General features: G+C 41.0%; 1 long non-coding RNA gene and 1 other non-coding gene across 4 annotated transcripts; both read right to left on the bottom strand.

Moving 5' to 3' along the window:
- Positions 1-5,937: 5,937 nt before the first annotated feature.
- Positions 5,938-6,073, bottom strand: LOC120098405 (small nucleolar RNA SNORA76). Its single transcript, XR_005496579.1, has one exon. It is a non-coding gene; the product is annotated as a small nucleolar RNA SNORA76 (small nucleolar RNA).
- Positions 6,074-14,138: 8,065 nt separating this feature from the next.
- Positions 14,139-55,015, bottom strand: LOC102546473 (uncharacterized). Of its 3 annotated transcripts, none has more exons than XR_005496217.2 (5): positions 54,776-55,015; positions 53,625-53,825; positions 52,345-52,460; positions 43,982-44,071; positions 14,139-21,797 (listed from the first exon to the last, which is right to left on the bottom strand). It is a non-coding gene; the product is annotated as an uncharacterized LOC102546473 (long non-coding RNA). The 3 variants fall into 3 exon arrangements; XR_010059829.1 differs by lacking the exon at positions 14,139-21,797 and adding an exon at positions 24,836-35,162 and having other exon boundaries at positions 54,776-55,002; XR_597006.4 differs by lacking the exon at positions 52,345-52,460 and having other exon boundaries at positions 54,776-55,001.
- Positions 55,016-72,089: the final 17,074 nt, after the last annotated feature.

The raw sequence follows: 72,089 nt of genomic DNA, 5'->3' as shown, positions 1-72,089 counted from the left end.
TAACGGAAGAAAAGAATATCATAAGAGACATTCTTATGCAAATTTAAACAGTGGTTAGACAGGGACTGGAGAGATGGCTCAGCCATTAACAACATTTACTATTCATACAGAGGGACCTGGGCTTGGTTCTTTTTATTTTTTTTTTATTGGATATTTTCTTTATTTACATTTCAAGTGTTATCTCCTTCCTGGTTTCCCCTCTGGAACCCCCTATCTCATCCTCCTTTCCCCTGCTTCTATGAGGGTGCTCCCCTACCCACCATCCACCCCTTCCCACCTCCCCGCCCTGGTAGTCCTCTACACTGGGGCATCGAGCCTTCACAGGACCAAGGGCCTTTCCTCCCACTGATGCCCTGGGTTTGGTTCTTAGTACCCATGTGGCTGCTTACTCTCTCTTCGTTTAAAAAATTCTTTCATATTTTCAAACAGTTTATCAGAAAAAATAACACTCGCATATTCCACCAATCAGGAACTGATATATTCCCCCTGTTTTCTATCTTCCTTTCTCCCTTTCTTCCTTTCCTTCCTTCCTTCCTGTTTTAACAATTCAAAGTCTGTAGTTCAGATGGCTTGCAGGTAACTAAGCATGACCTTGAACTCTTTGCTCCTATCTCGACTTCCCGAGTGCTGGGATTGCAGGTATGAAACACTGGACCACACTCACTTTTATGTGATGCTGTGAATCAAACCCACGACCTCCTACCTGCGGGGCAAGCATTCTTTCCATTGCTACATTCCCACCTTTCTACCTTTGGTACACTTGCTACATTCTACTTACCTTTCTTTTTTTTTTATTGTTAATTTTTTTTATGCTTCATTTTTTTTATTAACTTGAGTATTTCTTATATACATTTCGAGTGTTATTCCCTTTCCCGGTTTCCGGGCAAACATCCCCCTCCCCCCTCCCCTTCCTTATGGGTATTCCCCTCCCCATCCTCCCCCCATTGCCACCCTCCCCCCAACAGTCTAGTTCACTGGGGGTTCAGTCTTAGCAGGACCCAGGGCTTCCCCTTCCACTGGTGCTCTTACTAGGATATTCATTGCTACCTATGAGGTCAGAGCCCAGGGTCAGTCCATGTATAGTCTTTAGGTAGTGGCTTAGTCCCTGGACGCTCTGGTTGCTTGGCATTGTTGTACATATGGGGTCTCGAGCCCCTTCAAGCTCTTCCAGTTCTTTCTCTGATTCCTTCAACGGGGGACCTATTCTCAGTTCAGTGGTTTGCTGCTGGCATTCGCCTCTGTATTTGCTGTATTCTGGCTGTGTCTCTCAGGAGCGATCTACATCCGGCTCCTGTCAGTCTGCACTTCTTTGCTTCATCCATCTTGTCTAATTGGGTGGCTGTATATGTATGGGCCACATGTGGGGCAGGCTCTGAATGGGTGTTCCTTCAGTCTCTGTTTTAATCTTTGCCTCTCTCTTCCCTGCCAAGAGTATTCTTGTTCCCCTTTTAAAGAAGGAGTGAAGCATTCACATTTTGATCATCCGTCTTGAGTTTCGTTTGTTCTAGGCATCTAGGGTAATTCAAGCATTTGGGCTAATAGCCACTTATCAATGAGTGCATACCATGTATGTCTTTCTGTGATTGGGTTAGCTCACTCAGAATGATATTTTCCAGTTCCAACCATTTGCCCACGAATTTCATAAAGTCGTTGTTTTTGATAGCTGAGTAATATTCCATTGTGTAGATGTACCACATTTTCTGTATCCATTCCTCTGTTGAAGGGCATCTGGGTTCTTTCCAGCTTCTGGCTACTATGAATAAGGCTGCGATGAACATAGTGGAGCACGTGTTTTTTTATATGTTGGGGCATCTTGTGGGTATATGCCCAAGAGAGGTATAGCTGGATCCTCAGGCAGTTCAATGTCCAATTTTCTGAGGAACCTCCAGACTGATTTCCAGAATGGTTGTACCAGTCTGCAATCCCACCAACAATGGGGGAGTGTTCCTCTTTCTCCACATCCTCGCCAGCAACTGCTGTTACCTGAGTTTTTGATCTTAGCCATTCTCACTGGTGTGAGGTGAAATCTCAGGGTTGTTTTGATTTGCATTTCCCTTATGACTAAAGATGTTGAACATTTCTTTAGGTGTTTCTCAGCCATTCGGCATTCCTCAGCTGTGAATTGTTTGTTTAGCTCTGAACCCCATTTTTTAATAGGGTTATTTGTCTCCCTGTGGTCTAACTTCTTGAGTTCTTTGTATATTTTGGATATAAGGCCTCTATCTGTTGTAGGATTGGTAAAGATCTTTTCCCAATCTGTTGGTTGCCGTTTTGTCTTAGCCACTCTACTTACCTTTCAATGCCAGCGTTACCTGTACCAAGTTCCGCTAAGGAGCCTTTACTTTTTGTTCCTCGTTATTTCTCAGTACATACAAAACATGGAGTTAGAAAGGGGGATATTATTAAATGGGAGGAATATTATGAAAATAATAGCCCAGATAAGAAGAGTATGCTGACCGAGTGAACAAAAGCCCCTTTAGCCTACCCCACTCTGTGGGGTGGGTGAGCAGAGACTGAGTGCAGAAACCTCGCCCTCGTTTAACCACTGTGCAGACTCGTTAGGCGCAGTGAAGTGCATACATATGGCACCTGAAAAATATCATTGAATTAATAATTTAAATCGTGATTATGCCTCTAATTTCCTACCATCTTCTACTAAGTAGACAATGTAATGAAAAGCATATTTTATTTACAATTATAGTTTATGAACCCAAATGTAAACTGACAGTAATGAGGAGACAGTGTCACTAAATCCATTTTAATGTAAATTGCCACATTTAAAATATTCGGAAGGCAGCGAGGGCAGTTAATGAACCCAGTACTGATAGCCTTGTCAGAAGTGCCAGCCTCGAAATCACTGCTCTTCTGGTCCAGGCTGGATGCTGATCACTACCTCGTCATTCCAGTGTTTATTGTTCCTTCGCATGACGTTCTAATTATAACAGTTTTTCTTTCCCGCCCCCACACCTAGCTATCAGCAAACCTGCTCTGAATTAAAAAGACACAGACTCTGGCTGTGAGCACAAATCTGTCTCCCACGCCAGAGGGCTTCGTGTTTGTGCCTAGAGCAGGGAAGAGCGGTGATTTAACAGGGTAATTACAACCTGAGCTGGTGGATCTCGCCAAAAGAGAAAACCCTTCAACGTTTCAGGGTGCATAATGGTGCCCGCACCTCAGCTGACAGGAAATGCCTCCTGGTCCTGGTTAGGTTCTCAGGGAAGCTTTTAGTCTAAGCCAGTGGTTCTCAACCTTCGTAATGCTGCGACTTTTTAATACAGTTCCTCCTGTGGTGGTGACCCCCATCATAAAGTCATTTTGTTGCTACTTCATAACTGTGATTTTTGCTATTGTTATGAATTGTAATTTAAATATCTAACACCTGACTTTCCCAAAGGGGTCACAACGCACAGGTTGAGAAACACTAACTAGTCTAAGTGTACAGGTTTTACTGAGGGCTAAGTTACTAACTCCACCCCCTCCCTCCTCGCTACACCAGTGGCGCTAGAGTGCAGCCTCTTTCCCATGATAAAAATCAACCCTAAACCTGGGAGCTGGGTTTTAAGCTTTACTAAGGGGCCATGAGAGAAGTGATTCAGACCAAAGAACGTAATAAAGTAATGGTGTTTACATTCACAGGAAACCCAAAATGATCCCAAGAGAAGAGTAGCTCCCATTCCTGTCTCTCCTGTCAAGTGTTTACCTGATACATAAAGAATCCTTAGACTTTGTTTAGAAAACATCGACATCCAGGAAACAAACCCAGGCAGACACATTATTGCTGGAAGTAAACAGAAACGCGGAGGTTAAACTCAGACACAACAAGAAAACTGAAATCTGAAATTACCCTGCACTTTCTTTCTCCCCACCACACCCGCAAACCTCAGAAGCATGTCACATGTTCTATATGGCAAAGATGTGGAGAAGTGAACTTATCAGTTGTGTAGACTTCAGACAGTCCTGACCCTGTGCAAGGTATATTGCTGTTTTTATGCTGCTGTAAGAAATACTCGTAGCGATACAGTTAGAATAAAATGTACTCAGTATCAAAAGTTCAGCAAAGATCTCATGGGTAAAAGCCCGTATGTTTTACAGAACTGCATCCCTTCCTGCAGGCTCAGGGAGAGAACTCACAGGTTTTGAGTTAAAGGATGAGGGTTCATTTTCTCACTCATCCAGGTTGCTGGCAGAATTCAAGATTTATGTTTTTCTTCCGGGGTTCTTTTGTTATTGTTGTTACAGTTTCTTGTTGAGGGTCATTCACAATTCCTACAAGGTGATGTAGTCTTTGTTTTCTATTCAGTTCTTGCAAGTTTAAAGACAGCAGTGGACAGTGAAGTGTTTCAGACAGCAGATAATCACCCTCCCCCCCCAATATTCTGCCTTTTTCAGTGTGTAAACAGCCCTGTGCTCAACCTGGGTCACATGATCTAAGATGACATCCCATCTTATGATCCCAAGTCCTCTTTCCTACTTCAAAATAGCGTATCGGGGGCTGGAGTGATGGCTCAGTGGTTAAGAGCATGGGCTGTTGTTAGGTCATGAGTTCAATGCCCAGAAACCGCATGGTGGCTCATGGTCATCTGTAATCCGATCTGATGCTCTCTTCTCATGTGCACGAAGACACTATACTTATATACATTAAATAAATAAGTAAATCTTAAGATTACGTTTTTAAAAAGTGTATGTTTTAAAAAGGGCATATAGTTTTTCACATAAAATAAAAGAATACTACAGCAAAGCCCTAAGTATCCAACAGTAGGAGAAGGATTAAACTAAGTTTTTTTCCCTTTTAATACACATGCATACTTTGAATGAATTGTATATTTTCATAGTGTTTTAAAAAATCATATATACTCATACAACACTACTTTGAATAAATGAAGCTTTGTTATGTCTTTGTAAAAATGCCTGCCTTAAAGTTTTATATGGTCGCATAAAATATACTTACAGATTTTTCAATAACATAGTCTATTATACATATACATATAAAAGTATAGTCTCTATCGACATATACAAAGACATGTTTTGGTTTATTAACAAAAAATTATAGCATAAGACTACACCAAAAATTAAGATATCCTCTAGAACCCCCTAACAGAAATTCTCAGACAAGAGGAAGAGTATGATTTCTCAATTGATCTCTTTTTATTATAATTTTGATATTTGAGCCCTGTGTATAAACTACTTATACAAAAATATAATACTGAAATATATACATTAAGTAAAGACCTAAATGTATATAACTCCATCTCTTAAGAAAGCCCCAGATTGGGAGAGTGTATGGGAGTAGCTTTATGATCTCCTGTGCTTGTCTACCACAGGGAAGTTAACAGAAGAGGAACAATAGCTGCTATGACTCCTTGTCTAGTATTACAGCGAGAAGAAGGATCAAACATACGCTAATGGATAATAGGATTTCTGATATGTTGGAAAAGTGTACTAAACGGTAAACACTAGGCTAACGGTCCCCGAGCTTCTCAGCTACCGAGCATTCCACATTAAAGAGAAGGTAAGTGTCATAGTTACAAATGTGATACCTCAATTGGCATAAGCTCTCGGTTTCTCCAGAAGGCCAGAAAGGGGCAGAATCAAAATCAATAGCTCTATACACAGAATCAGCCCTGGGGGCAGTTCCGTGAGCATCTCCTATTTTGTCAAGATCCACCACCAAACTAAGCCCCAGTAAACCAAAGACTGGAAAAGACCAACTTCAGTGGTGTGGGATGAGTGGAGTGGCGGAGGGGTACAGGGAGGTACAGGGTGTGTGTGTGTGTGTGTGTGTGTGTGTGTGTGTGTGCACGCGCGCCATTCTTTTCTTACCCATGCAGTAGGCTGGGCTCAGACTTTGGGTGTGGACTCTTAAGGATTATAAAAGTTGTGTACAAAATGTGTTGCCTTATTTATTTATTTATTTATTTATTTATTTATTTATTTATTGCCTGTAGCTAGCAATTAAAAGGGCTGCCTGTGATAGGCAGGTGGCCCCAGTTATGTGCCAGCAAAGTGCTATAGCACGGCATCTTAATAACCCCCAGCACCACAAGAAGGTGCGCCGGGGGCTCAAAGGTAGCGCGATCGTGTTTTCATTGATGCCAAGACCGAGGGCAAAAATAGACATGTGCCACAATCTATAAAAGTTACATATGAAATTCCAGTGTTTCTTTCCATCTTGTTAAGAATATGGTTAAAAACTCGAAATATACCACTGCCTCACCAGTATTTCCTTCGAGAGATGGGATAATGTGATCTTCTTTTTCATAGATGTTTGTCCACGGGAATGCGTTCCGCTGGGATCAGAAAAACGACTCTATGCCAGCTAAACAGTCCGTGTAAAGATCCCGCCGATAGCTTTTGCTGTTGTCTGGTTGGTTTGGGTTTATCAAGACAAGATTTCTCTGTGTAGCCCTGGCTATCCTGGGACTTGCTCTGTAGACCAGGCTGGCCTCTGACTCAGCGATCTACCTGCCCCTGCCTCCCAAGTGCTGTGATTAAAAGTGTGTATTATCTTGCCTGGACCAACTGAATTTCGTATGAAATTTTATACCGGTAGCCATAATTTAAAAACTGAGACAATAAAACCCACTCTGAGAAATGCTTACTACTACAGAGAGAAATTTACTACAAACCACTTCAAAGCAAAAACAAACAAACAAACAAACAAACAAACCCACCATTTCTATCCATCCATAAGCTAAAATGGCCTGGAATCCAAATCTGCAGTGCAGCTTGAGAAAGCCCTGGATGCCTTGGCTGAATGGATCTGCCTGTTAACGCCCCAGTGGAAGATCTGGGAATACAGAGTCAGCCTGCACTCAGAGAGAAGCAGTCTTCTCTAAGAGTTTAAACGAGGCTGCTGTGTGATCTACACACCTATGCACGGTTTAGACAGAAAGACGAGTTATATTCCCAGGACATATGCAGACACAAATACATATTTTTTAGCATAAGTCAGTGATGGTCTGGCTTATGAAAATAAATAGCTCACTTTCAATTCTGTCACTTTACTTAGGCTTAATTTTATGGAGTTCATTGAGATTTTACTTTAGAAATCAGAATGTAGATACTGTTCACAACAAGCCTTGCCATCCTAATGGGGAAAAAAAATATGGTCAAGACAGGCTCAGCACATAAGATAATTTTGGATCATATTTCAGGAGGGGGAGCTAGATATTGGAATGGGGGGAGGGTAAGCTGTGCTTGACACAAACAATCCTTTTCCACTTGATTTTATCCTTTTAGGAAAACAAATAGAAAAACCTCATTAAGTCGATATAGGGCTTGTCAGAATGGGTCAGGTTCTAAGTAGCTCTGATTCTCTAGTCAGATAGATGTTCTGCTGTTATTTAATTAAAACATCAGATAGCCCAAAGTTGTCCAGATAATGGTGGATCTATGTTCTTCAAATTAGTGAGGTTTCCCTGCTGTCTTGAATGGGATTCAGATAGTATACACACAACACCAATGTCTCAGTCAGTGTTCTATTGCTGGAAAGAGATGCTATGAAAACAGCAACTCTTATAAAGGAAAGCATTTAATGGGGGCTTGCTTACAGTTTCAGAGGTTTACTCCATTGTCATCATGAGGGGGTGGGTGGTAGCACACAGATAGACATGATGTTAATGAAGTAGCTGGGAGTTCTCCATCAGGAGCTGCAGGCTTAGAATGGGTTTTTGAAACCTCACAGCTCATCTCTAGTAACGCATTTCTTACAAAAAAACCAGACCTCCTAATCCTTTCAAATAGTGCCACTCCCTGGGGAACAACTAATCAAACCTATGAGCCTATCGGGGTCATTCTCATTCAAACCAGCGCAACCAGATAGTGAGATTCCAGTACTCAGAGTGCTCATTACTTGAGTACATACTCAGGCATCTGCACAGAGACAACCTCCTACTCAGAGATTGTTGAAGCCTACTAATAACCAATAAGCTGGAAACATCAGAGTTAATTAGAACCAAGTACCTGGACCTGGCATGTGTTGCTACCTGTGAGTCAGGAGGCCACAAAGAATAGACGAATCAAACACTCTTAAAAATGAGAAGGGCTCATTGATTTATTTTTAAAGGCCAAGTGTTAAAATGTGCAACCACAATTTAACCAAACCAATTCCCTGATTACCGCTTTCCCGATTGCCTTTGAGAACAATTTCACACTGCAAACCAAACCACCAAAAACCACTTCATGCTCTCTGATTACCCACCGCAAAATTAGCAGAAAGCTTCTCTTGATACCTCAGTGGTTCTTCTTGGAGCTAAACCTTTAGGAATGAAGGAACTAGGAAGTTTCACCAACGATGAAAAACTCAAGGGGATCCTTGAGTTCTAGGTCTCTGCAAGAGCTTCTGTTTCATTTATAATTACTGAATCTAGGCATTGCAGTTCTGTCAGAGTTACAAACAGACCTTCCCAGCAGAAATTAAATTCTACCTCTGTATCATTTGGCCACAATGTGCCTGTGCCTGACCATAGTTCCACACCTGGAGAACAGCGGACACAGAACGCCGCGTGACCCACTTCCTGCCTCCAGGTGTGTGCATAGAAGTGCCTTCGATATAAAATCAGCTCGGCAACGCATCTCTGCTATGTTCTCGGTGCTTTCTTTTCTTCTGTTCTGTCTCAGCAAGGAGGAGGTGTTTGCTAACTGGGATTGTCGTGTTGTTGAATGATGGGGATTTCTATCTGCAGAGACTGCAAGGCTTTCCCAAGTGCTGAGACAGAAGTCAATTCGGGGCTGGAGAGGTGGTGAAGTAGAAAAGAGTTCTTGCTGCCTTTTCTTAGGACTGGAGTCAGGCTTCCAGCTCCATAGTATATAACTCCTTTCTTCTTGCTTCTGAGGGCACCCACCCACATGTGGCCTACATTGCCACAAACACAAAGACACACACACACACACACACACACACACACACACACACACACACACAAGAATTAAATTCCCAAAGAAGAAAAATACAACAGTTTTAAAAAAAAAACTTTTGAAAATCTCCTAATAGAAATCACAGATACAGATGTAAGAGAAAAGACTATTTAGCAAAAACTACAATGAAATATTTTTGTATTCAATGCTGACACTTTCCCTGAGGCAAATTGAAAATAACTCACAGCTTCTCATTGAAAATCACAATGTGTTTACAGTGCAGAAAAAACATCTATATTTGATAATGAAAGTGGCAAATTTTTACAAATATTAGTGAATTGAATTTCTATGCGAATGTTTGCAAGGATGAAATAAAGTGTCCAAGTGGAATTTTCCAATCTCTCCATTCTGAATACGGCTTCAATTAGTATTTTTTTCTTCAAATCTGATAAATGGTTAAATCGTTGAAACTTACCTTCTTTCTCGACCAAGGTGGTTATTGTATCCCAGAATCAATTGTGTCTCACTACTGAATTATTTTAATATATCTCACGAGCTATTTGCTGAAGTAGATAATAAAAAGCCCACGACGCTGCAAGAAAAACATTCCTATATATGTATGTATGTGTGTGCTCGTGATGTATTAGACACTCCTATGTTGACAATTTTTATCTAGTAGAATCTAAAGGCATGCCTGGAATTTCTAAGTATCATAGTGAACTGTCATTACCATTTATTTTTTAAAATACTAAGTGAGAGAGAGAGAGAGAGTGTGTGTGTGTGTATAGAGCAGAGGATAATTTGTCATTGCTGATTCTCTCCTCTTTCATGGGGTCTTGCATCAAACTCAGATTGCCAGGTTTGGTGATGAGCAGGACTAATAGCTGGGCCATTGCTTCAACCCTTACTCTCATTTCTTTGTCTAAATCGTCGGGTTTACGGAATGATGCAAAATCATAACCACATTACGCAATCACATTATGAACAGAAGTCAGGATTTGTCTTTCAGCTTGCTCTTGCAACAAACTCAGAGGTCTTGTGGGGTTCTTGTAAATGCAGCACCCACCATGACTCTGAGTGTTGACCTTAATATGTCAACACATTCTAGAACTGCCTAGGAAGAGACTTTCAATGTGGTCCTATTGGCATACCTGTGTGTAAGTTGTTGTTGTTGTCAGTTTTGTTTCGTTTTTGTTTTGAGACAAGATTTTACTATATAATCTTGGCTTGCCTCGAACTCAGTATTTAGACCAGGCTGGCTTCAAACTCATACAGATCCTTCTGCCTCTGCCTTTAAATGCTAGAATCAAAGTGTTCACTATCACACCTGGCCAAAGTTTCTTTTCTTAATTGAACTAAAGCAAGAAAGCACATGGATCTGCATGGCATCATGTTGCCAACTATGCTCAGAGCTTCGTCAGAGTGAGAGAAGGAAGAGAAAGGAACACAAGTAAACATGCACACGTTCGTTCTCTAGACTTTCACCTGAGCTGTGCATGTAACCAGGTGCTTTAGTTTTCGGCTTTGACTTCCCACATTGATAGCCTAGAACTGTGAGCTCAAATAAAACCTTTCTCTCTTAAATTGTTTTTCTGTCAGAGAAATTTATGAATAGCAACAGAAATTACTTAAAGAAGATGCATTAAGCCCTGGTTGTTTTAGGTTCTACTATCTATCACATCATCATACCAGGGACCAAACTTCCAACACAGGAACTTTGGAGGAAATACTTAAACCATTGGACCATTGCACATCGTTAAGCAAGAATCTTACATTTTTTTTTCCTTCAGTCTGTGATGGAAAGCTGAAGAATATGTGTTTTAAGGGCGATGTCAAGGATTTCAGCAGCAGAGATAGCAACACATTAGTAGATGCACTCACCATCAAAGAACGAAAGTAGACAGGCGAAATCAGAAGTGCTTTCTCCCGGAGATTTTTGCATCTGAGTTACTGCTGGAAGGTGTTGTACACTTTATAAAGGGTGTCCCCACCTCTCCATAGCCAGTTCCTTTTTCTAGGAAGTGCTCAAGAGCCTTGTATAGAGACATACCTCTTAGTTGACCCCAGTTCCAATCAAATTAACAACCCAGTTAGTTATAACAATGGCTATTTCTGAAAATCCAGTCCCTGAGATAAGATTTAGAAATGCAGCCAATCCATGTCTATTTTTCATGCAATGAAAAGTCATCTGTTGCAAAAGATGTTTACATGACATCCAAATGTACATAGGAACGGGTGATAGAACTATCCAAAGCTGGGGATAGTGGGAGGAAACCAGGATGATACCAGGCACAGCGTGGGAAAGGCAGGGGCTAGCCTCTGCTTTCATACTCATTGACCTTTTGGAAGAAGGATTGGCTTCTAGATTTTGTTATCGGTAGAAGAGAAAGGACATTTAGTGAGTATCTGGTTTAATGCTTTGGAGACCATCACACTCCAGTTGTGTGCATTTTAAAATGAAATGATCTGATGAGCAAGGTTCACCACAGAGTGCTCTCTATAGCAAGGGACACAAAGCACAACTGGACCCGTAAGCAAATCAACAAGTCATTAGATCGTGTTGTGAAAACACTCAGGACAGATCTAGCTTCATCTCGATTTGACTTGGGGTTGCATATAGAATTGCACAGTACCTGGCCTCTGTGTTCTTGGCACAGTTCATGTCCATGTTGACTGCAAGCACTGTGTAATCCATCAACTGGGGCTTGAGAAAATGACCCTGCAGTCACTATCACATGTCACACATTCACTGGGCTCTGACTAGGTCAAACTGTTCCAGACAGTGACTGTGGACAAGGAAAAGAAAGGGTCTGATAGCCCAGGTCCTTCTTACCTGTCTACTTCTGGTCTGATAAAATACCATCCTTATGTAAAACATTGAGCAGAGCCTGTGGGAGGACACGCTTCATCCCAGTACATCAGGGGCACACTCACAGAAGAGTCTACCAAAGATGAGAAAGGGCTGGGTTTTATTTGATGTTTTCTCAGTTTCTGCAGGATCTCATTTGAGATTCTGCATCTCATTCCCAATTACATCTCCTTGTGGTTTGATTTCAATGGAGTAGTCTGAAGTACTCAGAGTTAAGGGGACACACAAATGAGGAGAGGATGCCAAGCTCCACCTTCCACGGCACAGCCATATTAAGTGCCTTCTGCACATCCTCATTCAGTATAGCCCAGGACATCTCTCTCTGGTCCCATGCCTGTAACTTCCCTCTGGCACATCCAAAGGGAATCTTGTTCTATTAGTATATTCGAAATCTCCCACAGTACATTATGCATCTTTAACTTCAGGTGCTTTTTTTTTTTTCATTCTCTCAGAATTCCATGCTTCATCCCATGGTAGAGGGATCTCTTCCTTGACACTCATTTTAGAAATCTGGCATTACACTGTGGCTAAGAAGGCCACCTTTCCAGTCCCAGTCCTGAAGCAATGAAGCTTCCCTGCTTGACTGTTGGGAAACACACACACACACACACACACACACACACACACATACACACACACCATATGCTCATTAGTTACAGGAAGCAATTTCAATGATAATGTTTTCGAATGGCCGGCATCAAATAACTTAGGGAGTCAACATCACTGCAATGCAGCGAACAAGCTCTGAAGTGCAGTTGAGCATGAAGGTGATTGTCAAGGGACAGGCCTGGAAGGACCGGCAATCTACACAGGGACAGTGATGTGAGTTTCTCATGCAGGGCCTTTAATTACTTCTTGCTGAGCTCTACTCTCCTGTTTTCCTGGCAGCAGGTTAAAAAAAGAAAGAAAGAAAAGTAAGAAAAAGAAAAAGCCACTGAACTTAGCCAGAATTTTCATTGTGCATAGGAAGCAGGGGACAGTGGACACGAAAGCTTTATGGAAAGTTGCTTAAACACTTGACATTGGTTTTATTAGACTACTGGGGTTATGTGATTTTAAAATTCAGAAATTAACAGGTTCATTCTTTAAACCTAAGTGGCAACAGTTAACCTCTACCCATAGAAATAATCATTTTCAAAATAACTAAAAAAAAATGGAAGTTATTCCATAGAAGTTACGCTAAGACAAAAAAGAAAGAAAGAAGAGAAAAAGAAAAAGGAAATGCTCCAATCTTTCATTGTGCCTGTTAGTATTGTGATCATTTTAAAATGTTTCTCTACTGCTCATAGCATCGTAGGGGAAAAAATTAACATCAAGAAATGTTTTCCAGACACGAGTTAAAACAATGAAAAGAATAAAACAGACTTGAGATATCTGAGTAAAATGGAAAGAGGGAAATTTAGCAGATCTATACTGGGGGTGGTGTAGGGCATTTCCTGATGGAATTATGAAGAGAAAGGAGGCATATATAAGACCCATCATCAAAATCATCATTCGGGGACAAGGGGAGGAGGAATCAAAAAGAAATGGCCCCAAAGCAGCAGTCCAGATCCACCTTGTTAATTTTTAAATATAGAAAACAAATAAGCAAAATTGAACTAATATGAATACCCACTTGCTACAATTTTCAAAATGGGCTAACAAAACTGAATGTAAAAACACAAGAGAGTAAAACTTACTTTCACTGATACATTTCCCCAACTGAATTGTTATTGACACCTGTGTTTTCTTTAATACGGAAGTTCTGCAGATACTTTTAAGTTTTCTTGTTTTCAGAGCCCTGTAAGATTCTCCTTGGTAACACGTATGGACCTACAGAAGAATCAACTACTGTGCTTACTGACCCAAGCCTGGCACCAGTTATCAAACCCTTTCCTTTCACCAATGCCAGATGTAAATCCCTGATTTTCACAGTCATTCTTCTATTTCCTTCAGTTTCTTTAAATTAATTTGAGACTCTTTTTCCATGATTGAGCTAGCCTGTCATTTCTACAAAAAGATTTGGAAGAGTTGGTATCTTGGGGCCACCATCTTCCCTCAGCCCCCTGAATGCTTGGCACTTATCTATAACCACAGCTCTCAGGATGATAAGGAAGGAATGTTGTGGTCAGGGAAAGTCTAGGCTACATAGTGAGACTGTGGCTCAAAAATAAATAAATGGATGATGTCGACCTTTTATGAAATCTGATAATAGGATTGGAAAAGAAATGACTACATTTCAATGTTCTTATCCTTTTGTTTTAAGTTTTGGACCTACATTCTTAACTATTAAAAATAGTGGGAATGCCATTTACTTTCGAGGCCTATGGGACAAAACATACTTAGATAGTTGTGGGAACGAGACTGAGGATTGGGGGCGAGAGGCAACAAAGTTATGCGACGAATCCCAGGAATCTGACTCCAGAGACCAGAATCAGGGTGCAGATCTAAGTTTATTGTCCAGTCCATAAGCTTATATACAGTGTTTGAGCCAACCCTAAGCCCCTAACACCTTGGCCAATCATAGTCAGAAGGAGTGGGAGGAGTATTGTTGTCCATTATGATTCTTGTGACGACGGGGGAGACAGGCACGTATTTGGTCTTGGTTCCTTTTTGCTGTCTCACCAGTATTCCGGGAGCCATCTTAGATTTAATGCCATGTACAGACTGGGGCTCTTCCAGGGGTCACTCTCCGTCCCACTTTTTCCTTCACAGGGTTAACCTCCATGTCGCCCAGAGATAATAGAACATTTTGCAATTTGTTTGATGACATTTCTAAGAAAGTGAAGAGAAACAAGACTGGAGGCTTCTGGACCTAAAGTTCCCATGGTTGTAAAATGTGACCACACTCATTGAACCACAAGAGTTTGCTAAAGTCAGGAGAGCTATCAATTTTACACATGGACAAAGATTCTTTTGAGCAAATCAACTCATTGCTTGGACCAATGGGAGACAAGTCAGATGAAGAAGAATGTTAACTTTTACATCATTCGTAAACCCAAGTGTCTTACTTAGGGTTTATATTCCTGCACAAAACATCATGACCAAGAAGCAAGTTGGAGAGGAAAGGGTTTATTCAGCTTACACTTTCCACATTGCTGTCCATCACCAAAGGAACACAAGGCAGGAACTCAAACAGGCCAGGAAATTGGAGGCAGGAGCTGATGTAGAGGCCGTGGAGAGATGTTACTTACTGGCTTGCTTCCCTTGGCTTGTTCAGCTTGTTTTCTTATAGAACTCAGGACCAGCAGCCCAGGGATGGCACCACCCACAATGGTCAGGGTCCACTCCCTTGATCACTAATTGAGAAAATGCCTCCTGGAGGCATTTCCTCAAGGTAGGCTCCTTTCTCCGTGATAACTCTAGCTTATGCCAAGTTGACACACAAAACCAGCCAATACACCAAGCATTATCACATTCTGATGACAGAGCTGTACTGTGGCTTCTTTGGGGTTTCAATAGGTAGCAGAAAAGGGAGGGAATATTAAACACTATTTGCACATGCACACTAGAATTCCCACAGAAAGTGTCTGAGAACACCCATATCGATGCTTCCAGTATGATGAGCAGCACGGCAGACTCTGACTTTATAATCACACATGTGGTTTCTTCAGCATGTCCAAAACAGGCAGAGGCAGAAGGAACTTCCTGTTTTATGAGGGGTTTGACATGTTCTGTTTACACTGTGCCTTGCTATTCCCTACCCCACTGTGAAAGCACTTGCTAGCATCAAGAATCCAGTGTCCAGCTTGATGGTGCAGTGAGTAACTACACCGGAAGCAGAACTTCATTGTCAGTAGCAATATTATCAACTACCTGTCAGCATAAGAGAAAGACAGTTTGACTTTTCAGAGAACAGAGCAATCAGGCACGGAGAAGGACTAGCTATGTCGGACACTATTTCCTTTGCTAGTTGATGTCTTTTGCAGTTGGTCAGGGTCCTGTCTTTGCCTTCAGCTTGGCTGGCGGCTATTTCAAAGGTTATTCTTCTCAGGGGATAAATCCCCACAGTGCATCTGGAATGTCAAAGCCTACTTTTATATCTTATTGCATCAGCAACCTCATAAACTTTGGCTTTCATTTATGCTTTTGTTTTAGTTTTGCATAATAAACAACATTCAACAAGCCTTGATTTTACAACACAAAGAGAGGAAGTTAACAACTTCTGTCCAGAGATTTCTATTTTAAAAGTTGTTTGGCCTAAAAATCCAGTCTAATAATAAAAATGATGATGGTGGTGGTGGTGGTGGTGGTGGTGGTGATGACGATGATGAAGTACTTCTTCAGGACCTGACCACTTAAAACTCCATTAAAGGATTATTTCACAACATTTCAGACCCCCCCTTCATTAATTCACTTGAGAGATTAAAAAGCCCACTTTAGATTGTTAAGTCAAAAATTCTCCCTTTAGTTTTGCTTCCTCTAGATTTACAATCCAAATCTAAGATTAGCCAAAACCTCATAGTGGAAATATGCTTGGGTCAAATTTGCTCTGGTTATGGAAAGTAAGCTGGTATAGCATGTATGACACTGTAGTGGGCTCTGATGTAGCTGCAATTGGGCTTTAAACCTTCCTCTAACTGCCCAGGGTGATAAGTCATCCTTGACATTCACCCTTCCAACAGCAAAATGCCTGTAGTACAAAATCAGCCTCAAGCCTATCAAATAATTAATACCAGATTTGTAAGTGACACCGATGATGTCATTTCAAAAAAGAAAGAAGAAGAAAGAAACAGGGCCTTGCTCCCTGCATTTACCAGTTGCAATCTTTTGACTAACAGATAACATCTGCCAATGAGTAAAACTTATTTTAGGGAAAGAACAGCCTTTAGTGATTTTATTTCTCTGACGTTTACTAGGTTCCTAACACGCGAAGCCAAATGCTTTTGTTTAACCACCATAGAGCAAGAAATGGCCGTGCAATCTGTTTCACAAGTTTTGAAGCCTTAAGGGAATCATATTTAACGACTAGAAGACGCCTATGTGGTGTTTGGCAGACTGTCACTACAGACATCACCGTGAGCTAACTGCCTTCAGACTTGTGGGTGATGCCAGTCCACTGAATCCAATGTAAGGAGGGTGCCTGGCCAGAGCGAAATGAAAAGCACTGAGTCACCATGTTTTCTGGATCTGTAGCGAAGTGGTGACAGGATTCTCTAGTCATGTTCTCGGGGATAAGATAGAGAGAGAGCAGAAATCAAGGGGCTGCCATTCTTGATCAGAGACGTCAGAGTTGAGAGATAGCTTGATATGAACACAGATGGTTACGTATGCAAATATTTAGGGGCACGTGAGTGCACATGGACTATTTATGTACACGTGGGTTCCTGTGCCTCATCAGCTGAGGAAGAACAAGACTACAGTAAACCAGTGCCTTGGCATTGAAGTCCATTCTCCAATGAAAACATCGAGGATCGATGGGAACATAGCTAATCCTAGGACCTAGTGTCTATAAAATACAATTTTATTCTACACTGCAAAAGCTCACCAAAGGGTTAAAAAAAACCGTAGTCTCCAAATTATTATTTTCATTATTTATCTGGACTTCAATTGGGTTTCACTATTTCTACGGTCTCCAAGCTAAATTATTCCTCTCTGGATCTTTACACATTTGTGAGTTTCTTATGAGTACTTTAATCCTAGCCTAATTTTGCCTCAAGAATGGTCTTTCCAATTGTTAGAGAAATATCCCCTAAGTTGTCCACGTGTCGTCATGTTGGGTTAATATACAGTTTCCTCAGGAAGACCACTACAGCTTGACTCCCTGTTTTGTTAAAATTATATTACAATCATCCTTCTGAAAACATTGTAAGCTCTGGTCAGCCTCACTCAGAGTGGTAATTGGGGTGGGATTTATCATTGAAGCCTAATTCTGCCCATTATATTCCTGCCTCTCCATTTATCCTGGTCTAAAAGTGTTATTTGAGCCGGAAGATCATTCTGTAACCTTCAGATTACCGCTGGGTGGCTTCGGCGGGAAAGGAATTACCAATGCATTAAATTTGAATTAGCTCTGAGAAATCATGCAGATGTATGCACGGAACATTACAGCAATACTGTCTCCCAGGCACAGCAGAATTGCTTTTATGCAGTTTTAAAGAATCACCCGAGCAACCTTTAAACTGCACACATGATGAAGCTGAGGCAGCATCTTCCACTAAAAAAAAATAATAAAAAGAATGTAAGAAAGAAAAATCCTCATGTCCAAATATAGTCTTTCAGGGAAACCTGATCACAGGACCACAGGAGCCTGCAGCTGAGTGGCCTGTTTGGGTCTCAGCCATGAGTGCCCGGCAGAGTGACTGCCGAAGTGTCACTTAGACTAATGACTATGAATTATACAGTGGGTCATATCCTCTTAACTACAAGTCATTTATACAGTTTCCCTCTAGACCGCCAGCCTTGGTTCAGTGTTTTTCCCCTCCCACTAGGAAATAACTCGCTGAATAGATGTTCAAAGTTGAGTTTATTGACAGCCTATCTATGCTTCTTCTGTGATGCCACACTTGCAAAACAGCCCACAGGACAAAAGGAAAGGCCCTCTGTCCTCAGTGAAATGATAGCAGTAATGAGCCTGAGTTTCTTGGTTGGTTTGTTTACTTATTTGGTGTCATGGTACTTCTGGTTTTAAGCATCTGAGCCTCTGTCTCGCCTACCTGGAGCTAAACTGCGGAGGTGGTGGAAAGCCATGTGCTGCAGATGGGCTCAAAGCCACACATCTTCATCTATAAGACTGTAACCCTGGGTGGCAGAGCATGGGGAAAGAGACCATGGAGGTAACTCATTATTAAAATAAAGATCTGCCCATTTTTTCTGAAGCTCATGTATATGGTTAAGTAAGTATATGATTTAGTATAGAAGAGAGGACCATGGGCATTTTAATAAGGCACCCAAGGGCAGGGGAGCCTGACTAAGTATGACTGCATGGCTTGTCTGTCATCTTGTGACTTACTGACATCAGTTTCAAGGGGAAAAAAATTACAAAGCATATATATGCACACACACACACACACACACACACATGTGTGTGTGTGTGTGTGTGTGTGTGTGTGTGTGTGTGTGTTTCTTGTTGCTGAGAGCTGAGCAGGACAAAACCTCCTTAGACTTCATAACCAATAGAAAGTCAACAGGCCTCGTTATTGTTTATATGACAGTGGTCATTCAGCCTTGAAAGTGCCCATCAACACTCACCTCCATCCAGGTGTGACCCTGGTGGCTAGGCCACTGTGAAAAAGGAAGTCTTCTACTTTTATAAATGGACAGAGAGTCCTCTGAATTTACTGGTTCATGAAGGTGACGAAATGGTTCAAAAACCGCCTCCCACTGTTGGTCTTGGCTACCCTGTGAGATCAGTGGAATCCAGGGAGATCACTCAGGATCTTAGAATACCTCCGCCAATAGCTGAGAGCCACCACTGTCTATGAGCTGCATCTCTTTCCCACTATCTCTGCTTGCCCCCAAATAAGCCCAGGAAGGCCCCCAAAGGGCAACTTGTGCCAGCACCGTGTAGTTAAATGGCACTTAAAGGCCTCGTGTGATGGGATGATTTATTAAGACAGCAAGCAGAGAGGGGATCCTTTTCAGCACAGACCTCAGGCCATGCTGCTCTGCACAGACCTGCAAGCCTCCTCTTCAGACACAACCCATAGCCAGCAGCTTAACCTTTTCCACTCCTCTGCCCATGACCTCTTCCTGCAACTCAGTCTCAAGAAGGCCTTGTTTCTCCTGAAGCACACTGTGCTACTCTATCCCAAGGCTTCTGAGGCAGCATTCTTCCCTCAAGTGTCTACCAATGAGGCTCCTTCCCTCGATCACTCAGTCTAGCCTCACTTCTGCACAGGGTACTTCCTACAGCAGAGAGCAACCCCTGCCCAGACACAACCTAGCAACGCTTTGGTTTTCCAGATAATGCAACCCTCTTTCCCAATGAAAATGTAGCACGTTTTACTTCCTAATTTACTCAACTATGTGAGGGCTTCGTTTTGTTTATTTTATTTCTGAAAATTAGAGGACTTCTGGCTCACTGAGTGCTCAGCAATATATGTTGAATTAAAAGAATGAATTTTAAGGTAGTATAGCATCCATACGAACATTTTTTTTTTTAAAAACAGTCATACAACTAGAGATCGAGGTAAATGTGTGGGTAGACACACCTGACAGAATACTAGAACAGTGCGCCATTTCTTATGAAGCACTGAATGAATTAAGGAAGGAAGCATTTTTTAAATCACCTTTCTTGATTCTTGAACCACAGTAATAGAACACATAAGCACAATTTTAGAAACACACACACACACACACACACACACACACACACACACATGCACACCTCACAAAACCACTTTCAGGGGCTAACATAACCACTGACCTCACAGGAACAATCAAAGGAAACATTAAAATGACATTTAAGTGCAAACATGAAGCTGATTTGTAAGATGGGTTAAAAAAATAGGTTTAGAAAATTGATTACAAATGAATGGCCAGTTCTAGATATATCAAAATATATACTTAAAATAATTTGCCAGCAATGTATCATTTGTCATAGCCCATGAAATGTCCTGAATAGCTTTAGCAACTGTTGAATGGTAAAACACTTCTTGTAGTTAAAATTGAGTCACAGACTTCCTTTCTCTAAAATATTTTTTTAATTACATCAATTGAAGGCAATGGTTCCCAGTATAAACTTGATGACCTTATCCATAAATTCACAGAAATATAGACCAGAAAACTCTTAGAATCGAGACATCCAATTTAGAAAGTATCTGTATTTGTTAGAAGATTTAATTCCAGCTTTCTTGGTTTTTATTGATTTGTAGTTAGAGAATTATTCTGTTACAGTCATATTGAGTGCTACATTATGTTCTGTGAATAAGGAATTTATTTTAGAGGGCTTGATGTTTCTCTTCTGTTGGACTTCACAAATTATGTAGCTAACTAGTTAGCAGATCTGAGATATTTTGATTATCACAGTTGGTGAGGATATGCTACTGGCATTCAGTGGGTAGAGGCCAAATATATTATTCCACAGTCCACAACCACAGAGCAGTCCTACCATTGTTAAACCAAGAGTAAGGAGGTTGAGAAAGTCTCTGCAGACTAATTTAATGCTTCAGTTCAGAGCAGACTGCATTGGGTCACAGGACTGGGTTCAAGTCCCAGTAGTAACTGACTGACACCCAACTGCCTGGCCTTTGTGAGTTGGCAGGGGGTTATGGGTGCCATTTACTAACCCTGGCTTACATTTGCTTGAAGAAAACAAAGAACACCAATGTTTCTTGAATACCTAAGATATGGCTACAGATGTACACTTACAGTTAGTAAAGTGTTCATTCTGGATTACTGATTACCTTCATACATCACCCAATGGCCCAGCAATTCCTGGGTCTGGCAAGAATAGCTTCTAAGAGAATCATGTGGTGGTTGACAGCATGTGATAAGTTTGAAAGGATGATTTCATAGCACTAGGTGAGTAAATATAGAAAAATAGAATAAAAGATCCAAAAACCGTAATGTGACAAAGATTTGCTTTAAATAAAAGATTAATTTTTGTCAATAATGCTGACCCCATTCTTTTTATCTTGAGAATATCTACACAAGAAGAAATTTGAAATAAAACATACATACTTTATCCTCTTTGAATATCCTTCCTTGGACAGGATGGAGTCAGTACCTGATAGATGGTTTTGTAGGAACCTGGAGGGTATGAACATCTCCATGATGCCCAGATTCTGATGGGGTTACTATTGTGTGAACTCTATCTTCTGAAGCAAAGCACTTCCTCCCAGAGTGTATTGTTCAATTTCTTCTTTGCTGGGACAAAAAAGCTGGTAACAGCAGCTAAGGAAGGAGGATATATCTCGCTTCACAGTTCAAGGGTGCAGTCCAACATGCAGGGATGCCATGGAGAGAGGAGCTTGAAGCAGCTTGGCACACTGCATCCACAGTCAGGTATAAAAGAGGGCACTGGAGTCCCGAACCATGAAATAAACAGTGCTGCCCAAATTTAGGGTGGGTCATCCCACTTCAATTAAATCACTGTGGAAACCCTCTCAGAACTGTGGCCAGAGGTTTGTCTCCTTAGTGGTTCTTGATCCTGTTAAAGTGACAGTAAATATTTACTAGGATATGGAAGAAAGAACAGTTTGTAAGTTTAAGAAAATAAATGGAGAAAGTTAAAAGGGCCCAGAAACTCCTGAAACTTAAAAGATTCACAGCATCCCTCCCCATGATTATGAAAGCAGTTGATAATTGGACATGACTCTGGCCATGCACACGGCTTATAAGTTGGACAGAATGCACGAGGAATAGAGATTTTCTGAGTCATTAGCCATGCTGTAGTGGGCTTCCTGGTGATACAGTTGACCTTGAGTCATCCATGTACCTGTAAGAAATCCTTCATCATGTTCCTGCAAGTAACCCCAACAAACTCAGGGGTTCACTAAGCTAAACTTGAAAGGAGCTGTTTGATTGAAATGTCATTAGTGCCCTACCAGGGGTGAATGAGCCCTATAGAAAAAGTTACATAGCCACAATGAGAGGTATAGACTAACAAAGTAAGACTTTATTTAAGTAAAAGTAATTTTTCACTGAAAGTTAAAGTTGGGACCAAAGCACCCCAGGAATTCAATCTAGGAGAATATGCAGGTAAAAATTGACTAAACTGTGATTGTCCTCAGACACACCCGGAAGAGGGCATTGGATCCCATTATGGAACCACCATGTGGTTGCTGGGATTTGAATCTAAGCTCTCTGGAAGAACAGTCAGAGCTCTTACCTGCTGAGCCATCTCTCCAGCTGAATACATCATATAGAGTAGATGTCTGACCACTGGGAAATGTGAACTTCACAATCAGATTTTGGCAAGTGTTCAGACTATCAAAACACCTGACATCATTCCCTGCAATTGATTAGGCTTTTGTGCTTAATAAAATCAGGTTCATGGCAAGCTGAGCGCTCTCTCTCTCTCTCTCTCTCTCTCTCTCTCTCTCTCTCTCTCTCTCTCACACACACACACACACACACACACACACACAAACACACACACACACACAAACACACACACACACACACACTCAATACATCCTTATGCATTCTGTAGTTAGACATTGGCACAAAGGACCCCAATAATCCAGAATATCCAAACTCAAAATACACAACTCTAACCTAACAAGGAGGTGTGTTGGCATGGTGTGCTCAAGGTTGAATTATCTAATGTATTCCGAGCTTGACATGGCATACCTTCAAACTATACAGCTTCCTCCAAAAATGATTGCGGAAGCTCCATCTTAGCTCCAGATTTCCCATTGCTAGCAGTCCCTTCTGGGCTCACCTCATAGATTCCTGGAAGGTTCCATTGCACTAGGTTTCAAGCTCATTCCTGAAATGCCTCCCACCTCAATTCCAATTGTCTCCCCTAGTGCCTCTCTCTCTCTCTCTCTCTCGCTCTCGCTCTCGCTCTCGCTCTCTCTCTCTATCCTCCTTGTACCTGATCACTCCTCTTCCAGTCTTGCACCTGCCCACATTCTGTCCTGGATATATATTCTATTTCTGCTTCCCAGGGAGATTCATGGATCAGGCAGCCTGCATGGGTCTGTTCTAGGCTCTCTGTGTATGGTATGGTTGGGTAGCTTGGTGTCACTGTGGAACCCTTAAGAGTGGGAACAGAGGCTGTCTCTGACTCTCACCTACTTTTGGGACCTTCTCTTCCTGCTGGGTTGTCTCATCCAGCCTTAATATAAAAGGGAAGTGTCTATTTCAGCTCGATATGCCGTATCTGGTTGCTCCATAGGACGCCTGCCCTTTTCTTAAGGGAAATGGAAGTGGATGGAGGAGAGTGGCTGGAAACAGGGTAGGGTAACTGCGGTCAGGATGTAATTTATGAGAGAAGAATAAATTTTTTAAAATGACCGCAGAGTGGATTTTATCAGAAGAAGACAGAACTAATGGTCCATTCAAAGAGCACCATCTGAGTCCTGCAAGAGACAAAAGATGAAAGGTTAGCATCTAATGCCTTATAAAGGTTGAGGAAACCCATGAAGTAGACTGCCAAAGTGAGGATTAGCTGTGTCAAAAGTATACACTGCTTGCTGGAAATCTCTTAGGATTCTATCTGACTCCATGGAGAGAGCAGAGCCCTGCTTTTAGCCTAGTAGGTAAAAGCAGGGCATGTTTGAGACAGCACCCGGTGCTTACGTATTTTCAAACATTTTTCTTCTATACTTCAGTTAAATGGCTATTTCATTTTAGGTTGCACAGAAAATGAAAGGCTGTGATGGAGGTAATGAATTAAAGATGCCCTCGTGAAATGCAAATCAAAACAACCCTGAGATTTCACCTCACACCAGTGAGAATGGCTAAGATCAAAAACTCAGGGGACAGCAAATGCTGGTGAGGATGTGGAGAAAGAGGAACACTCCTCCATTGTTGGTGGGATTGCAGACTGGTACAACCATTCTGGAAATCAGTCTGGAGGTTCCTCAGAAAATTGAACATTGAACTGCCTGAGGATCCAGCTATACCTCTCTTGCGCATATACCCAAAAGATGCCCCAACATATAACCAAGACACATGCTCCACTATGTTCATGCAGCCTTATTTATAATAGCCAGAAGCTGGAAAGAACCTAGATGCCCTTCAACAGAGGAATGGATACAGAAAATGTGGTACATCTACACAATGGAATATTACTCAGCTATCAAAAACAATGACTTTATGAAATTCATAGGAAAATGGATAGAACTGGAAAATATCATCCTGAGTGAGGTAACCCAATCACAGAAAAACACACATGGTATGCACTCATTGATAAGTGGCTATTAGCCCAAATGCTTGAATTACCCCAGATGCACAGAACACATGAAACTCAAGAAGGATGATCAAAATGTGAATGCTTCACTCCTCCCCCCCCCCCCCCCCCGGAGCTGGGGACCGAACCCAGGGCCTTGTGCTTGCTAGGCAAGCGCTCTCCCGCTGAGCTAAATCCCCAACCCCCTTATTTACATTTCGATTGTTATTCTCCCCTTCCCAGTTTCTGGGCCAACATCCCCCTAACCCCTCCCCTTCCCTTTCTATATTGGCTTCCCCTCCCCTCCTCCCCCCCATTACCGCCCTCCCCCCAGCAATCACATTCACTGGGGGTTCAGTCTTGGCAGGACCAAGGGCTTCCCCTTCCACTGGTGGTCTTACTAGGCTATTCATTGCTACCTATGTGGTTGGAGCCCAGGGTCTGTCCATATACAGTCTTTGGGTAGTGGCTTAGTCCCTGGAAGCTCTGGTTGGTTGGCATTGTTGTTCATATGGGACCTCGAGCCCCTTCAAGCTCTTCCAGTCCTTTCTCTGATTCCTTCAACGGGGGTCCCATTCTCAGTTCAGTGGTTTGCTGCTGGCATTCGACTATGTATTTGCTGTATTCTGGCTGTGTCTCTCGGAAGAGATCTACATCCAGTTCCTGTCGGCCTGCACTTCTTTGCTTCATCCATCTTATCTAGTTTGGTGGCTGTATATGTATGGGCCACATGTGGGGCAGGCTCTGAATGGGTGTTCCCTCTGCCTCTGTTCTAAACTTTGCCTCCCTATTCCCCGCCAAGGGTATTCTTGTTCCCCGTTTAAAGAAGGAGTGAAGCGGGGTTGGGGATTTAGCTCAGTGGTAGCGCAAGGCCCCAGGTTCGGTCCCCAGCTCCGAAAAAAAAGAAAAAAGAAAAAAAAAGAAAAAAAAAGAAATGTAAATAAGAAATACTCAAGTTAATAAAGATTAAAATAAATAAACAAATAAATAAATAAGCCCTCGTCAGGGTAGGAACAAAGGGAAGCTATAGGAAAGCTGGTGTATAGTTCCTAAAGAAAGATACCTCTTTCTTTTTCTGACTTGGGCCTTGAAAAAGACCATCATTTTTTATTTCTTTCTTAAAGTGAAGGAATGTGTGAAGGATTACAATTTGGAAGGGCAATGTAATGGACTATAGATTGAGTTGGTTTTCAGTATCTGCGCCTTCCTGTGTCTCTGGGGCCAAGAAAAAATTTCAGTCACTCCTTCAGCTATTCTTCAACATCTGCAGCTGTGTGAGGTCCTTATAATAGAGCAGAGGATGCTTCATGTGTTCAGAGTCCTGTAGCCCAGCGTCTTACCTCCTAAAATATAGCACATTTCATTCCCCTGCAAGATCTCCACTTGAGTCACAACCATACACTTATACATGTCAATGAAGAGAAAAATCAATGCTTAATGCCTGAAAATTATTTACCAACCTGCAAAATAAGGCACAACTCACATTGTCACTAAGAGTTGGCCTCAGCATAAAGAAGGAGGTTAAATATTGGCTTGGTTAAAACCAAACTAAAGGAAATTCCATGCACTACATACAGGAAGTCAGCTTTTACTTCTGTTCTTTCCGGAGATTTTGGCATGATCAGAGGACAAAGACAAAAGACCAGGAGAAAAGAACACACATTTGCTTTGGTTTTTATGTGCCACTGGAGCCGTTACGAGGAGTTGAAGGCCCATGATGCATTGATCATTTTCATATGGAAATAACCAGAGCATGAAGAGTGTGGGATGTGGGACACTGGGATCCGTCTACACAGGGGTGAGAGCTGGTGAAGGAGATGGAGTTCCAAGTAAACAGAGGGTGTGTGGAGAGTGTGTTCACACTCTCAAACTATTCCTGGCTCAGAAGCGCATCTCACCTTGGCGTTTCATCCCTGCATTTAAGAAACAGACGGAGAGTAAATGCTTGTCATTCACAGTTGATTCCTTTCCTAGTCAGCTGACCTAAACAACATTATGAGATTACATGCCGGTGACCCCCTTAACATAGAGGGTGTTCATGTACATACAGAGCTCAGGGTATGCTTAAAATCTCACTGTTTCTACAGCTTAGACAGTACTATTGTTATAGAGACCACAGAAACAACACCAAGATTCAAAAATATTAATCTTTCCTGCAAATGTAAACACAAACAATTCCTAAGCCCTCAAGTCAGAAGCTCGATATACTTGACTTGTAGCATGTGGACACTGCCCAGCATATGAACCCAAAAACTATTGCACAAATATTCTGAGAGAAAGGGCCCAGCACACAGCCACTGAGAGTTTCTGACTCTACGACCATGCCATTAGACTAAGGGCAGTATTATACTGGAAGATAATCCAGGCTAAGACAGAATTGATCACACATTCTTCCTCCCCAGTCTATGGCCACCATCATTCTATATTCTCTTCTCCAAATTGGACCATGTTACAACTTCATGTGATTAGGGTCACAGGGGATTGATCTTTTTGTGATTGGCTCATTTCCCTTAGTACAATGTCCTCTAGAGTCGTTCATGTTACACAACTCACTTCCTCAAGGTTGATTAATACACTGCTGTGTATATATATCACATTTTCTCCATCAATCCATCACAAGGTGGAGATTTAAGGTCTGTCAGTCTTCTGGAATGTGAACAGGAGGATGCAAACATCTCTTCAAAGTTTCGATTTCCAATCCCTTTGGTTAACTGTTCACTGGATCTCGAGGTACTTGTAATTTTAATTGAGGAATTTCAGACTGTTTTCCATAGTGGCTATCATTTGGCCTTTGTAGTATTTTGAATAAGAAATATCCCACATAGGCTCGGAGATTTGAGCTCCCTAGTTAGTGCCACTGCTCCGGGTGGTTATGGAAATAGTAGGAGGTGTGGCCTTGCTGGAGGAAGTAAGTCATTTGGGAAGGCTTTGGGGTTTCTGCTTCCTTTGTGTGGTTGAGATGCGATTCCCTCTGTTTCTTGCTCTGGGCGCCTGCTTCAGGGCCTCCCCTGTCATTATAGACTCTATCTTCACAGCTATAAGCAGATAAACTCTTCAAGTTACTTTTGGGCATGGTGTTTTATCACAGCAAAAAAAAAAATAGTAACTAGTACAACCTTCCTGCTGCCTGTGTATAAGATTTCCCCACAGCCTTATAGCACATGCATACTCTCTCTCTCTCTCTCTCTCTCTCTCTCTCTCTCTCTCTCTCTCTCTCTCTCTTCCCTCCCTCAATCCCTTCCTCCTTCCCTCCCCCTTGTGCCCCACCCCCGTGTGGTGGTGTGGTGGTGTGGTGGTGTTTTTAAACAGTAACATTCTAACAGGTATGCAGTAGATGGCATAGTTTCTTTGATTTGTATTCCCTTCGTTAGCAATATTGATCATCTTTTCACAGAGGATTGTCATTTATATGTCTTCTTTAGCGACATGTCTAGCCAAGTCTTCTGCCTAGCTTTACTTCAACTTCTAATCTCAGAACTCAGGCAATCATCTTTTGAAGTCGCCTCTGTTCTTCTATAGCCTTGAAGTGAGTTTTTCCTAGGAATAGAGTGGCATAGATTTCCCCGTCGCTTTAGCCTTTCACTACTCTAATTTATTTGTGTGTAAAACCATCCGTGCATTCCAGGACCAATCCTCTAGGCATGTTATTCTGCCTTCATAAAGTGATTCTGAAATTATCCAATTTGGGACTGTTTGGGAAGGATTGGTATTAATTCTTTAAATATTTCACACAGTTTTAAACTAGAAGTGAGCTTTGTTGGGAGATTAATCTTATTAATCTTATTAATATTATTTTGTTAATATTTATTTATTAAATATTTAAATAATAGTTGTTTAATTAATATTAATTTATCATGACTCCCTGTCCTTGTTGTATCATGCACTTTTTTCTACTTTATTTTTTTCCCATGTTTCAAAGCTTCAACAGTCTCTATAAAACTGCACACACCCGTAGGCCACCCAACTCATTGGTGTATATCTCTAGTCTACTGATCGTCTTTACTTAGTTACACCGCCAATGCATTGGTGCATATTCCTAGTCTCCTGATTATCCTTACTTAGTTACACCAATTTTACCTTCTCTCGTGGTTTTAAATTGTGCCACTCAAATCTCTGTCACTGTTTCTCCCTTAGCCTGGCAAAGGGTTTGCTGATTTGATTGATCTTTAAAACCCACGGCAAAGGTTTCCTTGCTTTTCCCATTTTTTTTCTGTTCATTTTATCTGTTACTGCTGTACTCCTGGTTATGGTTACAACATTTTATCTATAAAATAGTAAAAAAAACCCAAAAAACATATATCTGATGGTATTGTTTCCTTTCTACTGTAAATCTTATATTTAGGACAGTGGTGGCATTTTCTTAGCTCTTCTGAGATGTAAAGGGAGGCCATTTTGAAATCCTTTGACTGTTTTGAATGCACATTTGTCACGATTTAAACTTCATTCTTTGTTCTGCTGGTGATGGTTTCTTAGGTTTAGTGTGTGCATTTTCCATTTTCCATTGTCTTAGGACCTTTTCTACTTCCCTTGTCATTTCTTCTTGAACCAACTGCATACTAAAGTGTGCATTATTTAATTCCTAGTTCAAAATTTTTCTAAAAAGAAGAAAAAGAAAAAAAAAAAAAGAAATGACCTCGTTAGTACCAGCTATTACAAAATAAACATGAGAGGGAAAAAAAAAAACCACAATGAATTTTCATATCCTCCAACTCTCCCTCCAAAACGGTAGAAATATAAATCCTTCTTCTAGAATTACATTTGGTCTCTGTGAGATTTTATGTAAGTGTATATGATATGACCTTCCTGTGTTAATTCAAAGTAGATATTAGTTATTTACTTAAGATGAGAAACCCCAATGCCGTTCTTGCCCATTCCTCTCTAGCTTTTTAACAGAGCCAGGTCTTAGAGGCCGATGGACAACTCCTTCCTCCTGTACTCTGGTTATGGTAACAGCAGGGTTGTTCAAGTCGTGAAGCTGGATCCAGACTTGTGGAACTTGCAGGTTTCTATTTCTACATTGGAGGATAGGAAAAAACATAATTTCTTGTGTCTATAATCTAGGTGGAGAGTAGCTTCCTAGATCCTCAGTTGAGTGTCTCATTTCCTAGGAAAACACTTTCAGAAGGCCCACAGCTTGTGAAATATTTCCCATCTGCTGGACGATAAGACAAGGAAAAATTAAATACCTGTGTAAAAAACAAGGTGATGGGGCTGGGGATTTAGCTCAGTGGTAGAGCGCTTACCTAGGAAGCGCAAGGCCCTGGGTTCGGTCCCCAGCTCCAAAAAAAAGAACCAAAAAAAAAAAAAAAAAAAAAAAAACCAAGGTGACACCATTTTAAGGAGCGATCACCTAAAGAACATAACTTACGGAAACTCTAAGACACTAATATTATTTGTTTGAAATGACTTTCTTGGTGTTTAGGCAGAAGCCATGAGCTGGGTGAGGACAATGGAATCTATGTCTGTCACTTTGTAATAGAATTAAGCAAATGGTGCCACAGTGACCTAAGAGAATTAATGTACCTTCAATATAAGAGCCATTTCCTTCAGAGAAATCAGACACTTATTAATCTAGACAAGAGATTCATGAAGAAAAGGCAGGCCAGGAATGTTATGCCTGTTGGGGGATGGAGCCGGCAGGATGGAGGAAATTGAAGTGGCTGACCTTTGTCTTCGAGGGAGACTGGTGTCAGAGCTAATGGCAGAGACCATTTTGGCTTCTTATTTTAAATTGTCACACATCAGCAATTAGAAATCGCTTATGCTCTCGGAGCTGCGTTAATTTATACTTAGATTCAATGACTCACAGGCTGTCCTGGGCAGGTGCAGCCTTGAAGGCCAACCTCTTGATTTTCCACAGAGTGAAATTGATACTCAGGTCTGTGGAAAAAATATCTGCTGTGTACACACACCCAAAGTTCAGCTCATCCCTGAGTCCAAGACCCTTCCCTTAGGCCACACCATGTTTCTATAAAGGGAAACTCATCTCAATTTCTTCCTTTACTATATCGTGTAGTAATTGTGTATTATATACATGGTAAATTTTAAGTACTATTTACAGCTTTTGAATATTTTATTTACCTCATGCATTATTGTTTTATGGATGGATACCTTTGTGATTTTTTTTTTAAAAAATTAATTGTTTTCAGTTGCTATTCAAAATAATGGGTTTCATTATGACATTTTTATATGTATATATCAGCATATTTGACCTTATTTGGTCAACCCACTCCTCCATTCCCACTTTCTGCACACTCTTGCTAGCGCCTTTCCTGTCCCCAAATAGACTGCCTGTTTGCTTTTATGGTACATGTCATCACATGTGAGAGAAAACACATCACACATTATAAACTTTAAAGGCCTACATAATCATATGGATGCATTTAAGAAGATACAGCTAAAACTGGACTGTATATCTTAAGAAAATGATGATGATTAATGTTCCTTGCTGTAAATAATTATCTTGGTTTTTACAAACCAATCCACAAGCTGACTGATGAAGGTAAGTGAGCCAGGTCCCTGTCACTTAGGCAGACAACTAGACAAGTGCTGCCATGTTGGCCCAAAAGAGTTCGGTATATGCACATATTAATTTGTCTATAATTAACATATTTCCAACATCTCCAATATCAGTTCCACTTCCCTCAAGGGTAGTATCACTACCCTACTCTTCCTCCACCTCCCTCCACAACTCTCTACTCTTTCTTCTCCTAACATACATAGTTAACCTACATTCCATGTAAGCAATAACATGTGATGATTTAGCTTTCTAAGTTTGGCTTTGTTCTCTAGATCATCCGTTTTCCTGAATATGACGTAATTTAATTGTTCTCTGTGGGTAAATGAACTAAAATTGGGTATATGCACTAACTTTCCTTTACTGTTCATTGATAGGTACCCAGGTCTGCCCTATATCATTCACTATTATGAATAATACAATAATAAATTTGGATATGCAGGTAGTCCTGTAGTATGTTGACTTAATAACTTAAGAGTACAGACCTAGAAGTAGTATAGCTGGGTTATATAAGATTTCTATTCTTGGTTGCCTATGGAAGCTGTAGGAATTTCCATAGGGGTCACTTTAGTTTCCTTTCCCATGAGCAGGCAATCAGGGTTCCTATTTCAATTGCTGGGAAGAGACACTATGACCATGGTAACTCTTATAAAAGAAAAACCAATTAAAGCACAATTGCCTGGTGTCTACTATAGATTGTGCCTGGAAAAGCACAGAAGCAAGGCAGAAGGCCATATTCAGATTCAGGGTACACTGACTAGAAGGGTTCTATAACTATGCCCTGATATCCAACAAAATCACCATGTCTTATAAATTGAATGCAAATGTTTGTTGAGGAGGCAAGAAATCACGACCAAAAACTATCTCTAGAGAATAAAGTGTACCTAAGGTATAAGGCCCTTTGCCTTTTTTCCTGGAGCCCCTCTTGAGTTACCCAAGGCATTGTTCACCAAGGGTCAGTCATTGCGGGGTTACAGCAAATGGTGTCTTTTATTTGTTTTCTTGATAACAGGCATTCTGACAGAGCTAAAACAGAGTGCTAATGTAGTTTTAATTAATATTTCCCTAATAACAATAGATAGTGCCTTAGTTACTGTTCTATTTTCTAAAAAGAGACACCATGACTGAGAGGGAGACTGAGACTAGCATGAGCTCTTGAAACCTTGAAACGCAGCCCCAGTAACACACCTCTGCCAACAAGTTCACGTCTCCTGACTCTTTCCAAACATTTCTACTCCCCTGAGACTAAACATTCAACCATATGAGCTTACAGAGGCCATTCTCCTTCAAACCATCACAGATGCTAATTGGTTTGGTAGCTACTCATTGACTATTTTATTTCTCTTTTAAAGAACTGCCTATTCAAATTCATTTGTCCATTTATGAATTGGATATTTGAGAGATTTTAGTTTTTAAATATGCATTTTTAAAAAATCTTTAGCTTTTTAAATTCTTTCTGGAATCTAGGTGTTAAGATTCTGTCAGATACTTGGTTGACAAAGCCTTTCTCTTGTTCTGTGGGCTTTCTCTGAACTCTGTGGATTCTTTCCTTCACTGTGCCATTATGCAAGGCTGAGGGGACTAACAACTGGACCTGAACTTTACGGTTCTCATTTCTCAAAGGGCATGGCTTACCACAGAGTTTAAGCAACCAGCTGACCTTTGTCCCTTGGCTATAAGTATCTACTGAAGTTGTCCAGCTCCTTGTCAAAGAGGGCAAGGCCATTAACCTCTGAGCCCTTCACTGCCTGAGCTTCCTGCCACCTGAGCTTTTCAGTGTCTGTGCCTCACCCTCCCCTTGGTCCACAACTGCCTCCTACTCCTCCAAGGGGCTGTGGTAGACTGATTCCAAGCTCCCTGACTGTGATCAGGCTCCTAGAGTAACTAAATCTTAGTCAGTTTCCTCTGGGAAAAGTTCCTGACCACAGACAGAGCTCTGAGAATTGGGTAGGGCAACATGAACAGCTTTTATACTGCTGACCAAGACTGAAGAAGTCATTGCTGCCCCAGCACCCTAAGGAGATTTGGGGCTGGATCTATGGCCTGAATGGTCAGGATCTTTTCATCAATCCATGTGGAATACCCTTTGGATGAAACATCTGTTTCCTCTCTCGATACAGGAAGCTGAATCATAGAAGCCATGAGATGTTAACTCCTTACACTTCTGTTTCCTTGTATTCTTACCTGCCCTTTCACCCCCAATCTGTTTCTTATACTCTTTTGCTTTTCCTTCCTTTCAAGTAGGATCTATTCTTTATTATCTAGGCTCTTCCTGTGTAGTGAGTACATAGTTGATGGATAACCTACTACCTCGCTACAGAACTTTTTGTGGTGTTGCCAGGTGCTTTCAAATTTATACAAGAACATGCATACCACTTGGAGGAGTTAAATGACTAGCAGTATCTCTTCCGACCTGTCTCAGAGGAAGATATCTTGTTTATCTCATCCAACCTGTGTTTCTGTAAATCCTAGCATATATGCAGTCAGCCTCATTACTCCTCCATAAGCCTCAGGCTACTCACAAACAAATGAACACAATCCTCCCCATTGTCTGATGTCCCCATAGAGCCTAGCTCTCGACTCTTCCGCAGTCTCTTACTCTACATGTGGAGTGCTCATTTTTTTTTTCCTTTCTCCACCACACATTTAACATATAAGATAAATAAATGAACATGTTATCTACTCCAACTTGGGCTTTTCCCTCTCAACCATAGGCTTTGCCTTGAACCCTTAAACCCTCCTGTAATTCATATTATATCTGTTATACTTTAAAAGCTACTCTGCAGGGTTTCATGAATCCAAACAGAAACAATGGCGTAGCCAAATCAGTTATCTTGGCCTGCAGAGACATCAACAGTAGTCCTTATCTCAAAACTAGAAGAGAGGGAGTTGACTAAAATCTCAACTAATCATTTTTATACACATAATGAAAAGTCCTAATCTTAACAGTGCTTGGTATCTTCTTCATATGCCCACAAATAATAATGATGTTCGAGTAAAATAGTAGCAAGCATGTCACACATAGGAACACGATAGAGTTGCCAGCAGATGATACATACAAAAGAAGTTATTGTTATTAAAATTACTGTAGCAGGAGTACATCCCAGAGGAAGTGTTTGCATAGATTCTCCAATACCTGTCAAGACACCTGTGTCTAGTGTTTAAGGATATTTACACTTTGTAAAATCATAAGTAACTTGTTCCTCTTATCAATTTCATGCACTATATAAGTTCTGGTAAATCTAAGATTTCTCATCCATCTGAGGAATAAGCACGCTATGTCTTCAGCAAATTAAATAAAGAGGATGGCTATCCTGGTGGAAAAACTATAAAAATGGTTGTGAGGGATGGATAATGTACGGTTACAATGAGCTCTATAGAAAAAGGCCCAACTGTTGGAGAATTTCCCTGTGCCAGTTACCTAGCTTCCTCTAATGGGACCAGGTGTCCATCTTTAGTCTTGGTTAGTGAACAAACTGAAGTCACACTAGGGCTGAGCTGCTCTTGAAATCCGAGAAATCCTTACAGATATCAATAATGTTGACTCTGGCTTTACTTACCACTTATGGTGAGATAGGACCAGGTTGAACCAAGACCCTCCGGTTCTAAAAAACTGGATTAGGAAATCCATACTCTCATGCCCACTGCTTGGGGCTATCCATGCTGAGATACGTACTGAGTGAATCTGGCCTGTGAGGACCACAGTGTAGAATAGGTATAAGAATATCTGCTAGTTCTTTCAATATCTAGTGAGCGCCAGATAAGTTTCACGAAGGAAATCCTATCCTGACTTCTTGCCACCTTTTAGACATAGAATAATATGACGTGGAATAGCTCAGCGGTTTGGACTTGAGGCATGATTACGAAAATAAATGTTGAGCTATGCCTCCAAACTCACAAACCTACTATGATAATTTGGTGCATATGACTTACCCTGATAATTAAGGACTGATAATTAAGGAAAGCACAAGAAATATTAAATTCACTTACCTGTACCATTCTCTAGGGGAGCAGAGCTTGCCTGGACTGCAATGATGGCTCAGGATGCTGTCTGGGGGATTCGATGGCTCTGCTTCCACCACAGAAGAAGCAAAACAAGCAGCCAGCACAGACAGAAAAGGCAGCTTCCAGGGTATCACAGACTCCTGTGATAATACCTATGTACAAACACATGTGTGCCTAAATGCGCTTATGTATACATGCCTGTGCATGTTTAATCTTTTTAGGCAAAGAGCTCAGTAAAAGAGATCTAATGATTGACTACTGAAAATAAAAATGAGTGGGAAAAGATCTTTATTCAAAACCAATTTCTATTTTCTACTTGACGTTTAGGGGTATGGCAGTGTTGTCAACTTGACAGAATCTAAAATAACCAGAGAGATAGACCACTAGACATGTCTGTGAGGGATTTTCTTGGCTAAGTTAACTGATGCAAGGCATTCTGGATGATCTAAATGAGGGGAGGAGAACACTAGCATGCAATCATCATTGCTCTCTACTGCTGGCTATGGATACAGTGGGACTGTCTCCCTCAGGCTCCTGCCACTGTGGCTACAATGTGTCCACTTTGATTGACTGTAACCTCAAGTGTGAGCCAAGGTAAACTTTCTCCCTCAAGTTGCTTTTGCAGGTCACCTTAACACAGCAACAGTAAAGAAACTCCACCCTAGGCAGCATTTAAGTGATAAAACAATGGTGAAAGAAAGCATAAATGTTTTCTCACTGTGCGGGAAGACAGAGAACTAGGTGATGACAAACACGGGAGGAAATGAAATGAGAAAGTGATGCAGACAGAACGCTGTAGTCAACATCCAAGCAGAGATGTGAGGAAAGATGGACGATCTTCATGGATATCCCAGAAGAGCCTCTAAACAAGTAGTTCTCAAGCTGGGAGTTGCAACCCCTTTGGGATTTGAGTAACCCTATGAGAGGGGCCACTAAGGTCATTGGAAAACACAGATATCTACATTATAATTTATAACAGTGTCAAAATTACAGTAATGAAGCAACAACAAGTATAAGTTTAAGGTTGGGGTCAGCACAACACAAGGAACTGTGTTAAAGGTCGAAGCATTAGGAAGGTTGGAAGTCACTGCTCTAAACAGACGTGAATGGGGCCTGAGTGAGTAGATTGTGTGTGAAGGGGTCATGTGGAACAGAAAGAAAGCAGAGACAGCATATCTTCAACAAGATTAACGGGTTATTAGGGAGGATTCTACCTCCATATGCCTGATATCCTTATACAAATAGGATTTTAGGATGTAATGTCATACAACATACAGGCAACATACGACCCTCATTCCCTCGCACAGACCTTCAGTAAAACCCTGCCACCTGGCTCTTGCCAGCCGAATAGACACCATACTTGATGTATCCTGTTTTACTGCTGTTCTTTTTTTTTTTTTTTTTCCGGAGCTGGGGACCGAACCCAGGGCCTTGCGCTTCCTAGGTAAGTGCTCTACCACTGAGCTAAATCCCCAGCCCCTTTACTGCTGTTCTTAGATTGAACCCTTAGGATCTTCAAGGAAGTCCCCAAGATTAACCTAAAATATTATTTCAGGAATGTTTTCAGAGAACAGTTTTTGCCTTGAAAACATCTCCTAATTTTAAGAGCAAAGTTTAACCTCAAAGGAACTACACATGCCCATGGATGCTGGTGAGACAGAGAGAACTCTCTGATTTTCTTCACATCTGGGAGACCTCTAAAGAGACCATGTTGGAGTCAATGTCTGTGCTCCACTAGACTGTCCACACTTGCAGGTGGCAGCTGCCACCATAGTCTCACATCGAGGGTCCTTTCCCCAAATCTCACCGTAGCTTCCAGGAAGCCAACCCAAGAACTCAGCAATTAGTCAAGAGTTCCAGGGTGGTGCATGACCTAAGCAACTCCAGTGAATGTGACCACGGAAGCTTGTGCTGAAAATGTCAGGTATGCTCATCTCATAGGCTGCCTCGGCAGAGCTTATTGAAGAAGTAGCTAGAATTCTAGATGCTTATGTCCTGACTGTTCTGGAAGCTAGAGGTTCCTGATAAAGGTGTGGCATGGGTTTTGGTTTGTTTTGGTTTGTTTTGGTTATCTGTCACTGATCCTTTTCCTGTGCCTTCACAGAGTCTCACCTCTGTGTACTTCTGTTACCTTGACATCCTGTCCTTACAAAGACAGCAGCTGTACTGGTATACACCCCTTCCTAAGAAGATCATTTTAACTTAATTACCTCTCCAGAGATTCTATTTCCAATACAGTCATATTCTGGGTAAGACTGACACACAGGAACTGTGGGGAACACACTCAGTCCACTACCCACAGTGACAATTAATTTTTTCTGGAAAATAGCAATTTGAAGAAATAGACTCAGAGTATCAATTCTGTGAGCTATGCGGGAGGGTGGAGGGGCTGGTCTTTTGTGGCAATCTTTTGAGCTGCGCTCTGAACATCTACTAAAACTCCCAGATCTTTATTGCTATTGGGATCAATAACTTCCTTTGCTCCTGCTTTCATTTTGGTCTAACATGCTGTCAACTGAAATTGTTTCTTATACATAAAGTTGATAGTGCGATCATTGGTTTAAAAATATAATGGAATTATATTATATAAAATATATGGAATATGGAATATATGGAATTTGTATTCACTTTTGAGCGACATTTTCTTTTTGTAGGAAAAACTCCTCTGTCTTGCTTTTGAAATTTTATGTAAGCTCCTCAGATTGCAATGGGTCACAAAGAAAAAAATCTAAGTGGAGCACAAAGGAAATGGCTTTTGCTTCTTTTTCTTAAAAACAAAACAAAACAAAACGTACAATTAGTATTCTAGAGAATTGGGTGACAAGAATGTCTAAGTTCCACTGCAGGTGACAATTTTCAGTTCATATTTTATTAAAAAGAACTGTTTGTGCTAAGTATACCAATCTGGTCTTACTACCTTTTATACAAATCCACACAGCTTGTCTGCCATCCACATAACTCCTGTGCCCCTGAACCGTGCTCCCTAGAGAGAAAAATGCATACCCCAAAGTGCAATCTTTGATGGGGCAATCTTTTCAGCCAAACAACCAGGATGAGAAAGTGGCAGCCTGTTCTCTTTTATAACAGAAGCCAACTGCAGAGAAACAAGTCATGGTGTTTACTGTCTTTATTTCAGGTTTTGGCTGGATTTCAGTTTACCTGCAGGTTCATATGCCTAATATTGATGTGACCTACAGATTTCAAAAGTCTATGATTTTCTGGCCAATTTCTGTTTTTATTCCTCCTTGGATATAAGAGGGGAATTGATTTGCTTATGAGGTACTATGATGGTGATTCTTGGTTGTCACCTCGACTAGATCTGGAATTAACCAAGACCCAAATGACCGCTCATACCAGAAATGGATTTTTCGCTAATTAAATCATTAAAAGTGGGAAGACTCATTTCTAATCTGTATCTTTGAGGTTGGAAGATAAAACTTTAATCCAGGTATTCTGAGATGAGAAGATCCGCCTTTATCTGGACCACCCCATACTCTGCTGGCAGTATATATAAAGGCATGGGAAAAAAGGAAGCTCTGTCTCTGTCTCTTTCTGCTCTTGCCCTCACTATTCAATCCATTCCTTCACTGGCATTAGAGACTACTTCTTCAGGATCCTAGCACATACTGAAGACCAGTAAAGCATTCACCTTCACAGACTGAACAACAACTAGTGGATTCTTGGACCTTTTGTTCATAGACAACCGTTGATGGACTAGCTGGAACAAAACTTGCGTGACCTTCTAATTAAACCAAAATGCATGTATGTATGCTTGTGCATATAGAGAGATGAATGATTTGTTCTATAAGCTCTGTGTTACTCTAGAGGACGCTGGCTTCTATAGACACTAAAACATTATTCTCTTCATTGTTTTCAGTCAAATAGGAATAAGGAGGCTTTGTGAGGCATTGCTAACTACCAGAACAGCTGAGGAGAGGTGTTAAAAGTCACTGTACCAAAATATTTTCTCTCATATTGTACATAGAGAATGCATATCACACACACACAAACACATACACACATGTTCTTTGGAAACTGTGATTTATAACATTGCTATCGCACAAGAATCTTTTGTTGTTTGTCAAACATGGGAGCAACTTCAGGAAAGAGCTTTTGAAGGATGACACAATTCATACATTGCAATGAAAATAAGTATTTTAGGCTCTTGGACAAAAGGTCTACTGTTACTCTAAGGTCTTATGTACAGAGGAGGGGACGGCAATGAAACAGAATGCTTTGTCCTATGTTGCAATGAATGAAGTCCTGTATTTGAAGGGCATTTTTTTTAATTTCTTCTTCTAATAGGACTACCTATTCTTTCACACATGGTCAGGAACCTTAATCCAGCCCTTGCTCTGTGCCCAATGTTAGCTCTACATGGTGGCATTGAGACGAGCTCATCCATGTGTTGCCTCTGGCCAGTACCTTTTAAGGAGAAATTGTCCATTATACCCAGAATTCAGACATAGCAGGGACAGAGGATGTCTATACATATAGACAAGAAAAGCATACTTGCTTCTCTGTGTCCTATGTGTGGACACTTGCCTCATCATCATTCCCAAAAGCCTATAGAGAGATATTACAGATCAAAGCTGCCTCTTAGCACCTATGAATTATGCACTCCAGTTAAAGGAATAGAAAACCTTTCCACAAATTCTTGTTAATGCTACAGCTTCTTGGCTTTGTTGGTTGCATCAAATGTCTCTTGCAGAGTAATTGTAAGTAACTGTAGAAGATGTTTGAGTGAAAGCTGATTCATACAGAGAATTTATTAATGAGGTGTTTCACACTTTCTACACATCACTGTTGAATCTGGGGTATATTTGACAGCCCACTTCAGTGTGGACTCACACCACACACACGTTCAGCTGGGATGGATGACTAGAGCCCACCATATCTGACTGTGCCCACATAAGACGACAGTTGCACGTTCTCTGATTCTTATGTTCTCTGAATCTTTATGTGTCTCCGCTTATGGAAACTTTTGACACAAATATGCCTGTAAGGAAATCACTTTTGGGGGGAGCTGGAAACTTTTATTTCCTTCTTGTTACCAGTCATGAAGTTACCTAAGATCAAATTACGCTAATTAAGAGAAAATAACAAACATCAAACAATCATGTTAACAGAAATAAACTGTTGGGCAGTAAGAAGATGCAGCACTGTGTGTGTGTGTGTGTGTGTGTGTGTGTGTGTGTGTGTGTGTGTGTGTGTGTAAATTACAATACAAACTTGTCTGACAAGGAGGAATTCTTTTTCCTCACATATGCTCACACACACAAACTTTATCTTTGCATTACCATGACCATATAACTAAACACAAAAAGTGAATACATTATAATGTTTAAAAGGGAAAAATCTAAGCAAAAAGTACCTTTAAGGAGTCAAGAAATCTAATCAACGTACTCCAGTGGTTCCTGGTCAAGTGTCTATACACTTGGACTTGTCTTCTTGTGCTGTATAGTAGCCCTCAGTGAGTGCTTGCAAGGCTCCCAACAGAGCCAGCTCTCTCTCTGTGATTCACAGAAGAGTGGGCAGCACAAAGAAAGAGCTCCTCTTCTCTATAAACTTATGTTCTAGTCAGTTGAGGGAAAATATTACAAATGAAAAGAGAAGCAATAAAAGTGGCCCAAATAAATGTGCTACAGAGGGAACTAATAGAAGAAAGAAGACTTTTTTAAAGCTAGGAGGACTTTTGTGGCTTCAGAAATGTAGAGAAGCCAGCTCAGGAAGTAGGAGCACTACAGCCACTTGACACAGGTTTCCTGATCTAAGACCCCAAGGCATCTGTCCCAGACATGCAGAAGGTCACTATGGCCCACATTGGTAGGTAATGAGAGACTGAGTTCAAAGTAAGCTTAAACAAGATTTGCCAGGACTTGTATATCAAGCCCTGTAAGCAAGATCGGCTCCATCAGCTAGGGACCATTGATGCTTGCTTTTGCTCTCTGCTGTGGCTAGCTTAGAATGCATTCTAGCTTTTGAACAAGGGATACATTATTCTCATTTTGCCACAAGTATGCATCAATCCATCCCACTGCTAAACTGTGCTAAGGACTTATGGTTTACCCTTGGAATTTTTTCTCTTTGTGAATTCAAGGAAGTAGAGGAAATGTTCCAGCTAAGGCTGTTGTAGTTTGGCTGTTTCTATCTCATGTCTGTTAGTCAAGATTTTCATCTCTATCTCATGTCCTTGTTAGTCAAGGTTTTCGTACCCAAGAACATGTTGACATACAAAATGAAGCCTGGCATTCCCCCAGTGCAGCCTCCCTTCAGCCATGATAAAAACACTGCCAGAATTACCATACCATCCTAAAATGACTGAGTCTAGTGATGCCTTACTACATTGCATGATCAGATGTAGAAACTGACCACACCCACCTTCAACTTGGCTGAGAAAGTCTTTTGTTTTTCTGGAAAATATGTACCCAACTAAACGCTGGGATTTCTAGTTTCCATATAATAAGTCAAAACACAGGGAGTATCTTCCAGTGTTTTGTACTGTCTCACTTTTCAAAACGTTAAATGACTATTCATTTATACGTTTATTCATTTAGCATTATTCCACCCCAAAAATGAGTGTTGGGCTATAATACTAGAAACAAAGGGAGTGATGAAGAGTTTGGCTTTAAAGGATAATCTATGGGGAAAGAGAAACAGTACATATATCTAGAGCACTGTGTCACAAATCTCGGAAGTTGTAAAGTGAGGTCACAAGTCAACTGGAAAATGCTGAAGACAAAGGTAAGTCACACAGGAAAGGGTGGTTTACCTTTGGCTTTAGAGGAAGGGAGTAATGGGCAAAGAAGGGGAATGTGTGGTCAAATTAAACTCACACTGGGAAGTATGAGTTTGAGCTAATGTGTGGAATCTCCACAGTTCTCTTTGAGTCATTGGTAAGACTTGATAAATCAAACTCAGCCCAACAGATTGCTTAACCACATGATTGATAACTAGTATATTTCATATACGACTGGTTCAGTCAGTGCCATCAGAGCTAGTTGGTAAAGAGATAGTGCAATGAACACACTGGCCATGCTATAGTTCCCCAATGAATATAAACTCAGAGGCAAACAAGGCACCAGACAAAGACTCAGGCAGAAGCTTATGATATCTGTCCCTTTGGTCTCAAACCGCAAGTTCCCTTTCTTCTTTGAGCCAACTGCATTGCATCAGACAATGACTTCCTGAGCTGGTTACGGGAGAATGTCTTGCCCTGTGCTATCCCATCCATCTTGGTAAAGTGATTCGCCTCTCAAGTAATGCCTTGCTCATTTTTCCCCATGAACTTCAACACACAAATAGCACAGACGTTTGAGGACAACAACAAGCATGAAGGACAAACATGAGGATTCCAGGAGTCTTTAATATTAATAGTATTAATAAAACAGCACTATGTCCAGATGACTGTGGCACTGGGAAATCGATACTCTAAAGCTACAGCCCCAGCCCCACCCATGGGATGGCTGTCACTGTCACCATGCCAAACCTCCTGTGCTGTCGTTTTCTTCTGAAACAAACACAAAAGAGCTGTGTGATAAATCACATCTGCAAGATGTGCTTCATATGTCAAGCACACATAGCTTCTAAATCAAATGCTGATACATGACTTATTCCATCAAAAGTAAGCAGAATGCTGTAATTTATAATCATCTTGAAGCATACTGCAGAGAAAATGAAAGCAGACCATTAAATTTTAATGCTTGCTCGGCTCTCTGAAAAAAAAAAGGCGGGGCTGTGTTTCTGGCCATATTGGAAGCAAAGCAGCACTCCCCAAACCACACACACACACACACACACACACACACACACACACACACACACACACACACAAAGAGAGAGAGAGATTATTTTGTCTTTGCCAAGAATTGTGGAAACTAATTGAAAAAATGATTCAGCTGTCAAAAGCTGCCACTAGCCAGGAAGTACTCATGAGCACAGAGAAAATTCTTACAGAGTAGGTCCTGTCCAAAGCTCCAACGTTCCCCCAGCCTTTAGCTTTTAACAATTGTCTGTTGTTGTGGAAGCCAGCTCCCCACAGCAGGACTGTGAGCAAATATTCATTGGTGTGTCATCTCCACTTAGACTCTCGTCCTGCACACCTATTCATCTGTGTTAAGTGAACAGCAGCATCAGCTCAAATTAAGCTGGCTTGAAAACAGCCACTGTTAATAATTTCTGCTGTGATTCAACTTAGCTTTGGCTAACAGGTGAAGATGTTTCATAACGGAGGCAATTACAGCTCTGAGAACGCTTCCCCGCTGCCCATGTAATCAGAGAAATGGAACAGTGGCTCCTCACGTGCATGTGGGGAAAGGCCAGCCCAGCCACCATCCATCCATCCGCTGCATTCGTTATCTGCTAGATTGAACAGGCTGCCTGCCGGGGACAGATGCTTAGCACAGTGATTAGAATATAAAGCAATGGCAGAGGCTGAAGGGATTGGAGTCAGTCTCCTTTATCTCAACTTACTACAGGCTTTTCTGGTCAGATAACAAGTCTTCCAAACGTTCTTTGTAGATGAGAAATCATATGTATGTCAATGCATGAAGACTCATGCATATTCATTAATCCGTACTCTGTGAATTTTCATTTAGTTTGAAGGCTATAGAAAAGGATGGGGCCAGGAGAAGTCTTCTAGTCTATGCAATTTTAGTACCTTTTATGACCTAGATTTTATGACAAGGAATATAGAGAGGCCATGTTAAGCCAGAACAATAAAAAAAGCTTGCCAAATTTTCTCTTATTTTCTGAGATTGAATATTTTGATGGTTATACAGATTTCCAAACAGCTTTTATAGTTGAGTTTAAAAAGGAAAAAGAAGTAAAAACTTTATAATATAGAACCCTTGGTTCTGACTTTATAAAGCAAGAAAAACTGAAATTAGGCAGATTTCACTGGTTCTTAAATTATAGAGACCATCTATGTCTGTCTACTGCAGCTTTTTTTTTAAATTTCAGCTATGTGTACCTTCAAATTACAGGAAAATCATAGCTTCATACTTCGTAATTGTGCAGGCTTTTCAAGGAGTTCACTCTGAGACAAACATTTTTCTCTCTCCTGCAAAAAGAAAGTCAAACAGTCTAAATTGAATTTTTATACATTACAGTGTCCTGAAATGTAGTTGTTAATGGTTTCTGATGTGCCTAAAGGCGTGAATCTTAAATTACCCTTTTCTCGCCCTCCCAAATGAACCTCTGAAAATGAAAAAGACAATTCCATTGGCTTAACTTTCCATTGTGTATATTCATTTGCCTCTACAGTAATTTCCTTTGGTGTATTTTTCCTAGAAGGTCTACAATAAACTCCTTGGTTGGTTCTGTCTGAAATGCAATTGACAATGTAGCAGTATTTCTCAAAACTCTGTGAGCTGTCTATGAATGGTAAATATGGGTGGAGAGGGGCACAAGGTTCAGGTCACATGCTCATTTCTGTATAACACTGTCTTCCAAGGGGTCAGGGATTCAATGTTTTTCAAACATTGGTGTTTGAAAGCAAGCTATCTCTTTATTTCTGTCTACGTCATTTTTAATAACAATTACAGTTGTATTGATCATGTAGCAATCTTGGAAGTGTTCTCTTTGTTTCTCTGCTTGTCTGTTTCTCTGTCTCTAGGTATAAACATTTATGCAAGTGTATGTGCTTAAGACCAGAGGACAGAGAAAAAGAAAGAAAGAAAGAAAAGAAAAGAAAAGAAAAGAAAAGAAAAGAAAAGAAAAGAAAAGAAAAAGAATCAGGAAAACAAAGGCTTCTAATTTCTAAACATATGATCCAGTGGTGCGTTTGAAATAAATGCTTAACAAGCTAGCAAATTACATGTCCCTTTTAAAGGATATTTCTTTTCTCATTCTTCAATTTCATCCATCTTCGCTATCTTGGAATATCCTCTGTTAGAATCTAGCCTCTTCTATCTTCCCGAGACAATTACCACTGCTCCTTAGCCTTGAAGCTTTGAAAGCCCATGTAACATTAGCCTATCTAGCCCAGTGCAAATGTCTGTACAGATTAGTGTGATGTTAACACTGCCGACTCCCTGCTTTTGACCTGCAGTGCAATATATTGTGTTGCTGCAGCAGATGGAATCGGAGTTTCAGTGGGCTGCGGAGATTGGCTGGCTGCCTGGCGGCTGTTCCTGAGCTGGGATACAGGAGCCCTGCTTAAAATACAGGCTTCTATCTATTCTCTGTTCTTGAAGAGAGAAGGGAAAAGTGTCACAAAAGTTTGTGCAGAACAAAAATACATTTGTTAGACCCCTTCATCTGTAGATGTTTATCCAGCATTTGAAAAGTAATTGAATCTTTTGGTGTAAAATAGAGACATCTTCATTCTATTTTGCTGAAAGACACGAGACAAAAGCCAAAGCCAGAAAAAAAAATTATCTGAACTCCATTTAACCTTCCAGTTGATTACTGACTCACCAGAATACAAATGTGTACGTGTGGGGTGCTTAAAGCTGTCTCTCCGTTTATGAGCATCAATAGATCTTAGTCCAAGGTAGTAATCTAAACTCATAAATGAAATAAAAAGCTACCTTTACATAGCTAATGTAAAACAATTACCCAGATGGTCCCACACCAGAATCTAAGACGCAGTGTAGGGAGAGTTGGGCTCCGAGTTCTCCATACCCGCTCTCATCGTGAGTATATGTTTCTGAGAGATTCTCCCCATCCAAGGTGGTTATGTTCATAAAAACCATGTCCTTTCAAAACAGAGATGCCTGGGAAGACCGTTTCCTTTCACTCACACTAGTGGGAGCATTGGTTAAAGACTTTAGTAGTGCCAGATGAAAACTGTTTACTGTCATGAGACTTAATGACTTATGTGTGTATACAAGTATGTAACTATGTAACATATATATACATATATATATGGATAATTCTAATCACTCCAATAAACAGTTCAAGTTGTTTTCATACAGAAAAATATCAAAGTCATTGCACTAGACATGCAAAATTTGGGATTCACTTATAATTTTAAAAACATTTTTTTAAAATGTGGAAGCTGATTTACAAGGAATCTTATATTTTCTCTCTGACAGCCTTGGAGAAGAAGGCTTAATGAAGAGCACCCCACCCTCCCCGAACAGCCTGTCAGTCCATACCATACTGTATTTCATATTCGTTCATCAGGTTATCTTTGAGTTTGTTTTAAGCCTATTTCCCCCTCCAGTACCGCCTTTCCAAAGCAGTAAAACATATGCTGTTTGCTGCCTAAGTAGATGGGTAATGTAAGCTGCGATGTGGAGGGAACTCTTCTCTTACCCGTTCGTTCCCTCTGAGAGTGTAGTTACAGAAACATATATATGTGCTTTTATCTGTGATAAGAGCTGCCATCTGCTCCGTGCAATGCGCACAGCTTACCGTCTGAAGTGCTTATACACATTACGAAAACACACAGCTTTTGTGTATGTCAAGAACACATATAGGCAGTGCTCTAATAGGCCAGACCATTATCTATCCGAGAATGTCAAATGGCCGCCTAAATACAATCGTGATGGTGGGTGAGAGCGATTAGAGCTGGCAAATAGCTGTGCATGTAGTCCTGCCAGCAGCTTTGGAGTGACCTTTTAATATTGTGATATTTGTAACCTCATCCTACAAGATAATTATTTTAAGGGCACGAAATCTTTTCAGGGAGGAGAGGCATTGGCTTCACCCGAAGTGTAGAAGACCCATGCCTGAGATACCTTAAGGGATGCCGTGCTCACGCGTGAGTAACAAGGAGGACTACGACAGCAGGAAAGAACGTAAACAGTTGAGTTTAATTTGACCTTTAATCCAGGAGAGCATACAAGAAATGCACTAGAAAGGTTGGTCTGTAGCTGTCTGGAGACTGATAAGCTACAATAAATTATAACACTCGGTTACAATTCATCTACAGCCACCATTGCTCTCATCGTTCCTTTTCGATTTTTGTTACCTCGAGTACTTATCTAAATCCCTTTCAGTGCCAGCTTGAATGCATTTTGTGTTCTCTCCCACTGTGACTGGGGCTGTCTGTGTGCGTCAGTGTGTGGCGGGACACACTCTTCCCCTTGTTTGACAAGAGCCAGTGCCAACACCTAATTAAGGATAAGCCACAGAGCTCTCTGCTTTATCTTTGTCAACGGCTCCATGCCTAGGCTTTCTGCCTAGTTGAGTTTTTAATGGCATGAGCAATAGTTCGGTTCAGTATTCCTCAGTCCGCCTCTCCCTGATCTCAGTAACTAAATATGGCCATCAGCCACGGCAGCGGGGAGACGGTGATGATTTGTTTTCTGGGTTGCCTGAGTATGACAGAGGAACATGGCTACCCTGTTGCTAAGGAGCAGCTCACCCACTCCGTGCACATAATAGGAGGGAGCAGAGAGGTTGGAGGGGAAACTCGGGAGACCCTTCCCAAAGTTCTCCAAAAATTTCTCTCTAGAGAAAAGGTTTGTCTGGTTCAATCTCACGTTTCATGGTATTCTGCATTCTAACTTGTGTTTGTACATGTAAAGATTATTCCTGCCCTAAAACTCTGGCAAGGTCACATTAGGGTGGCTGAGAGTCAATTAGTGGTGTGTCTAAAATATAAAGAATTGTATCTTTTGGAATATAAATATGAGGGAAAGAGAAGAGGGCAGAGAATCCGGGTTTGCTTTACTCTAGAACTACAATCCTTCCCTGGAACCTGGCCTCCTCTGTTGTTTCAGTATTTTCATTCAGATTTCTTTGTTCTTGTTTTCACACTTTTGTTTAATGTTTTCAATTATCAGGGAGATGTCACAGGGCTCAGAGCTGTCCCAAGACACTGTTATTTGCAGAAATGTCATTGAAACAACAAAAACAACAGCAACAACAACAACAACAACAGCAACAACAAAACATCAAACATGCTGTCGTGACTGTACATCAGTTCGCACATGTGAAGACACTAACACTCATTTGAGGGGAAAAATGAATTATGCCTTTGATCTTTTAAAGTTCCATGTCAACTTTATTTTCTCTTTAGAACTGCCCAAAGTTTATTGTTCTGACTTCAGAGTTGTTTATTTTTTAGTTCAGATGATTTTTTTCCCATTCCATTCAAACTTTTGTTTTGGCTTCTAATTCTGGCTAACAAGTTAAACTGAAGCAGTCTATCTGCAGACAAAGAGGAGTTGAAGAACTCTACGGCAAAAGACGACTTCGTGAATAAATGCGACTGATCAATATTTTGATCTCACTGATTTTGCTGGGTAGATCTCCCTGAGCTTGCTACTGTTTAGTATAGAAAGGGTAAACATGTAGTAGTAGTAGTAATAATAATAATAATAATAATAATAATAATAATAATAATAATAATGGTCCTGTAGAAAAGGCTCGGCACTAAAGAGCACTGGCTGCTCCTGCAGAAGACCAGGGTTTTGCTCCTGACAACCACATAGTGGCTCACGACTGTCTGTAATTCCACTTCCAGGGGATCTAATAACCTCTTCTGAGCTCCACAGGCACCAAGAATACAAGTGGTACACAGATATAAATACAGAACAAACATCATATGCATACATTTAAAAAAATCTTTTTAAAGAATATGATTCCCCAAATACTGGGGGTTTAGAATCCACTTTAAAAGATAATACATTCCATTTCCAACACTCCTGTGTGGCCCTTGGAAAATGGAAGTAAATCTGTGCAAAGATTTTAGCTTACGTAGGATGCACTTGGTTGCCTTTCCTGAGATGATCAACAGCTTATCTACAAAAGCAAAATGAGGAACTGAACACTGTATCCTCCCTGCACATGCCCAATGTTTGCTTTTGCCTAACTTTCCAGAATAGCTTAGATAAAACTTTGTTCTTCCAAGGTTTTCAGGTGTGGGTCTTCCTATAGCCAGTGGAGCCGAGCTTCCCTCCCAACAATTTCAGAGCACAGCATCAGTAACATAGACTGTCCTACCTCTTCCCCTTTAGTTAGGACATCATGCTGATGCCTTTGATGTCATTGCTGGTTAACATGGTGATAGTGAAGTGGTGTGGGGACATCTGCACTCTTTTATAAGGCATCATGGGAGACCAAGGCATGCTTGCTAAGATGAACATGGAGACACTGATGCATATTCTTACTACCATATGATGATGTACTTCTCTTCCCTGTATTAATTGGGCCACATTGAAGTCATAGTAACGAGCTTTGCCTCTGACTAATTGGGCCTTGAATTTGTCAAAGCCAACTTCCTAAAATACACTATTGTCAGAAGGCAGCCAGTGCAGATTTCATGATCTGAACTTCAGGTTGGAAGAATTCACGATGTTCAGGCTCTGTCCCTATGTCAGTGATTTCTGTGGCTAGATTACACTGGAAATGTCACGTGACCAGAATTCCTCAGTCCTGTGACCCATCATGGTTATATCCTACCAAGTCTACAATAATAGGAGTTCTGTTCCGAAAGATATATCTTTAAGAGTGTATGGGTCCTAGGATCATTATAGTTTGTGAGACAATAAGAAGGCAACACTGTCTTTCATCGTCTAACTTGAATCTGTGCTGAAGTAAACCATTGTCTGTTTCAAGTTACATGAATCTAAGGAGAAGCTAACCAGAGATGAGCAGCACGAGCAGGCTGATGTTTGAAAGGTGAGTAGGATGAGCAGAAGTAACTCATTATTCTTTCTTGTCAAACTTTCAAATTACGGGGACTTGGGGCTATATAGACGGCTTGGTGCTTAAGAGTATTTGCTACTTTTCCAATGGCCCTAGATTTGTTTCTCAGCACCCATATCAAGTAGCTTACACTAATCTATAACTCAGCCCCAGGGGATCCAGGGTCTCTTTCCTCAGGTGCCCATATCCATGTGAGCACACCCAAATGCACACACACATACCTACATATAATTTAAAGTCGTCAAAGTTTTATTTTCGAGTTTTAGGTACTCGCCTTTTCAAACAAAACTTGATGGTCTTTTATCACTAATGGAGAGTAGAGAATCATCCATGTTCTAAATTTAAAGATCTGAATTTAAAGTATCTCAAGGTTATAAAGTTTTCTGATGGATGCTTCAGTCCTTCTTAGAAGGAAGAACAAAAGGCTCACAGGAGGAAATACGGAGACAAAGTGTGGAGCAGAGACTGACGGAAAGGCCATTCAGAGACTGCCCCACCTACGGATTCATTTCATATACAGTCACCAAACCCAGACACTATTGTTGATGCCAAGAAGTACATGCTGATAGGAGCCTGATATGGCTGTCTCCTGAGAGGCTCTGCCAGAGCCTGACAAATACAGAGGCAGATTCTCACAGCCAACCATTGAACTGAGCATGGGGACTGCAATGGAGGAGTCAGAGAAAGGACTGAAGGAGCCGAAAGGGTTTGTAACCCCATAGGAAGAACAACAATACCAACCAACCAGACCCCCAGAGCTCCCAGGGACTAAACCACCAACCAAAGAGCACACATGGAGGGACCCATGGCTCCACGTGCATATGTAGCAGAGGATGGCCTTGTCAGACATCAATGGGAGGAGAGGCCCTTGGTCCTATGAAGACTCAATGCCGCAGCATAGGGGAATGCCAGGGCCTGGAGGCAGAAAGGAATATGTAGGTGGGTGGGGGAGCATCCTCATAGATACAGGGCGAGGAGGGATAGGATGTGGGGTTTCCAGAGGGGAAACCAGGAAAGGGGATAACATTTGAAACATAAATAAAGAAAATATCCAATAAAAGAAAAGGAAAAATAAGTATTCTGAGTGTCTTAATTTCATTTACCAAATTACAGTAAGTACATTGTGAGGTATACAAAAACAACTGTATGTGGTTGAGAATTCCTTTAAGGAATTACCTGTATATTTTTGTTATTTACATCCAAGTCTATGCTTTTGCTGCTGCCTACTTTCAGTGTAAAGACTTTTTAGGCTATAGCTAAACCAAGCCTATCTGTTAATGTGTCAATAGGTTGTCACACTGGGATATGTTTCTGTCTGTTCTGACAGGGCATTAAGTAAAATAGAATGCTTGCTTCACATAACCTTTGCTTGTATATATGTTCCAGAAGATTCATTAAAACCTACCAACGACAGTGTACACAAACAGTTCAGCTTCCAAAGAATAAACATACTGTCATTGCTATGAGACGAGATGTGAATATTTTATATAAGAAATTCAAATTCATAGTGAAAGCTTATTTGCTAGTAAGTAGGACATATTTGATGAAAGAATAATTCAAGAATTTATAAGCCTTTTCTAGAAGCCATTGCTTTGTAGAAAATATAAACTATTTCCCCTCCTGTGATATGAGGTTTTTTTTAAAAAAAAGATTTATTTTATGTATGTGAGTACACCATCACTGTCTCTGGACACACCAGAAAAGGGCATCAGATCCCATTACAGATGGTTGTGAGCCACCATGTGGTTGCTGGGAATTGAACTCAGGACCTCTGGAAGAGCAGTCAGTGCTCTTAACTGCTGAGCCATCTCTCCAGCCTGTGATCATGAGTTTTGTTTTGTTTGATTGATTGCTTTGGGGATCAAGAATTAATTTCTTCAATAAGTAACCATCCTACACCAGTACACATATGCAGAGATAAACTAACCACATGCAGAAAAACATTCTCTGCCTGCAATGGAGCAGTACATCTTCTTCATCCCAAGATGTAAAGAATCATGCAAAGCACTTATAACAGGAACACCAACATGCAGACAGAGGTTAGCTTCACCTCTGGCTGAATCTGATGTCAGTGTGGTAATTACCAGGCCCAGTCAATAACACCTCTCCTCAAGTATAATTGCAAATCCAGTACAACCATGACCAGAACTAAATTGCTTCAGAACAATCAATAGGAATTTTCTGATTGTGTTCCCGGGTGTATGCATCAAATATAAAAAGGAAAAGTGTCCGTTCAGGCAAAAGGTCAATTTTATAAATAAAAAATACTGTTTAAAAGTCATGTTATGGTTTATGTTCTTTCCAGAAGGGACTACTACACATACAGGTTAGTCGTCTGTGGGAAAGAAAGGCACATTTGTCAGCAGACAACTGACAATATAGAAAAAGCAAGAGTATTCTGAGTGAGATAGACATGGGGCTGAGGATAAGTTGGGCAATTCTGTGACTATATAGCTGCTGTTTAGAAATATAGCTTTGAACTTACAGCTAAAACTCTGCTACTCTTTGGTAAGGGTTGGTCATTGAAGGCGTTACTTCACTAACGAGCCCCATCAGGTGCCATTTCCATTAGAAAATAAGATTAGAGCTATTAATCTCCTATCAGAGCGATGGAATAAAATACACTCAATGCCCCATCTGTTGACATCAGTGAGTCTTAGAGTCACAGAACTAAGCAGAAAACAAGAGTTATTTGGGGATAATAACTTGAGTTAAACGCTGTTGTCTTACCTGCAGTCAGATGTAGCAGCTTCAGCTACAAGAAAGTTAGAATGGTGGGGTTGGGGATTTAGCTCAGCGGTAGAGCGCTTGCCTAGTGAGCGCAAGGCCCTGGGTTCGGTCCCCAGCTCCGAAAAAAAAAAAAAGAAAGAAAGAAAAAAGAAAAAAAAAGAAAGTTAGAATGGGATTCCCACCAGGTTGTTGATGATGATGATGTGACCACAAAGCCCATGATGTGGAAATGAATAGGATGTGGTCAATGGAAAAGGGAAGGAAGAAGTAGATAAGGACACAGGAAACTCTGGTGATTCTGGCATTCAGAAGAAATTTAAGAAACCAAAATTTTAGAATGTATATGCTAACTATAATAGACACATGGGTTTGAAGGAAAATGTCTTCCATAGGCTTGTATAACTGCATGCTTGGCCTTGAGTTGGCAGAACTGTTTGAGAAGATTTAGGGGGTGTTGCTCTGTTGCATGATGTCACTGAGGATGGGTTTCAAGGTTTCAAAACTCCATACCAGATCCAGTCTTTGTAACCTCCCAGCTAACACTATAGTAATGTGCCTGCTGCCGTGCTCCCTCCATGATAATCATGGACTCACTCTCCAAAACTATAAGGAAGCCCTCAATTAAATTTTAGTTACTTTAGTCATGGTGTCTCTTCACAGCAATAGAAGAGTTAGACAGAACATTTAAGACAAAACTAAGACAGAAATCCTGTTTTCTTATTGTTTAGATAGTCTTGCTTTGGAGCATGCCCTGAATGGGGTATTCAGAGGCAGGTGGGGGGAGCACACAGCTAAGCCATTAGAAAGAATCCATCCATCTGAGGGATGCAGAGGCACTGAGAAGGAGGAGGTTCAATCTTACATTAACCCTGGGACCAGAGAAACCAGTATGATGTCAGTGCATGAGGAGATTGAAGAACATCCTAATGAGAGCAAAAAGGAGTGTGGGGTGATGACAGTGTATTTGTCTAGTACACCATGAAGAGTTTCTTGGGGTTCACAGATTCCTGGCACACATAGTTAATGCAACTGTGTGTTGAAATGCACTGCTGAGACATTACAAAACCATCCCCTAGTGATAAAGAACATGAATGCAGCATGTGCTTATCCAACCTATTCATATTTTCCATCCTAGGGATATTAAAAATAGACAGAAGAAAGTTGAATAAATGAGGTTAACCACTTTTCCTGCATTTTCACACATTAATTATTAACACATTTTGGTTGAATAAATGTTGACTATTTCACATATTAGACATAAAGGCTAAAACTCTACTCACCTATTATACTTAGTTCAGTGCTTTCTAGTTCATGGCATAGGTCTTCACCATGTATTGTGTATCATGCTATGTATTGCTAGGACAAAACACTATGAGTAAGGCAACTTCTCATGATCCCAGAAGGTCGGAGTTGATATCCATCATGGGATATACATGGCAGCAGGCAGACCAGCATAACACTGGCATGTGGGGAGTTCACCTCTTGAGACAACAACCACAAGGCAGAGAGAGAGAAAGAGAAATAGAGACCTAGAGTTAGAGAGAGAAAGAGGGGGTGGGGGACCTACCTAGGATTGAAGGATTGGTTGGGCTTTTAGACTTCAAAACCTGCTCTCAATGACACATCTCTTTCCACAAGACCACACCTCCTAATCCTTTCCAAATATTTCCACCAACTGGGAACCAACCATTCAAATATATGAGCGTATCTCATTAAAATCACCACATATTGAATTAGAAATTGATTAGTTAAGGATTAGAAAGAGATCAACAAAGGCTGGTCATCACCAACATTAAAAATGTGCATTACAAAAATATTCATGTAAGAGTCATTTAAAATATTGTCTGCATAATAAAGGTCATACATAACCACTTTAGAATTTGCTAAGCATATAGCTGCCATTACCCCTCAATGAGGAATATATATATATGTACATATATATATATATATATGGAGAGAACTATTTTTAGCTTAAAATCACTATAACACTTTCTCAAAGGTTTCTGATATGTCATATATGACAAAACAGAATAAACAAAACAACCTAAAAATGTTCATTAACAGACACAAAAAGGTATTTCTTTCAAGGTATAACAGATTTGATGTCTTTTCATAGAACCAAAACCAACTCAAAGATCGGGGTCAGGATTAAAGGCATCAACTATTCCTGAAAGCCAAAAGCAGCCCTAAGTCTTGAGAAGCAAGCCTGTAAAAGATCACACTGGGCTTCATTTTCTGACCACTCCACGCCCACCGGCAGACGGAGCTTTACAGAGGGCATACAGCAGAGTTCCGCAGTAGGCATGTTTGCATGAAAGTTTTGCAGTCAAAACAACCCAATGCCTGTTAAATACCTGATAATTTCATCAAGCTGAAAATGAATATGGCTCTGTTAGCAGTATAGAGCTATGGTTATGGCATATTCAATTACCTTGCTTAACCCTTGTAAAGAAGTGAGCAGCAAGCGATACAAGAAAGACTCCAGCAAGCAGAAACTCAGATGGGACTGCTCCCGTACACTGCCTGGTGGCCAGTACAAGAGGTCTGGGTGGACTGGTGTGCACATCCGTTTTAAATTGTTCAAGCAGTTGTTTCCTGTAGATTAATTTGTAATTCTAAATTTCCAAGCCCATGAAATGTGAGCTTGGCCTTCCCTCAGGCCATTTACAGGGCTGCAGCGTTTCTGTAATCTGAGGCCCAGGCAGAGTGCTAACTCGTGAAAACTGAAGGAAGTGGGTCAGGTGGGAGAGGCAGGGAGGAGAGGAGCTTGAGGCAGGACAAGCAGGAGACAAAGCTGGGTGTGAGGTGATTAGAGGAACAGTAGACTGTGGGTGGGGGAAGAAAGCACTCTGAGAGGTTGTTTTCATGGTGCAATGGGTAAAAGGGCTTTGGCACCACGCCCGGGTGACCAGAGTTTAATCCCCAGAATCCACATTGATGGAAGGAGAGAACTGAGTCCTGTAAGTCGTCTTCTGACTTGCTCTTTGCCACATAGGCACACAAATAAATGAATATGTTTGAAGGAAAGCATCCAGAGAGAGCAGATGAGCTACGGAAGGGATGACGGAGGGAAGTGGGCTGGGTTTTTCTTTCTTTACCTTACTGCCTCCTCAAAACCATTTCTCAGATCCTTTAACAATCAGCAGGGATTTTGTTTTGGTGTGCTTTGTTTTGTTTGAGACAGGATCTCACTACCTAACCTGACTGGCTTCAAACTCACAGAGATCCACCTCCTTCTCTCTCACAACTGTTGAAGTTATCCTACCAGGCCCGTCACAATCAACAATTTTTAAAAACAGTATTAGCCTTGCGTCCTTGAAAAATAATAAAGAAACACATGAACAAATGCATATGAACCAAAACCTTTGCAGTGCTGAGAGACATTCAGACCCGGAGTCGGTCGCAGTTGCTGTTGGGTGACAAACCAATTACTCTTCTCCCTCCCTTCTAGCCTTTAGACAGCTCTGCACAATGCTTCGAGGCCAAATTACCTGTCACACCGTAGAACAGTTTAGGTCCAGGGAAAGAAATGTATCCCTTGGTCCCAAAGTGGAAGTAATTACTCTGGAGCCGTGAGATTTGGTCAGTCAACATTTGTTGAGCAGACATTTCTCATAGAAAACTATATGAAACTGTGTGCTTCCTTAAGTAAAATATCTCCCCCAGGGTCCACAATTTAATGCTGTCATGTTTTAACCACTCTTGGAGACAGGGATCCACAGGAAATCCGATTCTTTAAAAGATTATATATTTTCTTTCCAGAAGAGCCAAACTTGCAAACTGTATTTCCCCCATGTCGAAATAAAAACAAAAAAACAAAAAGCTTTTGTTAAAAAAAAATTATGATTTCTGTTGCTCACTTTGAATTTTTTCTCATGTAAATATTTATGGCAGTGTCGTAAATATTTGATTTCAATAAGTCCAAACTATACAAAGCTACCTACCCCCACTTAAACTATGTGGCAAAGTAAAAGTCAATGAGAGATTTACTGACATTTGTCTTTAAACAGACCTTGCAAATAAGAAGTATTCTCTAGCAGGCAAGAATGGCCCTGCCAGTACTAAGCCATTAACTTCAGCTCTTTGTTTGGATGGCAAGATGTCTCAAAGGCACTCCCAATGAGTAACTGCCTAGAGGCAGCAACGGAGTTTCCACAGTGCCCTTTGTCAGGCAAACGGACAGTTCCAGCAAAGACTCCCTGTGTGCTCTATGTGGTACTACTTTTCTCATCCATGTAGTCAATACAGCCATTTTCTCCTGAGCTCTGAGTCACCAATATGCCGGTACTGCTTCATTGTTGTTACTGAGAAGGCAAAACAGAAAACTCCTGAGAGCAAATATGGGTAAAAATCCTTTCTGCATTGACCCTCCTATCACACCGGTATAGAGAGCTGTGTTTTACAAGGATTGGAGAAATTGTTTCTTTGACATAAGATGGACAACTACTATGCATACAAACAACTTGTGCAAGATTTGCTCAGATAGCTAAGTTTTCTTCTAGTTGAAGCTTTGCTTGATAAGACACCGAGCACAGAACCTAGTCTGTGAAGTCAATCTAAGACTTGCCAAACGATATCTTTCTTTCTTTCTTTCTTTCTTTCTTTCTTTCTTTCTTTCTTTCTTTCTTTTCTTCCTTCCTTCCTTCCTTTCTTTCTTTCTTTCTTTCTTTTTTCTTTCCTTTTTTCCTTTGAGACAGAGCTTTCCATTAAGTATGTCTAGACCTTGAACCTGAAGCAATTCTCCCTCCCCCAGCTTCTGAATTACCATATCCAGACAAACCATACTATTAATACATCTCTGTAGTTTATATTTTAAGTAGTTTATTGGGCATTAAATTACCAGTAAGGTGAAAATAATGTCATTCTTTGAAAGAGAAAACTATCAAAGTTTTGGATAGTCAGTGAACATAATTGTAATTGACTGAAAAGTTGAGACAGGTAAAAGTTTGCAGGGCCATTAAAATATCTTTATAGTTCTTGAGGCTCACTCCTTCTATGAAGTTTCCATTCAGCCTAGAAAATTCAAATTGATCCCACATGCACGTATATTTATCTGGGCCCTCCCTTTCCCTTCCATACCTCTTACACGTGTCTTTAAAAACCATTAAAGTTTTCTCAGCTCGAAACACTGCCCTCGTTTCTCTCTTTCTCTCTCTCTCTCTCTCTCTCTCTCTCTCTCTCTCTCTCTCTCTCTCCATATAGAAAAACAGAACAGAATAGAAGTAACATTATCCACTGTGTTTCCTGCAAGACATAGGTAGTTCCTGGATCTGCCATACAAGACCTTGTAATGATGACATTGAATGGACTGCTCATACTCCCCTGTGCCAGACTGGAAGAGCAATGCCTAGGAATGCATATTCAAACCTAGTCAAGCAGGAGAATTTCTTAGGATTATTTCAGCTATAGCAAGAATGATCAGGAACAAGAAACATGTACATAAGATCATAAATCCCTAATTAGGAATAGGTGATCACACAACAAATAGGGGATTTGTGTCAGACCACTATTTAATTAGATGTAATAATTGTCTTCTTCCATTCAGAAGTAGGGATCTATGTCTTATAACGTCTGTGATTGTGTAAAACTTTCCAAAAAGACTCGTCACAATAGATGTAAGATTGAATGGGGTCGGAAAGACACAAATGTATGTTCTCTTGATTGACACATAGTGTCATAACCAAGTGTCATTGGTTATGAGAAGTCTGTTGTCTTAATGTATGGGAGAAAGAAAGAACAAGAAGCCACAACAGCAACAATGACATCAGCAATGCAGAGACCCCCATGAACTCGCAACCACAAACTACCAAGTACGCTGATCCCCTCAGAGCTGCTCAAGAGAGTCAATGCATAGCTCACTTGTTAGAGGGAAAATAGCCAACCTATGACTAGGCATCTTCCGCTCGCACTGTTTTATTTCCTGTGACAGACAGACAGACAGACAGACAGACAGACAGACACACACACACACACACACACACACACACACACACATTAACCATTTATTGTTTTGATTATTTTTTAATGTGTCTCTTATTTTCCAGGTTACTCTACTATGCTGAGCTTCTCAAAATATTTCTTCTTGGAAAGCGCCCAAATGACATGTCTATAATGGTCAATTATCATTCATCAAAATGAAACCCCCTATTTAAGGTGAATATGATCAAAAAGACACCTATTGTGTGAAAATTCCATTGTGTGCATGGAAGAGTATGTTGTAGTACAACTCATTAGTCTGTGCAATTAATATACAACAATAAGGGAACCCTAATATTGGTATTCTGTTTAAGCTCTGCCCCAACAGTTACCTGGCAATAGCCAGGTGTGCTCCTCCCCACAGTTACCAGGCAACAGTCAGGTATGCTCCACCCCACAGTTACCTGGCAACCTTGCCTGGCACTATAAAGGGAGCTGCTTGCCCCCTCCCCATTCTCTCTTTCTTTGCCTGATCCCTGCTCTGTCCCTCTTCCCCTTTGTCCCTTCTTTCCCCATCCCTGTCCCTCCTTCCCTCCACGTGCTCATGGCTGGTGGTTACTCCTCTCCTCTTCCTCTCTTCTTCTCTCATTAACCCTTTCCACTTGGAACCATGTTGGTTTGGTGTGGTCTGTCGGGACTCAAGCCAAGATGTCTACCCCAATACCTACTGCATGAGCAGTGTCCCTGTGCAAAGCATGCATGTTGCAATTAAGGAAAGGTGCTGGTCTCCCATCACACATAGAGAAGCCAAACAGCATTAAACCAATCAGATTGTGGGTCTGGAGGTACTTGTTGCTCAGTTGAACAAGGCTGGCTTTTAGAAGCCTCATATTGTAAGACTTTCCCAGTATTATAAACAGTATGTTCTTACTTTCATCTAAAATTGTTTTTTTTAACATTCTTTTAAAATTAAAAATGCCTAGCAGGTAATTTTTCATGCGCCTTCAAATTTTAACAGGGTGAAGCACTATTGGGTTTCTTCTAGGAGAATATGGAGACATCTTCCCATTCTCTCCAATTTCCTTTGTAACTCTCTACCATGTTCACGATTTGCATGTAGCAGCCTCCTGGCACACATTACATGGAACACAGTCCCATTGCAGCTAATAAACTCGCTGTAACAAGTCCCTCAACTTTGCCTGGTCAGAGGGCTCAGCAGGATTGCCATATGTGGAACTAGATAGGGGTAAAAATAACATTATTTTGTGCTTTCAAAACTAGGCAACTCTATATTGTCTCTTTGGAAATGAAGTTGCTTAATAGCTAGTGATTATCTCCTATCTGGCTTGATATAATATCGGTGTTATGTTTTTTTTCTTTTTGTCTTTGTTTCTAATCACTGGTGTTATCTGTAGTTTGGAAGAAGAACTACAATTAAACAGACTTTGAACACATGAGGGAGAGACAGCAGGGCTCTTTTGGCTTCAGTTCACATAGCCCATCATTTGAAAACATTTCTGGGCTTATATTGGTATCATCCACTAGTGTAGGCACAGCTGAGGTGACTGTGCTAATTAACTGTCCTGCTGAACCAGCTGAGAAAGCTTGTATAAACGCCATGGGAATATGCACTGTTAGAAAGAAATTCTATCCAATGAGGTGAGGGTTTAAATATAGAATCAAAGCACGGAGCACTTGTCCTTAACCATCAGGTGACAACATCATCAGTTACAAGGTGGATGAGAGCCAGCGGTGTCAGAAACTGGGCCAAAATGATAAGAGGGAAAATTATCCCTATGTAAAAGTTCAAGGGCCTCTACTTAAAACAAAGTATTTGGGAAGAGCCACCTCAACATGTGATAGCCAGCAAGAACCCATTGTCAGGAATGTGTGAGGAAAGGCCTGAGTAAGGGACCAATAGCCATAGAACTGCTCTTAGCATATGTGAAACCTCATCTTACAAGTCTGACAAGCAGTTGGAATTGTGCAAACTGGCCAATGAAACTCAGTGCCCCAACAGGCTATGGTGAAACAGCAGATGTGTGGGAAAGGGTTTGTTTTGATGTAGGAAATAGAGAACCCATGAGGACCTGCAGGTGGTGTTAAGGGATAGCATATGAGGTTTTAATCAAAGTTTCTGTGGTTCAAGACTCTCAACCATCACCAGTTTTTAACATAAATCAAGACAGAGCTGGGGTGGGGGGGCGTGCACACATTTAAGTCCAGCACTTGGGAAGCACAGGCAGGCAAATCTCTGTAAGTTTTGAGCCTGCTCTGCAGAATGAGTTTCAGGACAGTCAAGGCTACACAAAGAAGCCCTGTCTCAAACAAACAAGCAAACAAATAACAAACAAACAAATAAGTAAATAGCTAAGACTCTGGTTTACATTCTGATTAAGACATGCTGTACACGCAGATGGTCTTGGACTTTATTGAGAGGTGGGATGTTAGGTTTTGCCAAGAATCATGAAGACTGGGATTTTTGTGTTGTCTGAAGGCTAAGGCATTAGCCTAGCAGAACACATGAGATTCCTGGGGCAAAAGCAAAGGCCTTTCTTCCTCTCAACCTAGCAAAGAGCTTTTAGTTCATCTCCTGTACTGTTTGCCTCTCCAGACCTTGTGTTAATGAAAAGTTGCTCAGACAGAAAATGAACACAGTTACCCTCCCAGCTGAGGGAGCCTAACATACTCTATTGTAAGGAGGTTTAATCTCCTAAGAAGCCATGATCTCTGTTACATTGGCCAGGCAGCAGAACAGCCCTGTGCTCTTCGTGATTACCTGTTAAGGCTGTCTTTGTGAAAATACCCTGGGAAGATATTCAGTACCTGTACGCACAAGATGTGCAGCTTCTCAAGAGCTGTGATGGTTTCAATGGGAACGTTCCTCATAAGCTCAGATGTTCAAATATTTGGTCCTTAGTTGACTACTCTGAGTAGATTTAAGAGGTACAGCTTTGCTGAAGGAAGCATGCCACTTGGGTGAGGACTTTGTAGTTTCAAAACCATGTACCCTTCCCTATTCAGCCTCTTTGCTCCCAGCTTGTGGTTCATGGCTCAACTTGAAAGCCATTAGTGTCCTGTCCCAGCATGCTGCTTGTTGCCATGTTCCCCCACATGCCAGACACTTATCCTCCTGGAACCATAAACCCAAATAAACCCTTCCTTCTAACGATTGCCTTGCGCATGACATTTTATCACAGTAATAGAAAAGCAAATAGTGCAAGAGAAGATAGAATTATCTCTTGAACATGTTGCTCATTAATATACACTGGCAAACTCCAGGAGGCAGCCTGTGGGCCTATTGTGTCTATGTGAGTTCCACTGTGTCTAAGGTAAATGCTGGCACAGGGCAGCTTATTCACCAAAAGTCACTTGCAGGCATGGGGAATGACATTCATTTGGGCTGAAGTTATAAAACGACAGAGTTGGGTCGTAACCCAGACACTACAGAAATTGTCTTTATTTTGAGGCAAAAGAATAAATATCTCACAGGTATGCCTGTTCTCTACTCTGCCTTCTTTGTTAACCTCCCCATTCCTGAAATTTCTCAGTGAGACAGTCTTCATCCACATGGTTAAGGCTTTGAGAAGGGAAGGCGTGTAGGCTCACAAATAGCTCAAGATGTCCACCAGCTCTGCTAATCAAACCTATTGGGATTGCAGCTGAAAAAGAACATAATGCTTCTGGCTCCCATCTAAATGATTTATGAAGTAAAACTGTGTCCAGAGTCTCTCAGCAAACAGGAAGTCCTAAAGTCCTACTTGATTCATTTTGCAAAAGTGATCCGTTCCTGTTCCCTCAATGTCCCAGTGAATCAGAGAATGGCCAAGAGTGGAGAGACTCAGCTCTAATGTTCTTCCCAGCAGCTGTCTGAGCAAGAGCACAGCAACAGGCTTACCCCCGGACTCCATTTATTTACCTAGAAAATAGGTACAAATATACCACTATATTGTAGAGTTGTCGAGGGGACTCAATGTGAAAATATTTATAACTCCTCGAGCAGAACACGACTTTATGAGTAACAGCTGCTATTATTAGGTTATCTTGTCATTTTTAGGAAACCATAAAACATGATGTAAATGCCTGTCTCTTCTTAATTCACTGTCATCCCTGAGACCCATTGCTACTCTTGCCAGTAAATCAAGAGACAATTCCTCTCCCCATCTCGGAAGTTCCTAGAGCTATGTGATGCTGAATTTAACTCCATTTCTTAGGTGAGAGACCCTACCTTCGTTTACCTGGATAACAGAGATCCAAGAAAGGTGCCAGTAGGCCTTGATGAGCTGCCAGAAAAGGAGGTACACACATTTCACTCACATGGGGATAGCTCATAAAAAAGTGCAGGGTGGAAGTCTTGTTAAAAAGATAACAGATTTCCCATTATGCTCCCTGTCTTGTAAGGCAGATATTATGATGGGGTTTTAAATCAAAGCTCTCATATACATCGGAGTTCTGGAAAGCTGAAGGTTATATAGACTAGAACCTGAGAGGATTACACTCAAGCTTGTAATGTCACTCTGTCTTTACCCCTAATCTTTTATATCAACAAAGCAGTTAAAACAACAACTCCTTAGAAGAGAGAGAAACTGGACTCTGAGAAGGTATTAAGCTGTCCAGCTCTCTTCCCATTCAGTTAATTATCTAGCCTCTACAGCTGAGTCATTAACTCACCAGGCAGATATTTACTGAGATCCCTCCATGAGCAAATTACTATCCTGGCCCTTGGTGATCCAAAGTGATTAAGGTCAGGTGACCATGGCCGGGGAGCTTGGTGTGTAAAAAAAGAGAGGACATGCAGCTTTTGTATTCTTCACGCACAGTGTAGGTGATTGTGGATACTGGAAATGGAGTTCCTTTGTTTTACTGCAGAAGGCAACTCACCTTCTTGAATATTTACAGAATCAAAGTAAAGAATAGCATAGTCATGTTTCTGCCATGATGGCCAGAAGCCTGATTCTTTGGATAGTTTGTGGTGAGCATTTTAAACAGCATCCAGCATAGCATAAACACTAGATTTACCTGTTATTTTCACCTACTGACCTCCCCTGCTAGATTCTCAGAGATACACAGGATTATATGTTAAGTAAACAACTATGTGGTGAAGATTCTCTGGGAAGAGAGACAGATGCTATACAGAAATTTATTCTGTATAAATTCTGAGAATCCATTTGATTCTCCAGTTTAACAAACAGATTGCCAGGTTGAAGGGCACAAAAGCAAAGCTGCATATTGATTGATTGATTGATTGATTGATTGATTGATTGATTGATTGTAATGTTGGCCTTGAAACCAGGGCCTTGCCTATGCTAGGGAAAGTCCCTACCACTGAGTTCCATCTCTAACCACAATACATTTGTTTAAGGCAGAGCAATCACACATGGTAAATGATGAGAACGTTTGAAGGGTAGAGAATTGACTTCTTTACATCAATCCTGGTTTATCTGTAAAATGGGTAGGTTAATAAGCAGGGAATGTTGGTTGGTACAATTGCTCAGCAAGTACTATAACTCACTCGTACCCTCGATGACCTGAGTTTGATTCCCAGGACCTCCATGGAGAAAGGGAAGAACTAATTCATGCAGCTGCCCTCTGACCATTCACATTTATTCATATGCATACACACGCATGCTCATGTACACGCGCACACACACACATACACACACATACACACATGCACAAATGAATAAATATGTCTTTTAAAAAGAAATAGAAACAATGTAGTAAATGACATTTATGAATGAAACATCAAAGCCGTGTAACACCATTCAAAGTAGGTCTCCCATACTTTTCAGTTCCTCCTCCTTATTTGAGTAATTCCAAATTCCACAGCATCTACATTAAAGATAGGTAATAAAATACATTAAATAATTGGGGAATTGGAACTTTTACCAGTGTGGTAGGAAATTATGACCTTCAAATCAGTATTTACATGATACCCCAGAGCTTGGACCTCATATATAATACTAGGTTGGGAGTTGAGCAAGTTCATCCATGAGCCAGTCTTGGTTTGCCTCCTGTATTCATAGACACTGTTCATTGTAACACAGCCAACCTTAGTTCTCTTTACATGGCTATGGATACTTCTGCACTGTGATGGCAGACTCAGATAAATATGAAAGACGCTATGTGCCCCACATGGCTAAGGCATTTGAAGCAGTTAAAAACTTCTTTTAAGCCAGGGCTAATCATAAAGTCACTATGTAGCTGAAATTGTTGACTTTGAACTTGTGATTCTCCTGCCTCTACTTCCAAAGTATGCTATAACAGCCAGCTTTATAGTTACGTCCTTAAGGAAAAGTTTATTGACTCATGTTCTAGGTTTCATATCAACACAATGATATGAAGGAGAAGGAGAGAGAATAGAGAAGGAGATAAACAGGGAGAGGGATTTGAAGGAGGGCAGAGAAGAAAGTTGGGAGAATGTACTAACACTAAGGATGTTTAAAATAGCCATGCAGAAATGTACTTTTTATCAGCTCTATCTATCTATCCATCCATCTTCATTTAATATATACATTTCATATAAAAGTACACAGTAAATAATGTCCCCTCTCAGAAGCCATAGGATGCCACATAAAACATTCAATGAAGGCACGGAATACTACCCTGGAGTTTTTGGTCAGATGTGTATGTATCAAAAGACCCCTAAAAAGAGACTAGAAACCCCTAGAGACTTGCCGTGGCTTGCCCACCAGAAATTTTATGGCAAGACTCCATTACTAAAGACACTACACATTCTTCTTCTCAGGACCTGAAGAAATCAAATTGCTCTGGCCAAGAAGCTGGCTAACTTGCATAGTTCCTGAAGGAGCTATTCAGGCTTTAGAAGGAAAACATAATCAATAGCTTTGCCTAGCTGTGAACTCTACGAGATACAATAATGGCTGACTTGGTAAGTCACAAACACGGATGCATTAGGGGCACAGATGCTATTGGGGTAACTGATACCCTTTTTAAAATTGTACTTACGACCTGCTCTACAAGAAGAAGCATATTCCTGGTAATGTAAATGCCATCATCAGCCATTTTGAGTGAACTCTTGGGCTCCAGGGTTGAACCACTTATTATTATTTTGCTAAATGGACATCATATCCAATTGTTCTCTATACACATAGATTAATTCTCAATCTTAATCTGAGAGCTTTGCTGTACAATATGTGGCAATTAATTCAGAAAAAGTACACTAGCCAAAGTACAAAGACTAAGTGTCTATGTGTGCTCGCCATACTTGGGAAGACTGTATCAAACCGATTTGCCCTTAAAGTTCAGGGACCTTGGAGAAAGAGGGAGTTGAAAAGCTATAAAAGCAGAGTTTGTGAGGAACCAGAATGTAACAGGGTCTTCTGCACAGGCCAGGACCACTGCACTCATGACTTTACAGTAGCTGTGGTTGCTAAACATCTGCCCAACGTCAAGCCAATCAACATTCCAGCATGGAGGGGCTTATGGGTCCCCATCCATGGCTGAAGAACTATTGTGATGACTTCACACAGAGGGAGAATCAATTATCTTCAAGGGTGTAGCTCCCGGCAGGTTGATCTCCATGATTCTGTGAATAACACCACTTCCATGAGTGTATAGGTAGCACCGATTAGACTAAGTCGTCTATTAAAAACAAAAACAAAAAGATGGAAAGTCATAAAGAGGAGTGGGAGGGATCTGAGAGGCGTTAGAGGGAGGAGTTCGAGGTGAGTATCGTCAAAATGCATTGTATGCATGTATGTATGAATACAATTTTCAAAAAGAATTATTAAAAATATTATCAAACAACTGCATTTTCTCAATTAATTATGATTAATAAAACTTTAGGTGAAGAAAGAACTTTAAATAAAGGAATTGTATGGAATCTTGTTAGCAGAATAAGAGCCACAGCATCTGGGAAATAAATGAGTTTTAGTTATAGTAATGTGGACTGACTTTGTCCTATGCTTTGTACAAGTTTCTCAATGATCCCTGTGCCATATAATACATAGCTATATCTATGATTATGAGAATTATTTTTCATTAAAAGAAAAAAAGTGAAAAATCCCATGTAGCTCTAAACTAGCATCTCCCCTATTATGATGTGATCTCCAGAAGGGAAAACCCTATCTTGCTCATCTAGCATGACATTTCTAGAAGTAAGTGCATTGTCTGGCATATGATAAGAAACTTAGCAAAACAGACATTTGTAGAATAAATGAGAAAAGGAACCAACGACCCAAAGAACAAATGCAAATGTGTAGGCCAAGCATCTAAGAGCAAGAGGCAACCTCTGAAAGCCATCCTGGGAGCCTGTCATAGCCATCCTACATTGTCAGCCACCTGAACTCTGGTCCCCTGCCTTCAGGCTATTTAACTTCTGATATGTGGATGGCTGGAATCCAGTGGTACCAACCTAGAGTTGCTCTCTTGGCCCAAGGCAGTCTGACACTTCTGTATTCCACCCTCAGAAACTATTGCTTCACTTGTCTGCCAATTAGCTCCTGCTTTTAGCATGACCTATTTTCTTCCAACTACTCACACCTGCTTACTCTCTGCTCTTTGCCTCCCACCAGTTTCGGGAGTGTTTCCAGTTGCTGCAGGACCTCACTCCTCTCTGCGGGTCCCCTCTCCATCCGTCCTTCTGATGGGCAGGCTTGATTGTTGTCAAACACCGCTGCCTTACAGACTCTATCTAGTTCTTCAACTGATCCTTCAGCTGCAGCAGCCCTTAAAGGCTGACAGGATGAATTGCTTACTTCCCGGCTCTAATGTTTATCTCCCTTTAGATCTCACCATCTGCTGTGATTTGGCAACTCAGGTAAATGCAATCTTTTCTTTTTTTTTTTTCTTTCTCCTGCTTCTTTCTTTGAGCCTCCTGCAGGAATTACCTCCCCCTCTTCAAACATCAGCCCCTTGGAAGTGACGATGTTTGCATTGAGATTGATGGATGTGCCTGGTGCTTTTTTTTTCCTTCCATGCTGCCCATCATTCAAGGCAGTTCCCTGATCCAATCTGTCCACCGAGGTCTGTGAATAGAGACCCAAATATCTGTAAAATCACAGTCAGCTGTGTCCTTCCTCAAGCACCTTACTATCTGTGATTTCACAATGGTATCTCATTAGTGTCTACGGTGAGAACTGAGGCACAGCGGAAGTGGACAGACCTCTTTGGTTTATTCTGAAATTGACCCAGAACTTGAAACTGTGATCATAGTATCTGAGTCCTGGTTTAGGAAAAAGCAGCACAGAGGGTGGATCTCATGTCTCCCTTTGGCAAAGGTCACTGGAATAGCTCCACGCCACAGTTCTTTCTTCTGTTCACCCTTTTTGTTTCTAACTCTTTGGATCCTTCTGCCCATGAGATCAGCATAAAATTATTCTTTGAACATGACCTTGAGAGCATCAGAATCTTTCAAACTGATCGGGAGTGATCCTGATTGGGTACAACAAGTATCAGTTTACGTTATTGGAAGAACGTTAAAGGCAATGTTCTGTGGTGACTGTTCATCCCTGACTGGCAATAGTCGCCAGATACAGAAGAATGAGGCAGTGTTACAATAAACCTTTCTGAAAAGCAAGCAGAGATACAGACATGGCCCATGGTTCACAGTCCCCTCCTCTGTGTTCTGAGCATCACATCTGATTGAGAAATACCTACAGTATATCCATTCATGAATGACGTATCAAGCCATCCTTAAATTATCGCATCAACTTGAAAAAGCTACTCCCTTCATGTCTATGAGGAAGAAAGTTAAGATGGCATCTCGTTAGCTGTAGTTAAATTATCTTAAAGGGACTGTTCTGTAAAAGTGATACTTATTTACAGCCTTTATGAACTTTATGAACTTATGAAATGCTGTGAGTCCATTACTGGATCTTTCAGACATTGGTTATACAGTGAATAACAGACTCTAACTAGACCAGGGTCTGCTTCATTCCCTGGTTCTGACACAGGTCCTTAGTGGGGTTCATTATCTGTTTCAAGTCACCATGGAGTCATTTAGCATACTGTAACAGAAGACAATGTCACTTAGGACCCTCCCAGCAACTATGTCCCCAGAGAATATCTTGGCACGGGGGACAAGGCTGATATCTGTTTAGTGTTCTTGATTTACGGCACAGACCAACAGAGTGAAAATACAGACCGAACACTGTCTCTGTATCCTATGGATAGACACTTCCTGATGAGCTACTTTGTGTCAACAATATATTTGTTTCTCAGAAAATCTCATTTTGCAGGACCAGGGAGATAACTCAGTGGGTGAGGGCAAACACTACCCAGCCTGACTTCTGAGTTTGAGTCCCAGCACCCACAGGGTGGAAGAAAACAAGTGAGCCTGGGGAAGTTGTCCCCTCACCACACACAGATACATTCACACACAAGCATATGCACATGCATATATACAGTGGAGTGTGGGGGGGTAGTAAGTAAATAAAGCTTTAAAAATTAAAAACAATGACTAATTTTATAGATCATACATAAAGAGGTTAAATAGCTGGTCTAGGTTATAGAACCAAAATGCCTCTGCCTCTAAGACACATGTATAAACACTACATAATAGCCCCCTCCTCTTGTTCATCTCCTTTCATATACAAACTAAAATGGAAGAAATTTTGCTTCATACTTGATTTAACATTGATAATCAATAAAACTTCTTAAATCTCTTCTATTGCATATGTCCCCTCTTATCAGGACTTCTGTCCGCCCTGGCTTCATTTCTGTTGCTGAAATAAAATATTCTGACAAAAAGAGACATTGCGAGCAGAAAGACTGTATTTGCCTCACAATGTCAAGTTACAGTCCATTGTTTTGAAGAAGTCAAGGCAGGAACTCAGAGCATCACACTCACAGTCAGAGCAGAGAGGGGATAAACAGGCAACCTTGATGCTTGTGTGCTATGGCTTATGGTCTGTAAGCTTTCTGCACTCTTACACAGCTCAGGACATTCTAGCCTAGGAAATGGTGCAGCCTACAATGGGCTTCCTACCTCAATTAACAACCAAGATGCTCACCCACAGGCATGGACTCCAGGTCAACCAGATCTAGATAGTCCCTCATTAAGAATCTTTTCCCAGGGTATGTCAAGTAGAGGGTTAAAGGTAACCAGCACTTTGTCTAAGGTAAAAGGCATCGCCATTCACTCAAATATGGAAAGGAAGAGCCACGGAGCCATTTATTTTGTATTTCTCACCCTTTGGCATCACGGCACGCGTCCAATGTACTGGTTAATTATGTATGTTTACTTGAATGGGCCACGGCAGCTAGAGTCTTATGATAGGGTTTTGGACATTGATACTCAAATTGGTAGACTTTGAGTAAAGCAGATGTGCTCGGTGACAGTCTGTCTCTTTCCCCAGTTAACAAAAGCAGACTTCCCCCAGGGCAAGAACAAATTCTGCCACCAGGCAATCTTCATAGTTAAATGAGGACGAAGACTGTTCCCTGGGACACATCTCCAGCCTTCCTTCCTGCCCTGCAGATTTTGATTTTTTTCCCCCAGATCCTTAAATGAAAGAGCCATTTTCTTAGAATGAACACACACACACACACACACACACACACACACACACACACACACACACATAGAAGCTTACACCTTACTTAGTCTTTTCCCCTGGAGAACCCTGACTAATATAGTCATTAGGTCTATAAATTTTTTTTCTCTGAAATGTTCTTTATCATTCTCAATGCCCTAAATTGGCTCAGGTCCCAATCTTTTGCAGAGGCCATATAATTAGTCTCTCTGCTTTATGTTTCTCTAATTTCCAATCTGGAATTAGGTCAGTGGCTCCCCAAAGCTCACAGAATGCAATTTAGACTCCTTGACATGACATTCAAGACCCTTCATTATATGAGGCTGGATTTCCTGCCCTGGCTTCTTTCTCCCACTTTCCTCCTTCCACTTCATTGCATCAGTCAGCATCCTGTGACTGTGTCTAGCTCAGCCCTGAGTCTTGCTCTTTGATTGAGAATGGCCCATATTATATGGGCAAGATTTCAGTTAAAGATGCAATCAAGTAAAGATTTTTACTTCAGCTATTTAGTTGGAATTTGTCTGCTTGCATTGGTAGCTTTGTGCCATCATCTAAAATCAGAAAACTGATTGGGGTCAGCCCTCCTCAGGAATCGCTTTCTGATCTCCGTGGAGTTTTAAATCCATGTATACCAATGTTTCATTGTGTGGATACAATGAAAGAGCAAGCAGCCACAGTCAACATATTCCAAGCCCCTTTTAATCACACTTTTAAGAAAGGAAATACTCTAAAGAGATACCTCTCCCTTCAGCCTAAGACTGTTGAAATATTGGAGCCCCAATAATTGATGTTACCCCAGGAGTTCCATGATGGAAGAGAGGGGAAGCTGAAGCTTGATTTCAGCGAGAGAAGAAACTTCTTTCTTTGAAAGAGACCTTCGTGTGGGTCCGACAGCTTATTCAACCACTCTGCGAGAGATTGGATCTGAGACATGATGGATTCATAATGGGCATGGCCGAACATACCTTGACCATGACTATACATATAGTATATATATATATATATATATATATATATATACACATATATATATATATATACTATATATACTATACTATGTGTGTGTGTGATTTGCTGGAAGTTATTGAGTAAACTCAGGCTCTGTGTGCAAACATTTGGGTGTATGTGTACTTAAATATCCAGCCATTTGCCTGTCTTGTAAGACCTAATAAATCAAGATCAGAAGGCATTCAGTATTGTGGGGACACAGAGAGATCCTCCTCTCCCCAGGGCCGGGTTGTTTGTTTGCAATTTCCATTAGAAAGCACAGGAGTATGCAGAGAGAAGCTCTGTCTGCAAATGGCTACTTAGGTTGTGATGGAGCCTCCCCTTATCAGAAAGCTTTCCCATCTTGTTTTAATAAATGTGGTCATGATGGTACTGGGCAGATTGTTAAGTAAAGCGCACTCAAATCTACAAGGAACTTGAGGTAGGCTGGTGAGAGAAAGAGGTTTAGGGCACAGAATGTCCACAAAGGCCAGGCAGGAACTGAGCAGAAAGTGTGGTCCTCCAGGGACAACAGGAGGAAGAAACCTGTGTGTGACTGAATTTGGAAGAGACAATGCTGAACTCTCAGTGCTTGAAGCTTCTCTGTACTTGGTTGATATGAATTCCCTCCTGCAAAGTACTTCATTAATAGGAAAAGAATTGCTAAGATGTGAACGTTGATAATGTCCTCAAATTTGTAGTAGCTGGAATTGGTGAAGCTCCAATTAGCTTTTTTCTTTTTTTTTTTTTTTCTTTTTTCTTTTCCTGGAGCTGAGGACCGAACCCAGGGCCTTGTGCTTGCTAGGCAAGTGTTCTACCACTGAGCTAAATCCCCAACCCCTTCCAGTTAGCTTATATTGGAGTCCAGGATCCAAGGACACATCTATTAGAAGCAGGTCACTGTGTGGTGTGTTCTGGAGAGGGTTTTGATGGCATTTACTGAGAGGTGTCTTTTCAGTGTAAAAAGAATGGAGCAGTGGTTGTCCATGGTTGGCTTCTTCATGAGAATGTGCTAGAATGTTTTATTCTTGGTTTGGCATTGAAGTCGGCTGTGAAATTATTTTTATGAATGCCGTTTCCTGGGAGGCACACAGAATTGAGAATTGCATGTCATGGGGCCGTGGTCCCAGGGAGCAGAAATCAAATAAATAAAGATCTTGGGGAATTCTGGACTATGGGATATAGTTTCTTCTAAAAATGAGTCCAGAACTCACTGGGATGGTGAGTTTAAATGGATTGTACCAGAGTAGAAAAACAAGTTTATCTTCAAAGTTCCACTTAAGAATCGCCCCTCCCCAACCCATAAAATTATATCCAAAGCCTAAATTTCAAAAGAATAAATAA

The sequence above is a fragment of the Rattus norvegicus genome, chromosome 18, assembly GCF_036323735.1.
Source record: "Rattus norvegicus strain BN/NHsdMcwi chromosome 18, GRCr8, whole genome shotgun sequence".
In the NCBI taxonomy this organism is placed as follows: domain Eukaryota; kingdom Metazoa; phylum Chordata; class Mammalia; order Rodentia; family Muridae; genus Rattus; species Rattus norvegicus.
This window is presented reverse-complemented; position numbering and strand designations above follow the sequence as displayed.